Source organism: Silene latifolia, chromosome 9, assembly GCF_048544455.1.
Source record: "Silene latifolia isolate original U9 population chromosome 9, ASM4854445v1, whole genome shotgun sequence".
Lineage (NCBI taxonomy): Eukaryota > Viridiplantae > Streptophyta > Magnoliopsida > Caryophyllales > Caryophyllaceae > Silene > Silene latifolia.
The window spans coordinates 112,572,421-112,644,509 of record NC_133534.1 but is presented as its reverse complement, the minus strand read 5'-3'; the positions used below and the strand labels follow the sequence as shown (position 1 = coordinate 112,644,509).

General features: G+C 38.3%; 1 protein-coding gene, 1 long non-coding RNA gene and 1 other non-coding gene across 4 annotated transcripts; 2 read left to right on the top strand and 1 right to left on the bottom strand.

Annotated features, from left to right (window-relative positions):
- The first annotated feature begins 9,403 nt into the window (after positions 1-9,403).
- LOC141603523 (small nucleolar RNA R71) lies at positions 9,404-9,510 on the top strand. Its single transcript, XR_012525394.1, has one exon. It is a non-coding gene; the product is annotated as a small nucleolar RNA R71 (small nucleolar RNA).
- Positions 9,511-53,326: 43,816 nt separating this feature from the next.
- LOC141600010 (dihydropyrimidine dehydrogenase (NADP(+)), chloroplastic) lies at positions 53,327-58,798 on the top strand. 2 transcript variants are annotated; one of them, XM_074420158.1, is made up of 8 exons: positions 53,327-53,928; positions 55,207-55,470; positions 55,564-55,734; positions 55,996-56,108; positions 56,195-56,378; positions 57,101-57,210; positions 57,291-57,451; positions 58,436-58,798. In XM_074420158.1, exons 1-7 carry the CDS (start codon positions 53,665-53,667, stop codon positions 57,445-57,447), a joined length of 1,263 nt encoding a protein of 420 aa, XP_074276259.1. In that variant the 5' UTR covers positions 53,327-53,664; the 3' UTR covers positions 57,448-57,451; positions 58,436-58,798. The 2 variants fall into 2 exon arrangements, with proteins under 2 accessions (XP_074276259.1, XP_074276260.1); XM_074420159.1 differs by having other exon boundaries at positions 53,431-53,928; positions 57,291-57,492.
- Positions 58,799-61,775: 2,977 nt separating this feature from the next.
- Positions 61,776-62,432, bottom strand: LOC141598249 (uncharacterized). The gene is made up of 2 exons (XR_012523368.1): positions 62,354-62,432; positions 61,776-62,052 (listed from the first exon to the last, which is right to left on the bottom strand). It is a non-coding gene; the product is annotated as an uncharacterized LOC141598249 (long non-coding RNA).
- Between the last annotated feature and the right edge of the window lie 9,657 nt (positions 62,433-72,089).

Below are 72,089 nucleotides of genomic sequence, written 5' to 3'. Positions count from 1 at the left end.
GCAGTTGCTCCCCTCAGCTGGCGACCACCTCGTCCAACGTTGGCCCGTCTCGGGGCCTCCTCCTCCTCAGCAGCCTCCTCCTGGACCTCGTCCTCAGCAGCCGTCACCGCAGCGGTGAAAGCCTCCTCCAACGCCTCCTCAAGCGCCTGAGAAGGGTCAACAGCAATGTCCACGTCCATGGGAGTCCTCCCAGATGTAGAAGCCTCGTCGCCTGCAAAAATAAAGGCAAATTTAGGCCGCGTCAAGTGACGACAAGCCTTGATTAGGGGATTTTCGAGTTTTCGGAGCTCCGAAATCGCTCTTTTCTCGCCATCTTTGGCAATTTTCCCACAAACCCGTCCGCTCATGTGGCAATTTGGGTCAAGTCAAGCCTAAGTTTAAGCCTAGTCATGGGTTCGAGTCGGAATTTAGACAGCATTTCGTTATAACGGCGATTATGCCCCAAGAAAAGTGTCCGAAAAAGCCGTCACAAACCAAAATTCCGAGATGGTAGGAAGTTTACCCATCACGCAAGGATTCCAAATATCAAGTTTTGTCACAAATGGGCAATCCTAAGGCTATTTTCGAAGCAATTTACGGTTTAGCTGTGAAACCGTCTCAATTTCACTCAAATGCTCAAAACTCAACGAAAATTCAAAACAAATACATGGTTATGATCCTTATGTTACCAATTGGCCATTTACAAAGTCAATTTGGCAAGGCAAAATCATTTGGGGGAAAAGCCCCAAATTTTCGACTAATTAGGGTCGAAAACCCAAATTTTGTCGATCCCATTTGAGCAAATACGGAAGATAAATGCAAGATTGATACACATACCTCGATTAGTCATGGCAAATGCAAGGTTTTGGATCAAATTTTGACGGAAATGGTTGGAATTTGAGAGAGTAATTGAGGAATTATGTTTCGAACAAATGAAATGAAACCCCTGTTTCATCCGGCTTTTACGCAGAAAAGACACGCCCAGGAAAAGACGCAGCAGGTGCTGCGCCTCTTCCAAGGGATGCAGCCTTGCTGCACCTCTTCCTCAGCTTCCCTTCATAGGAATTTTCAAAAATTTGTTATGAGTTCGTTATTTTTGTTGGCCCATCTTTGGTGTGCCTCTTCCTTGATGCTATATCGCATATTTGGTCCGTTTGACGTATGTTCTTCGCCCGGATCCATATCTTCCAAGCCAACAGCAAATTATCGCCTTATTTCTTACCCAAGACCTAGCTTGTCACAACGAGCGAATATTCTTTGACAGGTGTTTCGACACGCCTTTATTATGTTCCCCCAGCGAGAGCACACGGATAGACTTTCCCTCTCGAGACATGGAGATCAGTTCCCGATTATGTTCCCCCAGCGAGAGTACACGGATAGACTTTCCCTCTCGAGACATGGAGATCAGTTCCCGATTATGTTCCCCCAGCGAGAGCTCACGACCGACAGTCATTATCTCTCGAGACATGGAGATCAACATCGACCCCAAGCTCTTCCGAAGTTTGTTTCAAGCCGACCACAAGCAGATTTCTCCCAGCGGTTCCAGACTGTGTCCTGCTGTCTTCTCCCAATATCGCGTTTTGTTTCCCTGGAGTTCCAAGGAATTTCAGGTATGATCTCTTCTTATGGCTGGCGAGCCTCCTTACGTAGTCTAATGGACTTTAAACGACTCTCCCCGATAGTCGACAGACTCTAAAATGTTCTCGACGACAGGTCCTTGGCTCAGACCCCTTGAGCCGCCTCGTGTCGCCATAGTCGTCAGGTTGTAATCTTTGATTGACCTGATGGCTATACTTTGACTTTCGCCTTGTCCAAGCCTCAGTCAAAGTGGGGGCTCTGTAGATACCTCATTTCTGCACCTCCCGCAAACCACCCGATGATGATTGGGCCGCATGTTTGGTACGCGGAACGATTTGTGACAGTTCGTAAGTTTATCGTCAAGTGATAACTCAAACATTTATGTCTACCTCTTAAATGTCATTTACGTGCCGATACAGTCGTTTTGGCAGTAATTAGAGTACATTTGGAGTCCGGGCCTAAAACCGTCTTCATTTTCTGACAACCATTTAAAATGCCGAGTCGGACTGTTCTGGAATGTTCCGGATATTTCTATTCCATATTTTATAAATCTTTTAGTCTTTGGTAAACAATTTCCCGTAATATTCACACAAAATATTAAGGAAAGCCAAATTATTTCGTTATTCCATAAACTAAACACGGAAATCTTTCTTCCGCAGGAGGAAACCACTTGGGAATAGACGCAAGCAGTGTCTTTGCGCCTCTTCCAAGAGACGCATGCTGTTCGCGCCTCTTCCCAAGTCCTTTTCTGCGTATTTTTCGTATCTTTTTCATATCTTTTCGAGATTCACTTCCAAAGTCTCTCCGAAAACCCTACTTCCTCCACGTGATTAGTATAAATAGAGACCTTCGGTCTCACATATTTCTCACGCGAGTGTCCGCCCTTCTCTTCTCCCTTTGCATTCTAGACCATGTTCTTACTTTTTGGCGTCTACGTGCTTGAACTTTCGACCACGTAAGCTCGGATCTTTCTGAGTACCAGCCTCGTTTGCATGACCGACCAATTTGACCAACTCCACCATAATCAACTTAATCAATCTTAATCGTTTTCCTCTTACGAGGGCACTTTCGTCTACATTCGAGTCGAGCATCACTAATCGTAAACTTAGTTCATCTCGTTTCGTCAAACATGTAAGTCTGAGGGTGTAAATCCCTATTTTATTTATTGTTCTTTATTTTTTGTAATCATATTGTAAGATTTATGTCGAAAGTATTTCTAAAACCAATTTATAAAACCATGCTTTAAATCCTTTTTACGAATTACCAGAAGATGACCGTCGAGAAAGGACACAGCAACTGCTGCGCCTCTTCGAAGGGACGCAGTACCTGCTGCGCCTCTTCGTGAGGCTGCCGCAGTTCCTGCTTCCTTTCTTCTTCCTTCGTCCTTTGATGATTCGATTGTTTTATTTCTTTCTTCAATTGTTCATTGTTCATATGACGATTTAAGCATAATAGTTCTAACATGTAATATATTATTCATAATCCATTGTTAATTATTTCGACTTAAATCCCTTATAATCCATATTTGCGGGTGTTCGTCATTTAAATCAAATACGGTTTTTAGAGGTTCGATTCATCAATATTGAGTCTCTGGAATTCGTCATTGGTATATTTTTCACCTGTTATTCATCGTCACCATCGTTAATTCGTCATTAATAACTTGTTTAACCTAATTAGTTTGTTTAATTCATTAATTAACTTCATTAATCTTGTAAATAATTCGTCCTAATTAGTTTCATCCATGTTTTATCGCTTTCATGACTGTTAATCATATGTAAATAATTTACTAACCACTTTCATCCGAGTATATAATATTAATCGATCATTTAAATCACCAATTAACATTAACGACTTGCAATTCCGGCTTCACAGCCAGAACTGAGCCAAGGAACGGACGCAGCAACTGTTGCGCCTCTTCCAGGGGACGCAGCTCTGCTGCGCCTGTTCCTGGTTGATTTCTGTCTCTGAACTCCCGTCTTTCTTTGACCTAGTTTATTAATTACGTATTTAATATGCTATTATTCGTATTATCGCCTTAATTCCTGTTCGTTAATTCATTTATTTATTCTTTTCCAAATTATCCGTTTTAAAGGTGTATTTTCGACATAAATCATTTAATCCAATGTAATTATTGTATTTCATTATTGTATTTCTTGTATCACTCGTATGCCTGCACATGTAATTGAACTTAAATTCCTACTTCGACCTATTGTATGCTAAATTACGTGTTTCACCGACTTAGCATTAATTCTCACATGCTAGGATTAAAACGTTGGATGTTGCATTGCATGCATATAATCGACAATATATCAAGTATAGACAATTTCCATAATCATTAGTAGAGGCCGCTATCGAGGCGGGCGGGATTAGGTGTTCGATCAAAAGAGCTTCCTAATACGTACCCTCACCCCTTACTCCAGATCTCTGTGAACATCCGTGTTCATTGGCATCCACGAGAGTCATTCTAGACATAGAATGCTAAGGGTAACGAGTTCTTGGTGTTCATGTCACTACTTTGTGTCTTGACATGACACGAGGTATTCGAACGGTTTCCAATTTTCCACAATAAATTAGTGGCGACTCCACAAATGCAAACGCTTATTTCCCAAGCGCCCCCGTGGCCCATTGTCCACAGTTGCCCATTAACTTTGAAGGTTCCTCCTTCCTCACTCCAAAGTTCAAAGGCACCGTAAGGAAATATGTTCATCACCTTTAAGGGTCCCGACCACCTCGATCTAAGCTTGCCCGGGAATACCTTCACCTTGGAATTGAAAAGGAGGACAAGGTCTCCTACACCGATATCTTTCTTCACAATTTTGGCATCATGCCATTTCTTCGTTTGATCCTCGTAAATTTTGGAGCTCTCATAAGCTTCCAACCTCAATTCTTCTAGTTCATTCATTTGAAGGAATCGAACTTCTCCGGCGGCATCAAAGTTAAAATTCATTTCTTTGAGAGCCCACCAAGCCTTGTGCTCTAGCTCAACGGGCAAATGACATGCTTTGCCATACACAAGCTTGTAGGGTGTCATGTCAAGAGGTGTTTTGTATGCCGTTCTCAATGCCCATAATACATCCGGGAGCTTTTGGGACTAATCCTTCCTGCTCTTGCTAGTCACCTTTTCCAAGATCGCTTTGATTTGGCGGTTAGAAACCTCCACTTGCCCACAAGTTTGAGGGTGGTAGGCAAGGGCGGTTTTATGCCGCACTCCATGTGACTCTAGTAACGCCTTGAAGGTGCTCTTACGGAAATGTGAGCCACCATCACTTGTCACAACTCGTGGAGTTCCGAACCGGGGGAAGATTGTGCTCTTGAACATCTTCATCACAACCTTAGAGTCATTGGTTGGTGATGCAACCGCCTCTATCCACTTCGAAACATAGTCCACGGCGACCAAAATGTATTCATTGCCGCATGAGTTGGGAAATGGTCCCATAAAGTCTATGCCCCAACAATCGAATAATTCAATTTCAAGGATGTTGTTAAGGGGCATCTCATTCCTCTTTTCGATGTTGCCGGTGCGTTGACACGCATTACATGATTTTACCAAATAGTGAATATCTTTGAACATAGAGGGCCAATAGAATCCGCCTTGGAGGATCTTGGCAATGGTTCTTGAAGTGGCCAAGTGGCCTCCATAGGCCGAATTGTGTACTCGATCAACGATTTACATGCCCTCCTCTCTAGACACGCACCTCCGAAACATCTTATCCCCACACTTACGGAATAAGTGGGGATCATTACAAAAATATCGCTTGGCATCCTGCCTCAATTTCCTCCTTTCTCTTGGTTCAAACTCATCCGGTATAAACCCATTTACCAAGTAGTTAGCAAGGTCCGCGAACCATGGAGTCGTGGTGCTAACTCCCATAAGACTATCTTCTCTTAGCCATTCATTAATCGGCCCAATCTCATCTTGAATTCCATGATCTTCAATGGTTAATCGGGATAGGTGATCGGCCACAACGTTCTCGGTTCCCGCCTTGTTCTTGAGCTCCAAGTCAAACTCTTGAAGCAATAAAACCCACCTCAAGAGCCTTGGCTTGGCATCGTTTTTCACCATGAGTTGCTTCAAAGCGGTGTGATCGGTGTACACCACCACCTTAGAGCCAACCAAATATTGCCAGAACTTTTCAATAGCATGAACTATGGCCAACATCTCCTTCTCCGTAGTTGAATAGTTACATTGGGCTTGGTCAAGAGTTTTGTGAGTGTAGTAGATGACATGGTGTCTTTTGTCAACTACTTGGCCTAAAACCGCGCCCACCGCAAAATCCGACGCATCACACATAATCTCAAATGGAAGATTCCAATCCGGAGCCCGAATTGGAGCCTAGACCAAAGCTTGCTTCAACCTATTGAATGACTCAAGACAAACTTCATCAAACACAAAAGGCACATCTTTGAGGAGAAGTGTGGTTAATGGCTTTGCAATCTTAGAAAAGTCTTTAATGAATCGCCTATAAAATCCGGCGTGGCCAAGAAAACTCCTCACCCCCTTCACATTTGAGGGAGGTGATAAATTTTCTATGACCGCCACTTTGGCTCCATCAACCTCAATGCCCCTCTTGGAGATAATGTGACCGAGCACAATCCCTTCTTCAACCATAAAATGGCATTTTTCCCAATTCAAAACTAGATTGTGCTCTTCACATCTATTCAAAACATTTGTCAAATTAACAAGTCCATGGTCAAAGGAGTATCCATGGACACTAAAGTCATCCATGAAGACTTTCATGCTCTTTTCAAGAAAATCCGAGAAAATGGCCATCATACACCTTTGAAAGGTGCCGGTGCATTACACAACCCAAATGGCTTTCTCCGGTAAGCATAAACTCCAATGGGGCATGTAAAAGTTGTTTTCTCTTGATCCTCCGGATGGATTGGGATTTGGAAAAATCTGGAGTATCCATCAAGAAAGCAATAGTAAGCATGCCCCCGCTAGCCTTTCCAACATTTGATCGATGAAGGGGATGGGGAAGTGGTCTTTGAGGGTGGAGGCATTTAGTTTTCTTTAATCACTGCACATCCGCCACCCGGTCACCAGACGAGTAGGTATGTGAGTCCCATCCTCTTGTTCCACCATAGTTACCCCACCTTTCTTGGGTACTACATGGACGGGACTCACCCACTTACTATCGGTGATTTGGTAAATAATCACCGCTTCAAGCAATTTTAAGACCTCGTTTTTCACAACCTCGGCCATCTTGGGGTTTATTCGCCTTAGACCATCAACCTTAGGTTGACTTCCCTCCTCTAACACAATCCTATGCATGCACAAATTTGGGCTTAATCCCTTGATGTCCTCAATGCTATACCCTAGTGAGCTCTTGTGGGCTCTTAAGACTTTCAAAAATTTTATCTCTTAAGCATCACTTAGGTTAGAATTGATAATCACGGGATAAGACTCTCCCCCACCAAGAAAGGCATACTTGAGTGAGGGAGGTAGAGATTTGAGTTGTACCTTTGGAGGGAGAAGTCCCTTCACCTTCTTCAAGAGTTCATCATCCACCTCATGGTCTTCTTTCATTTCCTCATCATGTAGGGAGATTTGGAAGGCTTCTTCCATCTCCGACTCTTCCCGAGCCACCGATTCAACTACTTCATCGATCACTTCAATGGTACATGCTCTTTCAACTTTGGGGCCTTTCATCAAATTTGGAAGATTAAATTCGACCTTGTCACCCTCAATCCGGAAGGGTAGTCGCTCATTTCTCACATCAATAAGTACTCCTCTGGTAGCCAAGAATGGCCTACCTAGGATAATAGGGGTATGGCTATCCTCCGGGATGTCAGGGACAACAAAATCGATCGGCCGGGATTAAATATTTTCTAAACTTGACGGGTACGTCTTCAAGCCCCCCCAAAGGGCACTTGACGGACCTATCCGCCAATTGAAGGGTCATAGTAGTAGGTGCAAGACTATGAATGTCAAATTTTACTTGCAACCTTTAGAGGTATGACACTCACACTTACTCCCAAGTCACAAAGATCTCTTGAAATGGGAACACCGCTAACCACACAAGAATGAAAAAACTTCCCGGATCACCAAGCTGAGGGGGCATTTTGTTAAGGATATGAGCACTATATGCCTCTTCCATTGCCACTATATCTTGGTCACCCAAGACTCTCTTCTTAGTCAAGATGTCCTTTAAAAATTTCGTGTAAGTTGGCATGTTCAAGATTACCTCGGTAAAGGGTAGGGTTACTTCGAGTTTCTCAAGCATGTCACAAAACTTGGCATACTTGAAGTTTTTCCTACTCTTTATTTCTCTTGAAGGGTAAGGAATATGACAAATAAGTTAAGAATCGGAAAGTACCTTTGGGGGATTTGCATTCTTTGTTACCTTAGTAGTGGGTTGTAGGAGCACCTCCTCGGTAGCATCTTCACCTCTTTCTTCCTCATAAGGTAAATCCTCAACCAAACCGTCAACTTCCCTTTCCACTTGTATTTTCTCACTTGCAGGTTCTTCACATGCTTTCTTCCCTTTCTTAGCTTCACTCATCCGAGCCGATGGTGTCATCGGTGGGCTTTCCCTTCCACCATTTATTTTCATCCTCTTTCTCTTGGGATCCACATCAACCTCTATCTCAAGATGCTTGTAGGGTTCTTCAAGCTTTATTCCACTTCTCAAGACCACCGCATGTGCTTGGTGACTAGTAGAGTCATCCTTGGAGCTTTGCCCTTGAGCTAACAAGCCACCGGGTGGCCTATGGGGGTTAGCAAGAGCATTAGCGGCTAATCGGGCCTCCATTTCCCTCATTTCCTTTTGGTGAGCAAGTCTTTGGTTAGCATTTTCTTGTTGAGTTGCCTTCATGAAATTAGCCAAGTCTTGGCTATGTTGCAGTGGCATGTTCTTCACCACCCTCATAAGGTCGTTTTGGGAGGTGTCACCTAGGGTTTCTTGATAAGGTTGGTTGGCTATGGGTAAAGGGAACCCATAGTCGTTACGGGTGTTGGGACCTTGATTGTTGTTGGAATTTTGACCCCCTTGATAATTCCCTCTTGGACCATTGTTGTTGAAGTTTGGTTATTGACCTTGGTCTTGAAAGCCTTGAGCAAACCCTTTCCCAAATCCTTGATTAGCTTGGTTCATTTGGTTCCCTTGATAGAACCCTTGGGTGTTGTGATTGCCTCCAAAATCTTGGTACCCTTGAGGTTGGTTCCCAAAGTTTTGGTTTTGGTTTCCAGTGTTTCTTTGATTAGGATATCCATCTCTAGGTTGGGAAAACCCAGGTGGATTGGTATTGGGTGCTTGCGGTTGAAGGTGTTGTGGGTTTTGAACATTGGTGCTCTTGTAGCTAAAGTTGGGGTGGTTCTTCAAACCCGAATGATAGTAATTTGTGTTTGGGTTATAGACATTGGGATTTTTGTAGGGTGGTTGTGGTGGTCTTACATTGTTGTTATAGCTTTGGAAAGCATTAACATCTTGCGTGTTGTCCCCATACCCCACATTATAGGAGTTGTTAGCACACAAATCAAAGGTGTGACCATGTCCCCCGCATAGCTCACAAGGAACACTTTGGATTATCTCCTCCATTGGTGGACTAGCTTGATGGACTTTGTTTTTTTTGCAATTGTTCAAGTTTCTTGGTGAGAAGATCAAGCTTTTCATTTGCCTCCGCATTTGAACTAGAAGAGTTCTCCTTAGGGTATTGGCCATTCATCCTAAGCATATTTCCCCTTGATCCATAGTTGGCCTCCGAGTCCACCATCTTCTTGATTACTTCCGTCCCTTCCTCATCAGCCAAATGGTCAAATCCCCCTCCCACGGAGGCATTCACCATTTCTTTAGTTCTAGGCAACAAGGTTTAGAAGAAGATTTGGGTGACATACCACTCCGGAATCCCGTGGTGAGGACAACTAGCGATAAGGTCTTGATATCTTTCTCATGCTTCACCCAAGGATTCTTCATCCTCTTGTTGGAAAGTGTGGATTTCATTTCGAAGCATGGCGGTCTTGGATGATGGATAGTACTTGGCCATGAATGCCTTGGCTAAGGCGTCCCATGTTATAAATTTGTCCGGAGGGTGAAAATTTAACCACCGGTCCGCCTTGCCCGTCAAGGAGAATGGTAACAACATCATCCTTAGTGTATCTTCGGATACCCCGTTCTTTTTCATCATAGCGACTTCGTTTTTGAACTTTCTTAGATGAGCATGGGCATCTTCTTCAATGTGTCCCCCGAACAAGTCTTTTTCAATCAACCCAACTTGGGCGGGGTGCATCTCAAAATTGTTGGGATCCAAGGTGCTAAAGTTGATAGGGTTACAAGCATCATTATGGTTTTGCTGGTTATGGTCACGTAAAGCCATTGGAGGTGGTGGATTGGGTATATGAGGTGGTGATTGAGGTGGAGTTGGGATTTGGAAGTTGTGAAAAGGATTTTCAAATGGAGTCTCAATTGTGTTGTTTGGTTGTGGTTTCAATGATTGGTAGAGTGGGTGAGTTTGGTTGGTCTATGGTTGCTTGAGGAGAATTCCTAACTCTTGCAAGAGTCCTTGTCCTTAAGGTTCGAAAGAGCCTCCCGGGGTCGGAGTTAAAGAGCAAGGCTTGATGGTTCCTCCTAGGGATGCACTCAATAAACCGTTAGTCTCCTAGTGTTTTTACACACTAGGGAGAGGCAAGAATCACTCACTCTACAATGAAGCACACAACTACTAAAGCAAACAAACAAGTGAGTTAAAACTAAAGCTAAGACCTTTAACAAACTAAATATAACCTAACGTCATCCCCGGCAACGGCGCCATTTGGTGAGTAGACATTTTAGTCGTCATTCCTACTATAAAAAACAATTTATAAAGAACCCAAGTATAATTAGGGTGTCGGTCTCAAGGATGGCAGGGGCGTACACTATAATTAGATTGGGTCTTAGTCTAGTCAAATAAAGAGGGGGATTGATTTAATACTAGCTACTAATTTTAAACTAAAGCAAGCAATTAATAAGATGTATAAACAATTGATTTAAGAACTAGGGTAGTCGGGTTCCCCTAAGCAAGGCAAGTTAACAATGGATGTCAAATGGTTTCCGGGTAATTGTTAGTGAAGAAAGTGAGCTAATTTCTTAAACTCGTCTTAAGACGGGCACAAATTCTTCATTAAGCATCCTATCTCATCATAAACATGCTATCAAGCAACCACATAAACTCTCATTCATAAGGAAGCTAAGCAAACTTTGTAGAAAAGCATGAACTCTCATACACACATTTCAACAAATACCTTATATGCATGATTATAAACACTAACATTATCACCCAAAATCATGTATTAACAACCCATTTTATTAACTTAAACCTCCACTTAGGTTCCCCCTAAACCCAAGTGGGTGACTACTCACACATGGTTACAAAGCAAATGTAAACAATTGAGCAAAAGCAAACAAACATGGTAACAAACATTTTGTAAAGATGAACAATTACTAAGTATCAAAAGGAAATGTAAACTATTGAATAAACAAAGCAAATAAAGAAGAGAATTATACCAACAATTAAGAAAGATTACAACTTTGATTGAATTAAGGAAGAGATTCTTCAATATCTTCAAAATACAACCCAATAACTAAATGTAAACAATTGATATTAACTATTACAAAGCTAATTTTGCTAAATAATTAATGTTGATTAAGGAAAGATTAAGGCTTTGATTAAGGTAAGATTGCATAAATTAAGGGAAAGTTTCAGATCTAGGGTTGTGTGTACAATTGATTAAGGGAGGGTGTATTTATAGGTTAAACCCAAATTAGGTTTGAAATTACAAGGAAGGGTAAAATGCGGAAAAGGGGTCCCAGCCGGTGGGCCGGCCGCTTGTGCCCTGATCGGCTGGGAGTTCTCTATAAGCAAATGTGGGATTATAGGTCATCATGTATGTCCAGCCGGTGGACCAGCTGCCGGTTGTCCACTGGCTGGGAGCTTGCTTTGACATTCTTTCTTCTCCCTTGACGTTTACTCTTCTTCTTGCATTCCCAGCCGGCCTACCGGTTGCTGGTGGTCTGACCGGCTCCGAGTTTCCTGGAAGTTCTTCATTTTCTTCCTTCTTCTTGTACTCCCAGCCGGCTGACCGGCTGCCGGTGATCTGATCGACTGGGAGTTCTCTGCAACTTCCTTCCACTTTCTTCCTTGTCCATGTGTTAGGGGAGTCCCAGCCGGTGGACCAGCTGCTGGCCTACCGGCTGGGGGTTCTTCTCAGCTTCTTTCCCTCCTTTCTTCATGCTAGACTTTATAGGACCGTCTTCCTTACTCCGATTCCCCTATTCCCGCCTCAAATCCTGCAAGAGGGACACAAAATCATAGACTAGGGGATCGGGCACAAATGCAAGGTAAGATATACAAAACCGACTCAAAAGGAGTCGAAATGCATGAAAATAGAAAGGAAATTTGGTGTAAATAAATCCTATATCAGTCCGTCACTTTAGCACCTTAGTTTAGTAGTGTGGTTTATAAGGCTAAAGTCGAATAATCCTAAATTACTACTAGCAGGTTACTAGTGGTAAGAAGGGTCAAATCCACAGGGAGGCGTTAATGTTCTAGTTTGTTATTATCTAAGTCTGTCTTAAGGTAACAGTTTTCTTAAAGGATTTGATTGGTTTCTTAAAACTAATTGCAAAATAAATAAATAACGAATTCGATAAGATTAAAAGGTCTAGGTATCGGGTTCACTAGGTTAATTATCCGGGGGTGTGATTTAATTAATTACCAGAGCAATTGGGTTGTTTAAGGTCATATGATCGATCGATTCTAATATGCCCTTTAGATTCCAAACATAACATGCGGTCGCTATATTAAGTCAGTCTATTCAGATATCGCAGCCTATATTAGTCTTAACCCGGTCGGTGATAATCCTAATTTGCAATACTAATTAATCAACTATGATCAGTAATTAATCAATTAGATCAAAATCATATCTGAACAACAACCAAAAGCAATTTAACAGTTAATGTATTAGTTACCCCCTTCTAACATGATCATAGATCCCCTTTACCCTAGATTAGGAGTTTAGCTACACATACTAGTAAAAACAGCAATAATAATATTGAAGGTAAACATAATTGAAAGTATAAATAAGATGAATAATGAATTAATTATGGAAACAAGAAATTGAATTAACAATAACTAAAAAAAGATTAATGAATATCATAATTAAAGTATGTAGATCCGGAAGCAATGCGTAAATAAACTAAGTCTAAAGTATTATAAGAGTTTTTAATGTAAAAGAGGCGTAAAATAATAATAAGGCACAAGTTTAGAATTTATACAAAACATAAACCGACTTTAGGAAATTGCGCGGAAAGTCTTCAGCACGTAGGATACTCGATCAAGTGCAAGTGCACTCGATCAAGTGCTGGAAGACTTGATCGAGGAATCTCGGAATTCAGCTTCTTTTCATGTTTTATCCTTTTCTTTCCTTTCATTCTTCTTGATTCTTATGTCATCCTTCTTATACGTCTTGTCGACTCCGCAGTGCTCATTATCATCCATTTGTTCCTTGAATGCATGAAATCTACATTAAAACACCAAAAGGCGGAAGTATCGACATTCTGGTAATAACGGCATATAAATGACATATATAAGCACAAAACTGTCTCAAAAGTAACTCAGGGGAGGAATAAATATGTATATTATTATGACTCAACAAACTCCCCCAAACCATCTCTTTGATTGTCCCTAAGAAAAACACTAACACAATATAGAAGGGCAATCATACAAATGATGAATAGATAACTCAGAGCTAATTTTAATGCACTACAAATCTCAAGCTATCAATATCTATAACAAAGCAATGACCAAAGTGCACCTATAAAACAAATTCAAAGGCACGGGTAATAGAAAAACGCAGCTCAAGTCTCAAGATGTAACATGATACCATAATATAGACAATACCTTTCGATCTTACAAGACAAATTAGTCGGATTCTCGCGGATTCACTCAGCATTCATATGTATGGAAGGGTGAGTTATATGTGAAGATAAAAAGAAATAGAAAACTCACTCAACTTATGGAACATGCATGCAATCTAATGTGATAGAAATTTCTCCAACTTAATACGTATCCACAACATAGACAAAAGTACATGTATCAAGGACAATAAGGGTGGCAAATGGGTCAAGGTATAGAATTGGTTTGTTCCAAGGCACGTATGGATATGTGAGGCTAAGACGGTAGTCGCAGCTACACTTGCTAACCAAAACCAAATCTAAACATTAAGCATAAATTAACACCCACTAGAGAAATCATCTTAACTATGACAACATATGAGAGACAAAAGAACTACTCTCCAACAATGCATTAGACTCTAGTACCATCTTTTTGTTCCCTTAATACAAACAAATGAAGCATTTTTTTTCCTCTTTTTTTTCCTTTTCTTTTTTTTTTCCTTTTCTTTTTCCTTTTCTTTTTTTTTTTCTTGCTTCATATTTTCCTTCTTTTTCCAACACAATTGCTAATAAAACCTGCTACACCCACAAGACGAAATATAGTCTCATCTAAACCATAGTAGCTAAGTAGTCATGATAAACAAGCAATTGCGTCTGTTCCGATAAGGTAGGAAAATTCTAGGATTGTAGCTATTAGATGGAATATAAAACGGCAACAAGAGTTCAAAAGGGCTAAACAAAAGGTAGTGTAAAGCTTATTTGAATGGTAAGAACCGCCTTTCCTCATGTACTCTATCATATGAACGCGTAAAGTATTAAGAAACTAATTTCACACTTATGCAGTTTGATATTACACATTCCACAAGGAGAAAACACACTTAGACCTAATTGACAATGAGACTAGTTTATTGACGTTCTTGGCCTAGGAAGCTCTATAGACCTCAAAATTTAAGTAGTTTACCAACATAATTTAGTAAAATCTAATCAGTGTAAGGTATGTCAAACACGGTCAAGACTTGAGTTATGAGCTTTGTTTTCATTAATAACAGGTCAAAACAATGTACATGGATAACTATTTTGGGATTCAAATGCAAAAACAATTCAAATTATCATCATTGCTATTCAATTCACCAAGACTCGACCTCAAACAAAGGAAAACATGTTTTTGGATTTTATAAATTTTAATTTTTATGGATTTTTATTTTTTTCAGTTAAAGCACACAACATAATTAAAACACACAACAGAAATAAATACTCCTCCCCCAAACCTAAATGTCACAGTGCCCTCATTGTGACGCCTACAGCATCACAATCACAACATAACAAATTACCAGCAACCTAAAGGACACAATTAACAGAAGGAAGGGGAAATAACCTAGAGATGATACAATAAAAGTAGATACAAGGATAGATATTACCAACCGCATAATAGAAGCTTCCCCCAAACCAGATGTAAGATAGGGGAAACGATAAACGACTGGCACCATTACGCACCACGCAAACCAAAAATCCAATGGGGACTCGATCGAGTCTGCCTTCAATCGATCGAGTACTCATAAGACGAAGCTTCCTTATTTGCATATTTGCCTCAACTCCGCCACACCAATTCTGCTTAATTTAACAATCTCCAACAGACACCATCAATGCAGCTAAGTGCCCTTAATAGTAAATCAAAAATTTGTGCATGTTCTACAAAAAGGCATAAGTAGCACCAATATACAGTAGAGGCATAGAAAATATTGCTCAGACTCATCAAACTCAAAATCAAGAATAAAAGGGAGACATGACTGTGTACTACCTTTCATCTTGGCATTTATGGGAAAAGAATGTACTACCTCACCTTCAACAAAAGGAGTCACATCTTCATGTACCTCATGGACGGGTTCGTCTTTAAATATTTCAGCCTCTAGGGCATCAAGCTCGACTTCTAAATCTTCACTTCCATCAAGGTTGTAAACCGTCTTAGGATGAGGCTCATCTCCATAGATCAACCGTTCAAGCTCATCCACTTCCTTGTTCCACGGTCCTGACGCAATAGCAGGAGTGTCAGACGGATTCCTATCCAAACGGAAAGCAAGGCAGTCATCAACAGTATAATCAACAATGTTAATCATATGGCATGAAGCTTCTAACTGGGGATGCTTTAATGCTTTATCAAGAGTAAAAGTAAAAGTGTCATCCCCAATCCTTAGTGTAAGACTACCATCCACAACATCTATGACCGCCCCCGCTGTGTGAAGGAATGGTCGTCTAAGAATAATAGGGACTCGGGAGTCCTCAACCATATCAATTACAACAAAGTCAACCGGAATGAAATATCTCCCCACTCTAACTGGAACATCCTCTAAGATACCCATATAGTTCTTAAGAGATATGTCAGCCATCTGCAAGGTCATGTTAGTAACACAGAGTTGACCCATATTTAACCTTTTACACACATAATACGGCATAACACTAACACTAGCCCCCAAATCACAAAGGGCTTTATCGATAGCCAAACTACCAATCTGACAAGGAATAGAAAAACTCCCTGGATCCTTAAGCTTAGGAGGTGAATTGGCTTGCAATGCGGTGTTGCATTCTTCAATGAACACGACTATCTCCACTTCATTAAAAGGCCTCTTCTTTGTTAAGATCTCCTTTAAAAACTTTGCAAAAGCTGGCACTTAGTGACCAATTCAGTAAATGGTACACTAACTTGAAGATTCTTCACTACCTCCATGAACCGACCAAATTGCTGATCCAGCATGTATTTATGCTGTCGGTGGGGAAAAGGAAGTGCAATTATTATTGGCTCGGCTTCTTTCTTCTTTTTCTTAGCTCGTGAATCACCACCGTCAGATAGGGGGTCACTCGATCGAGTTCAAGGTTCACTCGATCGAGTACCCTTTTTTTTCCAAATACCATAGTGTAACAACCTCATACTCCAAGTGCCTTACCAGGACCACTCAGGTATAAGGATGCTACCATCTCGGTTACCCGAGGCATGATAATCATAAGACAATAACGAAACAACATTAAATAATATAACTTTAGTGAAAGGTTACAACTGAAACCAAATATCAAAATACGATACATGTTCTCAAAACCAACTGTCTACTGAGTTAACTAAATAGTCTATAAAACTAGTAAAGCTACAAAAGAAGACTTCTATCGTCGACGGTGGCACATCCCGACTATCCCGGAACTCAACTCAAACTCGCTCAATTCTCGCTCACCATCCCCGAATGGATCAACGCAGTTTTACAAAACAACAACCGGGTCGACTAATCACACAACTTATATATATCAACAATACGACAAAATGACGGCTTACACCGTCACACACACTCAATCACACCAAATCCCATCAATCTCAATCACCGATCGTCCACTTTGGACCACCACGCCAGTGGGGGACCGCAGCCGTACCCACCAAATCCCCGCTCCTCATAATGAGCGATAACCCCGTCCATTAATGTGCACATCCCCTTCCGTGGCGGGTTCCACGAAGGGCGAAACTAGGGCGTGAAGCCACTCCCGCAAGTGACTCAACTCAGCCGAGAACGCATCTCGAGAACCAGAGACAAACAATCACAATCAACAACCGTCACAATACAATTACTATATTATTCAATCAACCACAACACATCAACATCACATTATGGGACTAATACGAGTAGGAAATCCGACCGGAAAGCACAACTATCGAGACGGTATCAACAAATTGTATCAAAAAGCCTCTTCTACAAAACCTCCTCTTATCATACAAACACATAAACACTACCAAATCACAATCTACACAAAACCCCCAAATCCCCATATTAGGGTTTAACCAACTTAAAGGAAATACTGTAAAAATGGTACATAGATCTTACCCTCGACGCAAGGATCTCAACGGTATAACGAAAGGTGAAATCCGACCTTCCAAACTCCGGGATTTGCTAACAATGTGATTAAAGCGAAGAACGTACTTTGTTTTCTCTCTTGACAGTGATTAGGTTTTGAAAAAGTGTTTAAGAACAATGACGGAAGTATTATATACCTTAATCGCATAATTAACAAAACCCGAGAAATAACTCCCCGTAAACCGGTTACTCGATCGAGTAGCTAAGGTACTCGATCGAGTGCCCCCTTACTCGATCGAGTATCTTAGTTACTGGATCGAGTACCCAACAGGTCAGAAACTATTTTAAAACGCAACTCACCCTTACTCGACAGAGTAAGGCCTACTCGATAGAGTACCCATAGACTCATAAATACGGAGTATTACAGTCTTCCCTCCTTAAAAATAACTCCGTCCCCGAAGTTCAACCCATACATAAAAACAAACCTACCAACTTGACTAGGACACAACAACGCAACTAAGACTCAAAACAAAACCTCACCCTATAACTCGTGAACTCTTAACACCAACTCCACCAACTATTCCTACCTCCACACATCGCTCACGATGTCGTATCAACTACATCATAAACTCTCCCGACACTAATTCCATACACTACCAACTACCATTCTCTAACGCTGCTAGTTCCATAATATCATCCACTACCAAATCCAATATCAAAACACTTATAGACATCAAACGGAATGTTACATTCTACCACCCTTAAAAGGAACTTCGTCCTCGAAGTTTACTCAGACTCATAACATCATCCTCCAACTGTCAACACTATATAAAATATTCTCCCACTCCTAAACATCACACTACTACAAGCTCGACCATGGCCTTTTACAACATCAACCACAAAATATTCAACTTCCTTCTTTATGCTACACCAACGCTCTACTTCTAATTATATTACAACATGCACAAACATGAAACTCTCTTTTACCGCATCCTACTCCTCTTAAAACAAATGTTACGTCCTCGTAACTCACTAATACTAAATTCTTAGTTATATCATCTCATTATCCTCATCACCACCACATGTCAAAGATAATCGCCTATAACCTCATTTCTATAACCATTCCTATTTCCAAGACTCTCTTACTTAAACAGTTCTCATACTTCAATTCACTTTGCACTTCATTTAACCAAAACCATAAAACCCTTAGCATAACCAATACTCCAACTCTTCCACATTACCGCAACATGGCATACCTCTCTATGTAAAGCACCTATCTCCCAAAAGCATAACTCACGATCCACACTCGTTACGTACACTCACACTAGATCCTCAAGTTCTTTCCTTTATTACCGCAAAACTCATACATAACTTATCATGACAATAATTTCCCCAACACCTTACACTCACTGTCTCAACAAAGGATTATGAACCACCTGCATCTTTCAGGTCATTACCACACATGTTTTACGAATCACCTGCCATGACTATGTGCACCGATGTCTCATCTACAACAAGATCAAAAGTACTGTAACAACTTCTGACAACTGTGTCCCATCAACAGAACATTTCTATACCATGACAACAACGAAAACATATACAACTCTCTTTATATCATACTCTACCCTCATTCTCAAACTGAAACTTGTAAGAAACATCAAGAAACAAAACAACGATCTATCTGTCCAAATCGAAACTCACAGTAACAACAACAAACAAAACAACAATCTATGTATAACTGGTATGTACTTTCGAAAACTCGTATCATAATCATCCCGTCTACTCCACCACAACCGGTGACAGCATCGCAAAACCGTCACCAACAGCCACACCGCAGTGTGAAAATACCCGCATCACAACACTAAGTACGGTGCCCGGATCACCACCCGAGGCGCCACAACCACACCGATAGACATCACAACTACGTACAATTCCATAAACACTGACTCGGAAATCACTTTTCGGACAAGAAAACTTACTCAAATCCACTTTACTCAATCCCAACACAACATATTATATGAATAAAACAGATAATAACCTCATGAATATCATCCCCTTACCATATCACAGATTAACATGTATCATGAATACATACAAGTATAACCAGTCATGCCAGATAACTCAAATTATTACCTTTTTAATCATCATTCAATTAGATTAGCGTACCCAATCATGCATTACAGAACATTCAAATAACAACTTTATGATAATCACACCATACCACGTCTTGTGAGGTCAAAGCCTCACACCAATATATATATATATATATATATATATATATATATATATATATATATATATATATATATATATATATATATATATATATATATATATATATATATATCACGGACCGTAATCACACCCAACCAGTCAATCCTGATCACGTAAGTTACCACCTGATAAAAGTTACCTCTCACCCGAGCTTAACTCGTATACCCCTCATAACATATTCTTCCATTATCATATCTATCACCCCCTGCCAATTGTAACCATGCCATTAATACTCAACTACTAACAACCGCCTCATATAACCACCTCTTATACTCTCTCACAACCATACCTATCAATCTGGTCTCTACAAAATCAACCTCTTTAGAATTGTTACCTTTCTCATATACCATCACCCTTAACCACTAGTCACAAACCATAACACTACCACTGTCCGGACATCAAACCTCTTACACTCAATGTTGTCAGGATCGGGATTCTACTTTGAATCGATGGGGAGGGTAGAATCAAATCGGTAGAATCGCAAGATTCTACAAACTCACTAAATATAACTTTTTATTTGGTAAAAACATATAATTGAAAATTAAAATACTTATTTATTAATATTTATTCATAAAATATTGGTAAGTAATGATTTTAGTGTCATTTTATGAACATGTTTCTACAACTTACACGAAATTTGAGTTTACTTGTCATTATATAAAAATATATATATTAATTTTTTTATTATGGAATCGGATCGCAGGATCGTAAAATCGTAGGATTGTATTATGATCCCATCTCTAAAAAATTTTAAATTAACAGGATCATAAGATTCTACAACTATGATGGAATCGTAGGATCCAGGATCGGTCAAGCATTTTTGGATCGTAAAATCGTAGAATCGTTGGATCGAATCGCGATTCTGACAACAATGCTTACACTCATCTCTAAACATCACGATTTCTTTCCGATCTTTGGTTATCATCCCAAACAACGAACATCAAATCCATCAACAAAATTACCTCAACATTCTTCCCAATACTATCCTCAATTGTATCATCATCTAGCTCTCCACCAAAATCTCTTATCATGCAGATATTCTACCAACTTCTTACTTTCCTTAATTCCTCAAAACTCAAGACTAATCATGTTGTCCCGAAACTCCTATATAACCATTAACTAACATCCTCATAATTGGTGTCGCACATCTCAGTGACTCCTTACCTCTATATCACATAACTTCGGTCAACATTTTCTTAGTTTTACTCCCCTCATTCTTTTCTTTTTACACTCGACAAAAGTAATTAACCATTCAACTCCTTATTACTTCTTCCCAACGCTTTAGTGCTGCAATTACCTTTTCGTTGCTCCAAAACTCAAATCTCACTATTTCATGTCGATATCATCTCACTCTTTCTTACCATGGATCTTCTTTTATTGTGCTATCACTCACACTTGCCACTAACCTATCCATAAAATCAACGTTCACTGTTCAAACAATTTCATTTCATGTCGTTAATTGCCCAAGAAAATCACATATTAGTTTCACCTCTTAATAAACCAAATCTCCCAAACTCACTCATTGTCTACAAGTCCACCTCGCGGCATGTCTCCATCTCAGTTCACTATAGACCACCATTCTCCATCCCTCTACAACGACTTTTCATTACAGATATTCCTAACCAACACAATCTAACCACTACTACAAATACAGGCAACCACAACGGCCCTTTAACAACGCTTATTCACGAAAATCATCAAAACACGTTGTAGAATTGATTTCGCGAATTTTACCAAACTTAATTACAACGGTTCTGTGTTGTTAACCGTTGTTATTGGTTTTAACAACGGGTCATACTTAAACAACCGTTGTTAATGAAAAAACTAATAACAACGGTTAAATTTTAACCGTTGTTAATGATTTTGCGCCAAATTAGTGAAAAGTAATCACAACGGTTATATTAGAACCCGTTTTTAATACTTTTTAACAACGGTTGTAGACTCAATAACCGTTGTTATTAATGTTATGAAAATCTTAAGAACAACATATTGCTTTATTCTGCTATACGCTACAAAACACAAACACAAGCTAGCTAATACTGCTACTATATCATCCTCCATTCCTCCCTATTCGTCTCTCTGTCTTCATCTCCGTCACTATTGTCACGTCTTCTCTCCCTCATCGTGTTTATCAATCAGGTATATATATGTTTCTTAGCAACGCTTATAGATATAGGATTTTTTGGGTTATTATCTAATTTGTTGATAATTTAGCTTAATTTCTTTCCTGAATTTCGTTTATTTGTTTGCCTATTATTGTATTTTCTGAATTAGTTGCCTATTATTACGAATGTAGAATAATGACTCGAACTTGGATGATTGATGCAAATATGAGTGACCGCACCTACAAGGATGGTTTAGCTGAATTTTATGAATTCGTTTCGAACAATTTGAAAGGTTCTTCTAGTATTGCATGTCCTTGTGAAAGATGTGGTAATATTAGCTATATGGGTTTTCCGGACGTTAAAATACACCTAGAAAAGTGGAGATTTAGTCGATCCTATACACGTTGGATTTTTCATGGGGAATCATTAGAGGAAGAGAATAACTCTGAAGAAGATGATGTTGAGGTACACGAAAGGCTAACTGATGATCCTGAGTTTGCCGAGTTTTTTGAGTTGGAAGAGTTGGAAGTAGAGAAGTTGAATGTTGGGTCTATAGATAATAAAGAGAATGATGATGAGTCGATTGCTTTTGAAGATGTAGGTGATGACACTAGTAATTGGGATGACCTTAACAACATGTATGAGAAGTTGTGTGAGTCTGAAGCACCTCTGTATCCTGGTTGTAAGTTCACAAAAATGTCGACTGTGGTGAAGTTGTATAATATCAAGGGGGCAAATGGGGTGAGTGACACGTGTTTCACTAGTTTTTAGCCTTGATAAAGGAGTTGCTTCCAGATGGTAATGTTCTACCCGTTAAGACATATGAGGCGAAAAAACTAATAAGAGGAGTGGGTATGAAATATGAGAAAATACATGCATGTCCAAATGATTGCATATTGTATCGAAAATTATATCAAAACTTAACCAATTGCCCTAAATGTTTGGAGTGGCGTTATAAGGATAAGGAAGGGATCCCGGCTAAGGTGTTGTGGTATTTTCCATTGATACCAAGAGTCATAAGGATTTATACGAATCCCGATGATGCAAAAATGTTAACTTGGCATGAAACAGGAAGAATAAATGATGAAAAGCTAAGACACCCTAAGAGATGGTAAGCAATGGAAATCGTTCGACGCTAAGTATCCCGAGTTCGGCAATGAACCTAGAAACTTACGTCTAGCGCTGTCCACTGATGGAATGAACCCACACGGAAACATGAGTAGCCAACATAGTACTTGGCCGTAGTGTTGGCTATTTATAACTTACCTCCATATGTGTGCATGAAAAGAAAGTATTTGATGTTGTCGTTGTTAATTTCCGGCCCTAAACAACCTGGAAATGATATAGATGTATATTTGGAACCTCTTCTAGATGATTTGCGATTGTTGTGGGATAGTGGGATAGAAGTATTTGATGCATATAAGAACGAAACTTTCAATTTGAGAGCGATGTTATTGTGTACAATATCCGACTATCCGGCTTATGGCGACCTTTCTGGGCACACAGTTCATGGGAAAGAGGCTTGTCCATTGTGTGGGGAGGATATCGAGTCCGAATACTTGAAGTCTTCTCGTAAGTATGTGTATATGGGAAATAGGAGGTTCTTGTCTCATGACCATTGTTATCGCAAGATGCAGAAAGCATTCAATGGAAGACAAGATCTTCGTCAACCTCCTAGAATTTTGAGTAGGCATGAAGTTTATCGAAAGTAAAGCATATTGAGATAGATTATGGGAAGAAGAGCGGCTCTAAATTGTCTACTCGTGGGTATAAGGAAAGATCCATATTTTTTGATAAACTTCCATATTGGCCTGACTGGAGGTCGAGCATTGCCTCGATTTCATGCACATTGAGAAAAATGTCCGTGATAATATTATCAATACCCTTCCAATGTTCCTGGTAAAACAAATGATAACGCCGCAGCTAGGGAAGATATGAAAATGATGGGTATTAGGCTAGAGTTGGCACCACAGAAGAGAGTTAATCGTACATTTTTACCGCCAGCAGCTTATACCCTTTCACGGAATGAGAAAAAAGAGTTATGTGCATGCTTGAATGGAATTAAAGTGCCACATGGTTATTCGTCGAACATCAAAAGCCTAGTGTCGATGCAAGACCTAAAACTCACCGGGTTAAAGTCACATGATTGTCACACTTTGATGCAACAATTACTACCTGTGGCTATTCGTTCCATTTTACCTGAAAAGGTAAGATATGCTATAACTAGATTTTGTCTCTTCTTCCAGTCCATATGCGAGAAAGTCATCGATCCCGATGACGCGGATTCATTGTAGGACCTCGTTGTAACCTCTCTTTGTCAGTTGGAAATGTATTTTCCACCCTCTTTCTTCACTATCATGATTCATCTGACCATTCACTTGGTTAGGGAGATTTTTTACCTTGGGCCCGTGTACTTGAGATACCAGTATCCTTTTGAAAGATTGATGAAAGTCTACAAGGACTATACATCTAATCGGTATCATCCGGAAGGTTGTATTGCTGAACGCGCTATTTTAGACGAAGCTCTTTCATATTGTTACGCTCATCTCTCCCCTGAGGAGTTGATTGGCGTTCCTAAGAATCGTCATAGTGACTGGATGACCGAAAAAGGTATTAGGGGCCGGGTTGAAAAAACTGTGACACGTGAAATGTTGCATTTAGCACACATGTATGTGCTAAACAATCAAGATGAGGTGCAACCTTATATTCAACAACACAAAGATGAGCTCAAATACGATCACCAAAACAAGACCGAGAAGTGGATTGCGAACGAGCATACGAAGACGTTTGCAGAGTGGTTTAGGAATATTGTCTTAGAGTGTACTGATCAAACTGGTGATGACATCTCTCCTAGGTTACTACGTCTTGGTTTAGGTCAAAATGCCAGGGTCACCTTTTACAACAGTTTTGCCATTAATGGATATACTTTTTACACCCGCGAGCAAGATGAGGTGAGCACAATGCAAAATAGTGGTGTGAGTTCTGAATTTGAGGCAATGCACTTTGCTACTTCAAAAGATAAAAAGCCTATTTGGGGAAAATGCCTTTATTATGGTGTTATTCGAGAAATATTGGTACTAGATTACATTGATTTCACAATGTCTTTGTTTCGATGTAACTGGGTTGATAACAACATCCATTGTGTCCGAAAGGATAAGATGGGATTTACGTTGGTCAATCTGGGTAAGGTTGGCAATAATAAGGATGATCCTTTCATAATGGCATCCCAAGCTAAACAAGTGTTCTATGTCACCGATCATATGGATAAGAAGTGGTCATTGTACTTGTCTATAAGGAGTAGAAGGAGTAGTCCATCCGATAATGGTGATGATGATCAGGATGTCGTTTTTGAGGGAATGGATCAGTCTACCACTGTATCTTATTTCGACGATGTTGACACTGATCATGAGGACACTGAAAGAATCTATATGCGTGATGACCATGGTGAAGGTATTTGGGTTAACGAATAAACTATGACATCCAAGAAACGTCCCCGATCCTGAGATAGTTCATCAGGACACAGTGATATGGACGACCAACATTTTGAGTCATTTTCAGACCAATAATTTAATGGTTTAATTTATTGGTAAATCAATAATGGTCATTATATTGTTAAATAAAAATTCCAAAATTTGCATGGCATGGTAAATCCTGTAGCTTAGATATGCAGTATGCATGCATGCTGGTGTTGTCTTATTTTCTTGATCTTATTATTAGATGTGGATGCTGGTGTTGAAATTGCTGAATAATGTTGCAGTATATGTTACAGGTTTGGACTGTATTGGAATTACAGTAATTTTTTTTAAAAAAAAAAAAAAGGTTCAACAATAACAACGGTTATATTTAAATTACCCGTTGTTAATACTTTCAACAACGGGTGTAGTACCTCTACCCGTTGTCAATGATTTTTTTGACATATTTCATTTTGGCGCAAATTTGGTGAAAATATATTACAACGGGTATATTTTAACCGTTGTAATAAACTTTTGACAACGGTTGGCTTTTATTGACCCGTTGTTATTAACATATAACAACGGTTCTTCTCTGAGCACCCGTTGTCAATAGTTTGTCTTAATAAAAAACTAATTTAGAAACCCATACAGCATGCCATACACAAACACACACAACATTAGTTCAACCGTTGGTATCCTGAGTTAATTTTTCTCTCTTCCTCGCTTTCTACATTCTCGTTGTCGTAGTCGCCCCAATTTTCGACGCCTTGATTCCGTTGCCTTCCCTTATCATCCTGCTCGTTCTCTTTATCATCATCATCAATAGGTATGTTCACTTTAATTTTGTGTTTCGTCATTAGGGTTTTAAGACGATCATCTTGTTCACTTTAATTCTGTTTGTTTTTCGTCTTCTTTGTTATCTTTATCATCCCGCATCATCTACTTCACTCCTCTTATTAGGGTTTAGGATTTTAGAAGCTCAATCTGTTGTTTTAAATTTTCATTCCTATTAGGGTTTAGGGTTTTAGATAATACTCTGCATGTACGTTGTTAAGTTGTTCATTTCCTGTTCATATTTGGGTTTTAGGATTATCATGGGTGAAAAACGTAAAAGAAGTCAAAAGAATAATAAGCCTGGTGATAATAAGCCTGGTGAGAGGGGTGCTACGAAGTGCCAGAGAGTCCTTGCAGCTATAGCCGCTAAACAGCCGTTCAAAATAACATGTTGTGAGATGGGTTTCCCTACTGGTCCAAATGCGGGTCTTTTCTCCAGTTGGATTAGTACTTGCACAAGACAGTTTGTGCCTATCCATTTAGATGATTTTAGAAATTTGAATCCAAAATTGGCGGAGTTATACTTGGCTCGTGTAAAGGAAGGCTTTATTATACCCGATGAAAGCCATGATGAGTATTTAATGCATAAGGCAGCAGATGTCCACAGGCAGTGGAGGTGTGACGTTGCTAGGGATTGGTTGTATGTGGACAAGGCAATGGGGGAGATGCGTAAGAGTTCACCGGAAAACAAGTGTCCCACCATCAAGCAGGAACAATGGGATCTTTTCAAAAAGATGAGAACTACTGAGAAGTTTCAGGTTAAATATCCTCGCCTTTTAACGATTTACCTATCATTTTTTTAATTAATGAGTCCTTTATATAATCTTTTTATTATCTCATCTACTTGCGCTTTTATATAATTATTTGAAGGCCGTTAGCAGAAGAAATCGTGCTAACATTTCATGCAAGAAGGGGAAATGGTATGGTTCTCGAGGCGGTTACAGAAAGATAGAAGAGAACCTCGTAAGTAGCATGCATTATTCTCCTGTTAGACTTTATTTTTTTAATCACACTTGGACTTGCATTGATACACATTTACGTGTATAAATGTTACCATGTTAATGTGTAGGTGGCAAAGGGAGTGAAAGAGGTGGATCGGCATGTAACTTATAAAGAAGGGCACACGCCTAAAGAATCCCGGTCGTCGCGTGACAAATATGATGAGAAACTTTTGGCCAACATAGTAAGCATTATTTTATTAAGACGAGTTCATTACTAACTTTATTATTTTAGTCACAAATATAATTTGAAGTTTATTTAATAAATTATAGGACAACGTATTGAAAGAGGTAGAAGAAGGGAAATTCACTCCCAGTGGTCGTAATGCCGTTCTTGCTAGAGCGATCGGCCGACCCGAACATCCAGGTCGTTCGAGGGGCGTCCCGTTACAGGTTGGAGTAACGAAATATTATGGGAAAACTGCCCAGATAAAGAAGAAAAGGAAGACTAAGTCTGAGAAGGCCGACATGGTAACATTTATTCTATTATTTTCATTTAAGTTCAATTCACATGTTATTGTTGGGATAAAAATTGCCGACACATTACATTCTTGGCAAGCGACTTGATTAATGGCATCCGTACTACTAAAGCCGAATGCTTTGGAGGTAAGCTTTCCGAAGAAGAAGTGAAGATGATGGAGGATGTCATTTCTAAAGGGGGTAATAATAAGGTTCAACAGATTGGTCAAGAGGCCGCTACTACCTTGGCAATACATGAGAAGGAAGTATCGGTCAACGAGATTCGAAAGATCGGTACCTAATAATGCTTCTGAAGTTGTAACAACTAAAGCCGATCTGGTACCTAATACTTCCTTATTTTTCTTTTCTTTTTTTTTGGGTAAGATCGGGGGTGTGTTCACCGCCACTCTAATGCTATAACTTCTGACATGGTGTCATTGGTTAATTTTATTAGGTAAATAATGGGTCCGAAAAGGAGATGCAACTTGAGAAGACGGTGATGGAAAACAAAAACATCCCCTTCAAGTCGGTTCCTGTTTTCGGTAAGGTATGCATGAAGTGTTTAATTAGTTAAATTTATATGAATGCTTTGAAGTTTGTGCAAAAATCGGCCCGAGACAAAAAAGCGTTTTTGCAAAATCTTTTGAATTTTGAAGCGTTTTTGCAAAGATATAATAATGTATGTGTATATTCTTCAGGCCGTAAACAAGAGGCCATTTATTCTTGCTTGACCCTAATAGAACCGAAAAGCCACATGTGCGTGTTGGCGGGGTCTCGTAGAAATGCACACCAAATCTGCAGCAATGAAATCGTAGTTCATGGCGAAAAACTTTTGCCGAATCATACCAAAGTAGAGATAACTACGGTCTTACCAGGCCATGAAAACTTGCAACTCGCTGTCCCGATTCGTGACGACATTACCATTCTGGGAGATGCGCTTGGAAGTTTCATCCAATGGCCTGAAACTCACATCTACTTGGCGAAGATATCTCCGCCTCGGCGAAAGCGATTGGGGTTAGAAGAAATACCTTTATATATATGTTAAATTTTTAATTGTTGAATGTTTTTATATGTTAAATTTATATGTTATTTTTTTTTTGTAGGGAACAAAAAAGTCGGCTTTGGCGGATAAGCCTAAGTCCACAGACATGCCAACGACCTCGTCGAGACAACAACTTGATGAGGTATTTAATTAACTTCTCCATTTTTTAAAAACCTCGCTCCCTTTATTTATATTTTTTCTGTATTTATAAAAAGCATGGTAATTTTGTGTAAGGGACAAAAAGACCGATAAGCCTAAGTCCCCGTCTTACCTTTGCTACTACCTCATCATTGAAAGTTAGGAGTTTAAACGACACACAATATAAAGGGAAGGAGTACATGGGATATGTAAGAACGGTGACGATGATGAAACTGCATGAGGAGGCTGCCCATCGCATAGAAACCGAGCAATTGATAGTTATTCCGCTCGAGGAGGATATTCTAGGGGTTGAGCGCCAAGCACTTCTATCATGGGATATGCTAGCCGTATGGGCCGGCCTAGACCGTTGATATCCAACACGTATTTGTTTGGATGAAGTAAGTTTCTTAATAAATAATTTCATATTCTAATATTCTGACTACTAGATAGTGTTTTAAATACCGGAATTAATACCGTAATAATGTAGGATATTGAAATTGAGAGTGATCCCCGAGAAGAATATTCCATCTGATCAATACGGATTCCTGTGCCCCTTTATTTTATCTTTATTTATTGCGGATTTCTCGTTCCAAGACCGGGTAGATTATATTGCTCAGCAATTGGCGACAACCAAGAAGCTGATTTTTGGCGCTTATAATGAAAAAGGGTAATAAAAAAATTAATATTACGTTTCCCCCTACAATTGCATTTTCATAACTAATATATGTACTTGTTAATAATGATGATGTCTCTTGATGTAGGACTCATTGTGTTGGGGTTGGTGTCCTTAACAGTTAGTGCAAGGACTTATAAACCTCTAAAAGGATCAAAGGGCATACTTTGGTATTATTATCAGTTGATCCACGTTTATCAATAACGGTTGGCTTGCTAGATAAGTTTGACGTTATTGTCATACAGATGGCGGTGATCAACTGGTCCCTAAAAGTCACACCTATAGGATACGTTCGAGAGATGTGACGGTATGAAAATACTGTCATGTAGATGCCAAAATTGACTAACCAGTTAGTCCGAGTTATTTGACTAAGTAATTAGTCAAATACGTGATGTTGAGATATTATATTTAATACGGATTAAATATCATGGGCTAAGGCGAATTAACCAGTTAATTCGTGAAATTAAATATACGTGATTTATATTTAATTAAATGTATATTAAAATAATTATACAATACTGTTTTGTCGGACACGTATTAATAATTCAGCTAACCCGTATTATTAGCTGATGCCTTAATTTCCGATAACCGATAACAGTTTATAATCAGACCGCGTCATATACACTTAGCGAGTTATGGACCGGACCGCAAGTTTAAGTGAAGAGAAAATGAAAAGCCCAGATGGGTTCCTCTCACTCGGTTTGGCCGAACCAGGAGAACAAAAGGAGACCTCCTCCTTCTGTTAAACCCAATCATCATTTGAGAGAAAATTAGGGTTTCGAAAGAGCATTCTTCTCTGTAGAAACTGAGATCTCACATCTCGACAAAACTCACAACAGTTCTCCCTATATTGCAAGGCAATCGGAGAACACTGTTCTAGCACAAGGGCATATCTCGGACAAAGTCTTGGGTGCAACGATTAGGAGGGAATCTGCTTAGATTTCTGATCTTTACGCCGCAATTAAAAGGACCCGAGGTTGATTTCTATACACTTATCGTTACTATTGTTTTATCGCTTTATGACTATAAATTGCATGTAAATTTTACGTTATAGTCCTGCAATTTAAGGGGTGGTATACGGATATTAACCCACAAGTGGTATCAGAGCGAGGCCACGTGAATTTTTCATGTGTTTTTCATAAAACGATTTTTGAAACGATGTTTTTGTGCTTGAAAACCCGTGCCCTGTATACACGGCAGTTTTTGGTTGAAACCGTGTCATGTATTACACGGTTTTATCATCTTTCTCGATTTGGTTTTTGCATATTGTTGTTTTATACGGAGATTATAACAATATGTCATGTTTTGTCAATAGTCAAATTTGTTTTGATGCAATTTTGATCGAATTTTAATTGATTTTATCTCGAAAATCAGTTTTCACGAGGGTTTGGGATTTTTCAGAAATTTTTGTACTTGATCGAATAAAGTTTCAATCGATCGAGTGTTTTTTCTGCTTGTTTTTGTTCGATCGAGTCCCTGATGTACTCGATCGACCCTGTGTCAAAAACCTTTTCTCGATCGAGTCCCCGTTGTACTCGATCGACCCCTTTCTAAACCTGCCGCCGATCGAGTTGTCCTCGTACTCGATCGAGTAGTGTTGTTGATATAGGTACTCGATCGACCACCGCTTAGTCGATCGAGCACCTCCCGATTAGCATTCCTCTCGATCAACTTGCGCTTCGATCGATCGAGCTCCCTGTCCCTCGATCGAGCACTTATGTCCCTGGATCGAGGGATTTCGTCTTTAATGACTTTGAAAATTTGTTTCTTTTGATTTAAATTTTCCTTTGGCTTTAATATGTACTTTATCCGGATATAGTACACTCGCTTAATAGTGAATCGGTTCACTCACGTACCATATAGTTGTTTTAAAGTGTCTTTAAAATGACGGATTATAATAGATTAAAATTAAATGATAGAAGCGGTTTTATCACACGAATTTTAATCATTAAAAGGTGGTTTGGATAAATTTAACATAATTACAGAATTATGTCACGAATGAATTTGTTTTAGTTGATGCATTTTTATTTATCGTTTTGTTGAATGCCGTGAATGCCTTTTTATTACGTATTTAATTTTACAAGCGATTGTAACTTAGTGTGGCCTTAGTAGAACGTGTTACCGTAATGATGGAACACGGTCTTGGTTGTATTTTGAGATCTTGTATCTCCGTTTTGGATTTTTCACTTGTAATTACAGTTTTAATTAGAATGTAAATAGGTTTATATTTGTAATTTTAATTGTAATTTTTGAGAAGACCAAAGATGGAGACCGGATGCTCACTCCCGCTACTTGGATCAAGGATGGAACATCAAGACAAGCTTTTCGGGTCCAACGGTGGATTCCAAAGTTGTATTATGTTCTTTTGCTAGGATAGGCCACACTAGGACATTTTTATTTACGTTTTTGCATTCATTTTTTTTTTATTTTTCGCAACGATAATATGCATCATATTCCGCCTAAAAACCAAACCACCTAATTTATTGCATGAAAACTGACACATATAGAGGTCACGAGTTAGTTTTCATTGACATTCTCATGTCACACGTTTTAAGCCATCATCCAAATAAATTCATTCACGACAGACGCTAGTTATTCGTTCACTTAAAATGAATTATAATTTTGTTGATGGGATCTTCCTCGTATAAACCAAAATTGAGAACGGTCTTTATAGGTCAAACTCCAATGAGTCCCTTCTTCGTCGGTAGGCATACTATGACCCCTTCTACGTCGGGTAAGTTGGAACCGATTGACCTATTTTATCTCAACACTATGGTCACTCGTACGATCCTGTGATCATAGTGGACTATAGATAGGATTTACGGAAATCTATCGACCAAGAGTTCTTCCGGAAGAATTAGCTAAACAGTTGGCTTATCAATTTACAGAAATTGAGTCTTGGGATCACTTGTATCATTCTTGAGGGAGATCAATTATGCAAGTGCGAGAGTCTACATGTTTAAAATGAATTTTAAAATAGACTTAAATCACCTCGATGAGTTGCTTATTTCGTTTTGTTTTTCCTTTCTTTTTCAAAGTGTAGATCACGTTTTAAATCGCTAAACATCAAATGGCTGGTTCAAGTGATAACCCAATGCCAAGTGCCACATTGGACCGTGAGTCCTGGCTTAGGATCTTCATGAATCGGATGAATCGGTCTACTCGATCAAGAATGATGGATCCAACTTCGCGGACGGGAGGCGGATTACGGAATGCTTTGCCGCTGGCCGACGGAAAGCTCAAATATCTACTTGAGCCCATGCCGCCACACCCGCTTCCCACGGCCGGAGCTAACGAGATCGCTACTTATAACGATTTCGTCATGGAAGCGGGTGCGATTAAAAACGTGCTCATTTTTGCAATGGAACCCAATTTGCCGAAACGCTTCATAGCCCAAGGTGCAAACAAGATTTTCACCACGCTCACTAAGGAATTCTCGAAAGCACCGAGAATCGTGACCTATGAGCATACCACTCGCTTCTTTGATGCGAGACTCCGAAGGGCCAACCGGTTAGCCCACACATTCTCAAAGGCATGATTGAGAATGTCGAGAAGTGGAGACCTTTAACGTAACATCGCGAGAATATTGTTATCGACCGTATTCTTCATTCACTCCACGATGGTTATTCGCAATTCAGAGCGAATTACTATATGAATGATTTGAAGAAAACTCCCCATGAACTGCACTCCCTCCTCGTACAGACCGAGAAGGACATGAAGTGCGGTGGGAGTTCGAAACAGGATGTTCTCGTTGTGTCAAACAAAGGGAAAGGTAAGGGCAAAGCTCCGGCAAACCTAACGATGAGGTAAGGCGAAGTTCAAGAAGTCGGGTTCAGGGAAGAGTGGTCCTGGTGAGGCAAGTAACTCATCAGGCATGACAAAGAGCAAGAGTGATAACATGGAATGCCATCATTGCCACAAGACTGGGCATTGGAGACGCACATGTCCTGTTTATCATGAGGACTTAAAGGCAGGTCGTGTTAAACCTGTTGGTATGTCTTCTCTCTCTTCTACTTTTATTCATATGATTGAGATTAACCACGCAAGTTACGGAACTTGGGTACTTGATACTGGTTGTGGTTCTCATCTGTGTAATCATGTGCGGGGGCTCAAAACATCGAACCCCTCGTAAAGGGTGAGGTGGACCTGCGTGTTGGGAATGGAGCAAGAGTAGCTGCCATCTCCAAGGGGACATATGTGATCCAGCTTCCTAGCGGATTTGAGTTATCATTATATGATTGCTATTATGTACCCAGTCTTTCTAAAAACATTATTTCTGTTTTCTGCGCTTGATAAACTTGGTTTTTCATTTGTAATAGAAAACAATGCTTGCATTTTCTCATTACACGATATGATTTACTGACAAGCGCAGTTTCCATGAATGGAATTTATGTTTTAGATCAGACCAATGAAATATTACACGTAATGAATAAAAAGTTAAAGGTTGGTGACAAAGATCAAACGTATCTATGGCACTCGCCGTATGGGACACATTAATGAGAAACGCGTAAAACACTCATCAAACATGGAGCTATCTCGGCCTTTGATTTTCAATCATTTGGCACGTGTGAATCATGTCTCATCGGTAAGATGACTCGGATTTCCTTCAAAGGTGTTGGAATGCGCGCTGCTGACCTATTAGGGCTCATACACACGGATGTATGTGGTCCTATGTCAATCACCGCACGAGAAGGCTATAGGTATTTCATCACTTTCACGGACGATTTGAGTAGATATGGCTATGTCTACTTAATGAAGCACAAAAGTGAATCCTTTGAGAAATTCAAAGAATACCAAAATAGGGTGCAGAACCTATTAGGTAGAAAGATTAAAACACTGCGTTCGGATCGTGGTGGCGAGTATCTTTCTCACGAGTTTGATCAACACCGAAGGACCGTGTGGGATTGCCCTACGATTAACTCCACCGAAACACCTCGGTTGAACGGTGTGTCGAACGGAGAAATCGAACACTACTTGATATGGTTCGATCCATGATGAGTCACACGGTTTTACCCGATTCATTGTGGGGTTATGCTCTTTTGTCACCGCTCTAATACTTAACAAAGTCCGTCTAAAGTCATTGACAAGACTCCATATGAACTATGGAAGGGAACGGTCCCTAACTTGTCCTTTATACGGGTTTGGGGCTGCGAGGCTTATGTCAAGTGGAGACACGAGGATAAGCTCGGCCCGCGATCGGTCAAGACATACTTTATAGGTTATCCTAAAGGAACACGTGGTCATTACTTCTATTCGCCAACCGAACAACGCGTTTTTGTTGCGGCGAGTGCGACATTCTTAGAGAAGGAATTTCTTGAGAATGCAAAGAGTGATAGAACCTTCGACCTGTCGGAGATTCAAGAACCAAACACCGAGCAAACATTGGAGGAACCAATTCCTTCAATCCCTTGCGGTGAATATTCTGAGGAACCTAGGAGGTCGGGAAGAGTCTCTATTCCTCCGGACAGATACATCGGTATGGTCGAGGAACATGACATAGATGACGTTCTACTCTTAACGAGTAGTGAACCCGCAACATATAAAGGTGCCATGACCAGTTCGACTCAAAGCTATGGCTTGAGGCCATGCAATCCGAGATGGACTCCATGTATGAGAACAACGTGTGGGATCTTGTTGACTTACCCGCTAAGGTTCGTCCCCTTCAATGCAAATGGCTTTACAAGATAAAGCATTCTGTGGAAGGTCAACAAGATATCTACAAAGCACGACTAGTTGCTAAAGGTTTCACCCAAGTGCCAGGTTTGCACTACGATGAGATTTTTGCACCCGTAGTTATCTTTGCGTTCCATTCGGATTATCTTAGCGATCGCCGCTTTTCATGACTATGAAATTTGGCAAATGGATGTGAAAACCGCCTTCTTAAACGGCTTTTTGGAGGAAGAGTTGTACATGGTACAACCCGAAGGTTTCATCGATCCAGGACATCCTAAGAAAGTGTGCAAGCTTAAGCGTTCCATTTATGGACTTAAGCAAGCATCAAGGAGTTGGAATCATCGCTTCGACCAAGTGATAAAAGACAATGGATTTACTCGATCGGTCGAGGAACCATGTCTATATATCAAGTCGAGTGGGAGCAAGATTGTCTTCCTAATATTGTATGTTGACGACATACTCTGATTGGGAATGACATACCTCTCTTAACTTCGGTGAAAGTATGGTTGAAGAACCATTTCCAGATGAAAGATCTGGGAGAGGCACAGAGAATTCTTGGCATCCGTATCTATCGAGATAGATCACGACGGATGTTATCTCTCGATCAGAGTCTTACATAGACAAAGTCCTAGAGAGATTCAAAGATGACTAACTCCAAGAAGGGGTTCCTTCCTATGGCTCCAGGGGTGCATTTGAGCAAGTCTCAGGCACCGGAGACACCGGAAGAGAAAGAGCGCATGACACGGATTCCTTATGCTTCGGCAATAGGATCAATCATGTATGCCATGATATGCACACGTCCGGACGTGGCATATGCATTAAGTATGACAAGTCGATTCCAACAAAGAACCAGGTGGACCACATTGGTTGGCCGTCAAGAACATTCTTAAGTACCTCCGGAGGACTAAAGATTGGGTATTGACTTATGGAGGCTCTCAAAAGCTATGCGCAACCGGTTATGCAGATGCTAGCTTCCAAACGGATCGTGATGACTCGAAATCTCGGTCGGATTCGTTTTTACTCTTAATGGCGCTGATCAGTGGAAGAGTTCGAAACAAATCAAGCATAAACAGATTCTACGACGAGTCCGAGTACTATGCCGCGTCTGAAGCAACAAAGGAAGCGATATGGATGCGTCAATTCTTACATGGACTATCTGTAGTGCCTAGTTCGAATGACCCGATCACCATCTATTGCGACAATAGTGGTGCCATCTTCCAAGCTAAGGAGCCAAAGTCTAGTAACAAGTCTAGACATGTACAACGGAAAGCTCATCTAATCCGGGATTACGTGGAGCAAAAGGAAGTAGTGATAGAAAAGATTGCTAGAGATGATAACATAGCAGATCCTCTCACTAAAGCATTACGACAAGATAAGCATGAAGGGCACGTAAATTCCATGGGAATCAAACGTGTTCCTGAGTTGTAGTACTCTTTTATGGATCAGATTCATTCTCTTTTGTACTCTATACGACATCATCGTTTTGATATTTATACATATATTTTGTTTTTCATGTGGAATTGTACGACAATTTTGAACACCACAAAGTGAACTGAACAAACATCATATCTTGTTAGTCCTTAATTGCCCACATGAGCTGATAACTCTGGCAATTATTCTGTGACGTTGGTTGATGGTGGGTTCAACGAACCATAAGTCAACAGTTGACCGACCAATCACGAGGCGATTTATACGGATATTTCGTAGGACACAATTGTGACATCGACGTGGAGTCCTAAATGTTTTATAACATTCGTTGCCCGGTCGTGGATAGGACTTCCATGGTGATCCTAAGAGTCGATTCTTTTGACTATCGACTGTCTCTTGAGACTAAGGCAGATTTTGGGTGACTTTGGTTTCTTTCTCACGGTCATCCGTAACAGGGGGCCAAGTAGATTTTTTCTGGGTCATTTCATGCTGTGCTTAGATCGGAAGGAGTTCGAGTTGAAGGAAATATTCAGCCTTTATCGGTACTCGATATTTCTCGGGGCCACTCGAGGAGTCAGAATCGAAATGCATGGCCATGCTCGGATGCGGATTCGTTTTATCAGTTAAGTTACTCTCTAGTCGGGGAAACCACTCTAGATACGGATCGATTGTAAAATACGACCTTTGTGGATCCGGATCTGCAAATTGTTTTACATTGAGTGGGAGAGATTTTAAATGAATATGAGAATCGGTTATCGCACCTACACTTGTTCGGACAAGTGGGAGTTTGTTGGAGCTTGTGTCCTCCGGTTAGTGCGGATAACGTCATTGCACATACACTTGTACGGACAAGTGGGAGCTTGTTGGGGTTGGTGTCCTTAACGATTAGTGCAAGGACTTATAAACCACTAAAAGGATCAAAGGGCATACTTTTGGTATTATTATCACTTGATCCACGTTTATCAATAACGGTTGGCTTGCTAGATAAGTTTGACGTTATTGTCATACAGATGGCGGTGATCAACTGGTCCCTAAAAGTCACACCTATAGGATACGTTCGAGAGATGTGACGGTATGAAAATACTGTCATGTAGATGCCAAAATTGACTAACCAGTTAGTCCGAGTTATTTGACTAAGTAATTAGTCAAATACGTGATGTTGAGATATTATATTTAATACGGATTAAATATCATGGGCTAAGGCGAATTAACCGATTAATTCGTGAAATTAAATATACGTGATTTATATTTAATTAAATGTATATTAAAATAATTATACAATACTTGTTTTGTCGGACACGTATTAATAATTCAAATAACCCGTATTATTAGCCGATGCCTTAATTTCCGATAACCGATAACAGTTTATAATCAGACCGCGTCATATACACTTAGCGAGTTATGGACCGGACCGCAAGTTTAAGTGAAGAGAAAATGAAAAGCCCAGATGGGTTCCTCTCACTCGGTTTGGCCGAACCAGGAGAACAAAAGGAGACCTCCTCCTTCTGTTAAACCCAATCATCATTTGAGAGAAAATTAGGGTTTCGAAAGAGCATTCTTCTCTGTAGAAACTGAGATCTCACATCTCGACAAAACTCACAACAGTTCTCCCTATATTGCAAGGCAATCGGAGAACACTGTTCTAGCACAAGGGCATATCTCGGACAAAGTCTTGGGTGCAACGATTAGGAGGGAATCTGCTTAGATTTCTGATCTTTACGCCGCAATTAAAAGGACCCGAGGTTGATTTCTATACACTTATCGTTACTATTGTTTTATCGCTTTATGACTATAAATTGCATGTAAATTTTACGTTATAGTCCTGCAATTTAAGGGGTGGTATACGGATATTAACCCACACATTGGGTGCTAGCAGCCATCATGCCGACAAGGAATAAAGTTTTCTGGTTGGACTCTTTACATCATCAACCAAGCGAGACTTTTAAGCGCTTGATTAATATGTAAGTTTATAATGCTGATTTATTTATAATAACATTTTCAATTTTTATTTATAGAAAAAAGCTCTTTCATATTTTTGCCCCTAAAAAAATTAGTTTCTACCTCCTTTTTTATTTTTTAAAAAAAGGGCCTTTGAGAAGAAAAGAGCAAACGAGCAGATCAACCCACGAAAGATTCGATGTTGGCCCGATTTTATTACGATAACAGGGGTACGTGCTCAAATACACTAACATTAAGTGCAAAATCTGTGTTTAATACTAATACAATACCTAAAGTTCAAGATTCCGATGTGAGCCTTCTCTCGTCTGTTTTTTTTATGTAATAATAGGCCCTCTCGCCACGGATAGCATACAATGTGGATACTACGCTTGTCGGTTCATGTTGGAGATTATTAGGCGAAGATATCTCATTATTCCAGAAAAGGTTAGTAATAATTTAAACATGTGTTTATTACTTTTTTTTAAATTAGAGCTAATGTTGTCTTGCTTGCTGCTATATATACCATGATGTTGCTAATGTTGTCTTGCTTGCTGCTATATATACCATAATGTCTTCTCTTTGTTTTTTCCGCAGTATGCAATCAACCCGTCACAACAGATTGAGCAGTACTCAAGTATAGATATAGACGAGGTAAGAGACATGTGGGGCAACTACGTCTTAGAATATAGAAATGCATGATACTCAGAGTTTAGATCAACTTATTAGTAAATTTTTTGTTGAAGTTAGGGAATGATTAGTTCATGTAAATTCAACTCCTTGTAAGTATATATATATGATGCAAATTTCTTTGTTGTGGTTGAATTGAATCTATTGAGTTACGATGAACCCACCGTGATTTATCTTTGGTCTTTGGTATATGGTGTTGCTGACATATGCAGGTTTTTGAATGGCATGAAACAAATTTAATTTTTCAAAACATTAGGAGTTCGTAATAAAAACGGTTACTAAAAAAAACCGTTGTGAATACCTTTCACAACGGTTAATAAAAATAACACCGTTGTGAATGACATTCACAAATACCCGCGCATAATATTCAACAACAGGTTTTAATCGAAGAACCGTTGTTAAAAGTCTTCACAATTTTGGAGGTAAAATTACAACAACGGGTATTAAACTAAGAACCGTTGTTACTAACAATTTCAACAACGGGTATGTACCATAAACCCGTTGTCAAAAGACTTCACAATTTTGGAGGGAAGGTTACAACAACGGTTATACATATGACAACCGTTTTTATATTATTCCCTCCAAATTTTTGAAACACTTTCCACAACGGAGAACACCCAACAACAACGGCTTTTAACCGTGGTGAATACTTTAGACAACGGTTTCATTAAATAACCAAACCGTTGTAAATACCTTCTACAACGGCCGCTTTAACAACGTCCGCTTTTTGTTTTTACAACGGTTTTTACCCGTTGTTATAGGCTGTATCTGTAGTAGTGAACCATCTCCCTCCATAATTCTTACACATCTCAAGTTGCTACTATCCACATCCTTCCTGTCACCCCTTTAGTCTCACATTCCTTACACTTACATTACTCCTTACTCACATCCACTTGCCTTTACATCACTCAAATTCGCGAATATATCACTCACCACATCTCACCAAAACTTGCACCATGCCTCAATCGGCTCATCAATGTTCTTTTTGTCTTTCCACTTCTCAGCACAACCACATATAGCTCATCTCCTCCCACCAAACTCATACTCACCATAAGGTGCCACTCACCACCATAAGATTGGGTAACTTACGCTTCAGGACCAACACATACGTAAAACAATACATAAAGAAATAATTTAACACCTTTGAATTAAACATAATATCCAACGAAGTCAAAAGATAAGCATATGACCCAAAATAGGGGTCACTAGATCGAGTACAGGCCACTCGATCGAGTAAGTGACTTACTCGATCGAGTAGGTGAAGATCAGAAGCACGTAAAGCAAATTAACAGGGCCACTCGATCGAGTGCCCCCCTACTCGATCGAGTACCAAGGCTACTCGATCGAGTACCTACGCATTTCTCAGCACTGTCCAGTTTTCGTAAAACAGCCATAACTCACTCGATTCTTGGTCGTTTTGGGCGTGTGACCTATCGTTAGAATCGTAAAAGGACAAGCTATCACCTACAATTGGAATCACATCAAAATCATTTATGCATCCCAAGTTATAATAGTTTAAAGACAACTTTGCTGTAATCAGACGACATAACTATTTGATTTTTACTTCCAAACAGCTTAAACAGCAACCAAGCAAACAAAACCAGTCCAAAACTCATAAAACCAGTACTCATAATCATATGTTACTATTTTCAAAAGCTAAGCAACAACATTCATCATGCACATAAGTTATTTAACTTTTCAATCACGATTTACCCACATGCTTTTATTTTATAACTTTACGTACACAATAACATAATATACGAGATAAAATCCCCTATTCACATGTTACTAACATCGCAATATTATAAAATCCATTACCCACATAAACATGTTCCACACATGAATTTCATATTTTTATGCAACTACTTACTTAATCTCTTCCAACCAATTCATCCATTACTGCTACACACTTCTTACCACATATACACATGAACAATAGTGGACAAGTACATAAACTTATCATACAACTTTATACAAACAAAATATACGTATACGACACAACATTCCTATGCACATGTTATTATTATGCCACATTATGAATCATCCATCCTGCAACATCATCATTCATCACATATTATCACATATGAACTACTTCCTTTTTCTACCACATCATTCATCATTCTCATATACTTTTCCTACAATTCCAACAATGGTTGAAAACCAACTACCATGCAACATGCTTTCAATCAACAACAATTCTATATACTTCACCAACCTTGCATTCACAATCTCAACCTTTTACTCCAACATCCAACAATTACAACATACATCATCACATCCACATACGAACTAACAAGCATCACATACGACCTTGACATACACCCCCCATGTGACCGGTTCAAAATTGTAGGGCGAGTTCGCGACTTTAGGATGTCTCCCAAGTCTTTGCATTAGCTCCTACAACCTTTACCCCGGGTTCATTTTAATCGACTCCTTAGATTCATTAGATTCATTGGTTACAGGTTTCAGGATCGTCGCTCTGATACCATTTGTAACAACCCCATACTCCAAGTGCCTTACCAGGACCACTCAGGTATAAGGATGCTACCATCTCGGTTACCCGAGGAATGATAATCATAAGACAATAACGAAACAACATTAAATAATATAACTTTAGTGAAAGGTTACAACTGAAACCAAATATCAAAATACGATACATGTTCTCAAAACCAACTGTCTACTGAGTTAACTAAATAGTCTATAAAACTAGTAAAGCTACAGCGGAAGACTTCTATCGTCAGACGGTGGCACATCCCAGCTATCCCAGTAACTTAACTCAAACCCGCTCAATTCTCGCTCACCATCCCCGAATGGATCACCGCAGTTTTACAAAACAACAACCGGGGTCGATTAATCACACAACTTATATATATCAACAATACGACAAACAGACACTTACACCGTCACACACACTCAATCACACCAGTCCCCATCAATCTCGGTCACCGATCGTCCACCGGACCCGACCACGCCAGTGGGGGACCGCAGCCGTACCCACCAAATCCCCGCTCCTCAAATTGAGCGATAACCCTGTCCATTAATGTGCACATCCCCTTCCGTGGCGGGTTCCACGAAGGGCGAAACTAGGGCGTGAAGCCACTCCCGCAAGTGACTCCACTCAGCCGAGAACGCATCTCGAGAACCAGAGACAAACAATCACAATCAACAACCGTCACAATACAATTACTATATTATTCAATCAACCACAACACATCAACATCACATTATGGGACTAATACTGAGTAGGAAATCCTACCTAGAAAGCACAACTATCAGACGGTATCAACAGCTGTATCAAAAAGCCTCTTCTACAAAACCTCCTCCTATCATACAAACACATAAACACTACCAAATCACAATCTACACAAAACCCCCAAATCCCCATATTAGGGTTTAACCAACTTAAAGGAAATACTGTAAAAACGGTACATAGATCTTACCCTCGACGCAAGGATCTCAACGGTATAACGAAAGGTGAAATCCGACCTTCCAAACTCCGGGATTTGCTAACAATGCGATTAAAGCGAAAAACGTACTTTGTTTTCTCTCTTGACAGTGATTAGGTTTTGAAAAAGTGTTTAAGAACAATGACGGAAGTATTATATACCTTAATCGCATAATTAACAAAACCCGAGAAATAACTCCCCGTAAACCGGCTACTCGATCGAGTAGCTAAGGTACTCGATCGAGTGCCCCCTTACTCGATCGAGTATCTTAGTTACTCGATCGAGTACCCAACAGGTCAGAAAATATTTTAAAACGCAACTCACCCTTACTCGACAGAGTAAGGCCTACTCGATAGAGTACCCCGAGACTCATAAATACAGAGTATTACACATAGCCTTAGGACGAGAAATAGCAACTTCAGGGGAGTGTACTCGATCGAGTCCTGGGCCACTCGATCTAGTATCTATCGTAATTCTACCTTTTTCGCTCGTTTCCTTGCATCATGTCTTAGCTTTGCTTAATTCATTCTCCTCATCACTTAGCTCCAGGTTACCCAATCCCTTAGGATGCATGTAAGGTGTAACACCCTCGTACACCAAGGTGCCTTACCAAGACCACCTTAGCATATCGAGGTGCTACCATCTCGGTTGCCTAAGGTAAAGTATATCAAATAAACCATCAAAGAACATATATTAAAAGATATCAAAATTGTTTAACCAAAATACAACTCCAAGCGAAACCAAAACTGTTACACAACCAAAAGAACTAAAGTTTAAGTGATAGCGGAAGCTAGCTAGACGAACGGTAATAACACGACTCCATCGATGACCCGCGAGCTATATCCACAGCCATTACCTGCTACACCAATTGCTCACAATCCCTGAATGGATCACCACAGTTTTGAAAACAATAAACGGGGTCAGTCAACTGCATAACCAAAATAAGAAGTCACAAACATAAACCAATACACAAGCCAATCCAAACTGTAGTAACCATCCTCCAAACTCCAATAGTAACCAGTAACCGACTACACACCGAAGTATGTAGCCCTGCCAGGTTACCCATCTCAATAGGTAACCCTCGCCGCCAGTGGAGGACCGCTACCTTGCCCACCTAAACCACGCTCATCGCAACGAGCGAACCCAGATCATTAATATGCACACCCCCTTGTGACGGGAGCCACAAGGGGCGAACTTAGGTATGAAAACTATCTCCCGAAAATGGCTTTACCAACAATAACCAATAACCAGAGATATCACAATCAACCACAATCACAATAACAATACCAATTAATCAATACAAATTCGCAAATTCTGCAAATCAATCAAAAACAACGAGGCTATAATTGCTCTTCTACGAAATCGTCACCTAGCAAAGAATAATCAAACAATACTATATCATTAATAATCACTAATCAACCTTTACCCCCATCCTAACCCAAATTAGGGCAACTTCAAAAGACAACCGCAAACTAATTAAGAAAGCGTTAGAGACTTACCAACGAAATCGGTACGGAAAAAGAGATGTAGACTCACGATCGATCAAAATAAACTTGTAAGTGATGAAGATGACTAGAGGAGTGGTAAACGTAGTTTAGCTTTTGTAAAAATGATTTATAAACTGATTAAGCGTAATATATAACCTCTAATCATCTTAAGCAAAACCGCGGAAATTAACTCGTCAGACCAGGTACTCGGCCAAGTACGACATGCTCAGCTGAGTTCCTCACAACTCGGCCTAGTGCTCCCAAAACAGTAGCATGTTTAAAAGCACTCGGTAACTTACTCGACCGAGTAAGCTAAGCTCAGAAAACCATAGTATTACATAAGAGACCTCATCTTCAACAGTGGGCATCTCCGGACCTTGATATGTAGTACCCCTCCTCAACGAAATAGCATTAACTTGTTCATGTGCTTGTTTACCTTGAGGAGGAAGGTTTCCGAGTTGCTTAGAAGGGTTTTGAATGGCCAATTAAGCAACTTGAGTGTCCAACATTTTATTATGAGCCATAAGCTCAGAAATTTGAGATGCTTGCTTTTGTTGAATCATCAAACTTTGCTGTAGCATTGTTTTCATCTGCGCTATATCATTATTGGGAGCTTGTTGAGGAGGTTGTATCTACTAGAAACTTGGACCTCCTTGATTTTGTCTGACAAAGTTGCCATGTGGCTGATTGCCACGATTCTGAGAATAATATATACATTGCTCTGTTGCGGGGCAGGATTGAATACATGCTGACTTCTTTCAGAAAGAAGTTAGAATAGGGAGTACTCTGGTTGAAAGACTAAAAAGCATGTACTTGTTCTATTGTACTCATACACCGCGCTGAAGTATGACCATCAATCCCACATCTTTCACATGACAATTCTTGCTGGACCTTGGCATGAACCATCTGCTTATTAGCCAGAGATTTTGTAGTCTTTAATTCTGCAATTTGAGCAGTCAAGACCTCCAATTGTGCTGCAACTGCATTATCTGAACTACCTCCCCTTGTGCTACCTCTGGGGTTACCATACTCAGCAGTGTGAGTAGCCATCTCATCTATTAGCTTCCATGAATTAGCATCATTTGTGTTGTTCTGAAATCTCCCATTGGCATAGGAATCAAGAAGGGCTCTATGATCGTCATACACCCCAATTATAGAACTGGTTGCAAAGAAACTAGATCTGAAAACCATGATGTGGAACGGAATGAACTAATCTCTTGAAGCGAACCCATGCCTCATTAAGGTCTTCAGTGGGACCTTGCTTGAAACTCGTGATTTGTCTTCTTAGAGCATTGGTTTTCTGCGGTGGGAAGTGCCTCTTATAGAATGCAAGAGTTAAAGAATTCCAATCGGTAATAGCATGGGCCTCCATATCCAAATCTCTTAGCCATTCGGCTGCACCATCTTGCAGAGAAAAAGGGAAGAGTACTTGCTTGACATGATCTTGAGTTACTCCAGCAGTCAGTGGAATCGAGCAACAATAGTTAGTAAACTTCTACATATGCTTGGCAGGATCCTCATTAGCTCCTCCCTCAAACAAGTTTCGCTCCACCAAGTTGATGTAGGATGGGCGGATCTCAAAGGTGCCTTTATCAGTAGTAGGAAGCTTGAATCGTTTGGGGATAGAAGCCAAAGTGGGCTCAGAGTGACTGACAAGAGTTGTCATCTTGATTGTTATAAGAATTGGATCTGGGATGTCAGAAATAGGCGTGTCCCATTCGTAGGACGGTTTACCTTACTCAATTATGTGCTCTGTATCATTGTCAAGTATACTCAAGTCTTCTACTTGACCAACTTCTCTCTGAAAATTCTGTCTATAGAGAAACGTCCTTTCAGGCTCAGGATCTGGTGGAAGAAGCTCGGACCTGTGAGACCTGGGCATACACAGAACTAACAAAAAAAGTGTAAAAACTGTCTCAAGAAACTAAGTTCTTTGAAACAAATAGACAAATTAAGCAAAAACAAACAAATAACAGTTGCCTCCCCGGCAACGGCGCCAAATTTGATAAGGCTAAAGTCGTATCACCTATATCAAAATAATCCTAAATTACTACTAACAAGTAGCTAGTGGTAAGAAGGGTCGAATCCACAGGGAGGCGTTAATGTTCTAGTTTGTTATTATCTATGTCTGTCTTAGGCTCTGTTTGGTAAAACTACCTGAAAAAGTAGCTGAAACCTGAAAAGGTAGCTGAAAACTGAAAAGCTAACTGAAATCTGAAAAGGTAACTGATAAGGTAGCTGAAAATTAGGAACTGATAAGGTAGCTGATTAAATAAAAAAAATGTTTGACAAACTAACTGAAAAGCTAACTGATTTTGATGAAATGACGCAAAAGGATATGATAATTATTTAATAGTATAAATTTAAGGGGTAAAAACGGAAAATCAAATCAAATCAGGTACCTGAAATCTCAAATGCTACCCTAGGTAGCATTTCATTTCGGGTAGCTTATTTGGTTAAATAAGCTACTTGCCAAACGCTTACAAAAATATAAGGTACCTGAAATTTTGGTCAAATAAGCTACTTTGACCAAATCAGGTACCTGAAATGCCTTGCCAAAAAATAAGGTACCTTAGGCTCTGTTTGGTAAAACTAACTGAAAAGGTAGCTGAAACCTGAAAAGGTACCTGGAAACTGAAAAGCTAACTGAAACCTGAAAATGTAGTTGATAAGGTAATTGAAAATTAGGATGAGCAGGGGAAAGTTGTTGTGATTAATGTGGAGTATGAATGGAAGCCAAGCATTGGCACTAAGTGTAAGAGCTTGGGACATGAAGAGAAAACTTGTAGGAAAGTGCTTTAGAGAGGCAAGCCTACGCAAAAGGTTTGGAAGCCAGTTCCAAAGCCTGCAATAAATGATAATAAACTTTCTGAAATTGAATTCCCTGTCTTGAATGCAGCAAATTGACCTCCTGGGAAAATACAGGCTACTACTAGTGTGTCTACTCAGAAGAAATTGGCATCTCAGGGTGGTAAGAGTGATCCAGTGCAGGAGCCTCCTCAGGTGGTAGTAGTTGATGTCGGTCTTGATGCAAATTACTCGAGAATGGGACTGAGGCAACTACAGTTCAGGTGAAAGATATTGGTGACCCTCCTAACAAGTTAAATAATGAATAATATCGGTTTTTGGAATGTTAGAGGGCTCAATAATGTAAATAAACAAAAGTTAGTAAAGCAATTCATTCAGAATAATGAGATTTGTTTGTTTGGTCTCTTAGAAACAAAAATAAATGGTGAAAATGTGCATAATATCTCTAATAAAATGCTGGAAGGGTGGTGTGTGACAACAAACTGCAATTTGCACAAAGGGGGTAGAGTCTGGCTACTTTGGCAACCTAGCATTTTTGATGTATGGGTGCTGCAGTATGACCCTCAGTTTATTCATGTGAAGGTGATTATTAAAAGTTCTCAGAAATCTTTCTTTTTGAGTATGATCTATGCTTATAATGAGGGTGTGGATAGAAAAGATCTCTGGGCTAAAATGGAAAGACTTGCAGCTGTGTCAATTGGTCCATGGGTTATGGCAGGAGATTTCAATACAGTTATCTCTCCTGATGAAAGAATGAGGGGTAATACTAAGCAGGAGGATATGGATGATTTTATTGACTGCATTACCACCTGTGGCATGAATGACATTCATGCTACTGGAGCTTATTTTACTTGGACAAATAAACAGGATGCTGCTCATAGGAAGTTCGATGAGATTGGATAGGTTTATGGTTAATCATGATTGGATGAATACTTTCCCTGAGATGGCAGCTCATTTCCATCCAGAGGGACTTCTTGATCATAACCCTTGTGTAGTCAGCAATTCAAAGATGGGAGGGAGAAAGAATGCCAGTTTCAAGTACTTCAATATATGGAGTTCAGCTCCTGATTTTTTGGCCAAAGTTCAGCAAGAATGGTCTGTGCATATAGAGGGGACTATGATGTTCAGAGTAGTCAAACGTTTGACGAATTTGAAAGGGGTACTCAAAGACCTGAACAAGGACTGTTACTCTGACATTGAGAATAAGACTAGTCAGGCTTGTCATGAGTTAGAAAGGATTCAGGTGCAGCTCAGGGAGGATATTACTAATGCTGATTTGATTGCTCAGGAGATAAATGTTGCTGCTAATGTTAGATTCTTGACAGCTGCCAGGGACAGTTTTCTGCAACAGAAGGCCAAGACCAAATGGTTAGAGGAAGGAGACTTCAATTCTGCATATTTTCACAATGCCATTAAGAAGAGATGCCTGCAGAATAAAATAATCCAAATTGAAAATATACAGGGTCAAGTCTGTACTGACAGAGTGACAATCCAACAAGCTTTCATAGATTATTATACTGACCTACTTGGCAGCAAGAAGTCTACTGAAGCTGTGAGGCAAGATGTTCTAATGCAGGGTCCTTTATGCAATGAAACTCATTCAACTCTTTTATTGAAACCAGTGACAGATGAGGAAATCAAACAAGCTGTCTTTGCCATTCCTAAGGACAAGACCCCTGGACCTGATGGTTACACCAGTGGTTTCTTTAAAGAAACCTGGGATACTATTGGACCTGATATGTGTTATGGTGTTAAGGAGTTCTTTAGGAATGGTCAGTTACTGTCTCAGATAAATGCTACAAATATAACTCTCATTCCAAAATGTGAAAGACCAACCACTGTTAAACACTTTAGACCCATAGCCTGTTGTAACCTGATTTACAAGGTCATCTCCAAACTTTTATGCAATAGGCTAGCTCTGGTTCTTCCTGATATTATACATGAAAACCAGGGAGCTTTTATCAAAGGTAGGTCCATTATTGAGAATGTTCTAATTTGTCAGGATATAGTTCACATGTATGCAAGGAAAAGTGTCTCCCCAAGATGTTTGTTCAAAATTGATCTTCAGAAGGCCTATGATACTGTTGAATGGGAGTTTGTGGAACAAATGCTGTATGGTTTACAATTTCCTGCACACTTTGTACAACTGGTGATGAGTTGTGTCAGTACACCTGCTTATACATTGTCCCTCAATGGAAATCTTTTTGGATATTTTAAGGGACAGAGGGGTCTAAGACAGGGTGATCCCATATCTCCTCTCTTGTTCACTATATGTATGGAATACCTCACCAGGGTCATCAAATTTGCCACTACAAGATGGCCATTCCATTATCATCCAAACTGCAAGCCACTCAAGCTTACTCATCTGATGTTTGCAGATGACCTGCTGATGTTGTGTAAAGGAGACCCTCCTTCTATCATGCTGCTGATGAAAGCTTATACTTCTTTTTCTAATGCATCTGGACTCACAATGAACAATACTAAATCTGAGATTTTCTTTAATGGGATGCAAGAGGAGGTCAAAGAAGGTATCAAATCAGTGACTGGTTTTAAGGAGGGGGTCATGCCTTTTAGGTACTTAGGGGTGCCTATACAACCTGGTAAGATATCCAAGAAGGATTGCACCTCTCTTACTGAAAAAATGGTCTCTAGGATAAGAGGATTGGGAGCAAAGAAGCTATCTTATGCTGGCAGGATCACCTTAATCAATTCTGTTCTCAATACATTGTATAACTACTGGGCTCAAATGTTTGTAATTCCTCAAAGTGTCATTAAACGTATTGAAGCTATATGTAGGAATTTCCTATGGGATGGAAGCCCTGATTTCCATAGGGTTCCTTTGGTAGCTTGGGACACAGTGACTACTTCAAAAAAGGAAGGTGGATTAGGGATCAAAAAAGCAGACATTTGGAACATTGCCACTGTTGGGAAACTTGTCAACTGGATACACACAAAGGCTGATAGACTGTGGATCAAATGGATCAATGCTATTTACATTAAAGATCAGAACTGGCAGGACTACTCCCCTCCTGCTGACAGTACTTGGGTTTGGAAGAGCATCTGCAAAGTGAAAGAGAAGCTAAAGGAAGGGTTTGTGAATGGCAGCTGGGATCACCACCCTAAGGGATATACTATTCGAAGTGGATACGATTGGTTGTGCTCTCGAACGAGAATGCGCGCAGATCGGTCACTGTGGTTTGGAACAATTGGAATGTCCCTAAGCATTCCATTGTTACTTGGTTGATGATGCATAATGGGATGAATGTCAAGGAAAAATTGTTCAAGTATGGTTTTGTCTTTGATGATTTATGTGTGATGTGTGAGTCTCAAACCGAGACCGTACATCATGTGTTCTCTGAGTGTGTTTACTGATTGCGAGAATTAAAGCTCAGCTAAGCCAATGGTTTGGAGGACCTGTCACGATACGTTACAAAATGACTAGCTATGGTGTATCGTAAATCGATCCTTTGGAAGGCAAGAGTCGCTTGTCTTATCGCTTATCATTACCATATTTGGTTCCAAAGAAACAATGCAAGATTAAACTCTTATTTGGTGCGTCTGAAGTGGTAGCCGGGAGAATTGGGGAAGAAGTTAGCGAAAGAGTAACTAAAGCTAGGAGGAGCCAATGTGAACATAGATTGGCTTGCTTTGATTCAGGGACAACAGGCTTAGTATGTTATATGTTTGTTTGTGTCTTTGACGGGGCTTGAACCGTGATCAGTTGTGTACCTTTTGTATATTCCTTGATTTTATATATTATATTCACATTTTCACCAAAAAAAAAAAAAAAAATTAGGAGCTGATAAGGTGACTGATTATATAAAAAATTGTTTGGCAAACTAACTGAAAATATAGCTTATTTTGGTAAAATGACGTAAAAGGATATAATAATTATTTAATATATTATAAATTGAAATGGTAAAAAGGTAATATTACCAAGAATCAGGTACCTGAAATGTGAAATGCTACTCTAAGTAGCATTTCATTTCAGGTAGCTTATTTCGGCAAATAAGCTACTTGCCAAACACTTCCAGAAAAATAAGCTACCTGAAATTTTTATCAAAAAAGCTACTTCGGTCAAAACAGGTACCTGAAATATCTTGCCAAACGGAGCCTTAAGGTGACAGTTTTCTTGAACGATTTGATTGGTTTGCTAAAACTAATTGCAAAATAAATAAATAACGAATTCGATAAATTAAAAGGTCTAGGGATCAGGTTCACTAGGTCAATTATCTGGGGGTGTGATTTAATTAATTAACAGAACAATTGGGTTGTTTAAGGTCATATGATAAATCGATTCTAATATGCCCTTTAGATTCCAAACTTAACATGCGGTCGTTATATTAAGTCAGTCTATTCAGTTATCGCAACCTATATTATTCTTAACTCGGTCGGTGATAATCCTAATTTGCAATACTAATTAATCAACTCTGATCATCAATTAGATTCAAAACCATATCTGACCAACAACCAAAATCAATTTAACAGTCAATGTACTAGTTACCCCTTTCTAACATGATCCTAGATCCCCTTTACCCTAGATTAGGAGTTTAGCTACACATACTAGTAAAAATAGCAATAATAATATTGAAGGTAAACATAATTGAAAGCATAAATAAGATGAACAATGAATTAATTGTGTAAACTAGAAATTGAATTAACAATAATTAAAAAAGATTAATGAATACCGTAATTAAAGTATGTAGATCAGGAAGCGATGCGTAAATAAACTAAGTCTAAAGTATTCTAAGAGTTTTTAATGTAAAAGAGGCGTAAAATAATAATAGGGCACGAGTTTGGTATTTATACAAAACATAAACCGACTTTAGGAAATTGCGCAGCAAGTCTTCAGCACGTAGGATACTCGATCAAGTGCTGGAAGACTTGATCAAGGAACCTCAGAATTCAGCTTCTTTTCATGTTTTCTCCTTTTCTTTCCTTTCATTTTTTCTGATTCTTGTGCCATCCTTCTTATACTCTGTCTTGCCGACTCCGCGGTGCTCATTATCAACCATTTGTTCCTCGAATGCGTCAAATCTGCATTAAAACACCAAAAGGCGGAAGTATCGACATTCTAGTAATAACGGCATATAAATGACATATATAAGCACAAAACTGTCTCAAAAGTAACTAAGGGGAGGAATAAATATGTATATAATTATGACTTATCAATGGTATTCTTATCACCAACTATAGCCGCTGGGGTTGGGGCTGCAAATGGGGTTGTAGCAGAATGGTGATGGTGATGACCGTGGTGGTGGTGATGCTTGTGGTGTTTGACCTTGTGGTGGTAGTGATGCTTGTGGTGTTTGACCTTGTGATGGTGGTGACTCTTGCGGTGGTGGTGTCCATGGTGACGGTAACTGATACCATGATGGCAGTTCACGGCAGGAGGTGGAGCCTCTAAAGCTACATCATTTTCTTGGACTTTTTCGCTGTCACCAAATTGCTTCTATATCTATGACATGAAAAAACTCGGTCAGTACTCAGTAATCAGTATCCATGTAAGATCAATTTTAAAAAATAAGCATGTATTTTCTTACCGATAATGAAATAATAATGTGTTATCGTTAAGTCGACGGGTCTACTCGATGTAAATAGTTGGTCAAAATAATTCTTCGCTACTTTCGCTACAGCCTCCGTTCCAACATGTTCCCTAGCCTCGTCGTGAATAAGTCTAGCAATGTGATTCGTCTTTTTCGCTGATCCGACTTTTGATGAAAATATTTGGTATTCTTATCACCTTCTTTAAGCCATAAAACCCGTGATCTTTGACGCCAAAATATCTCTTCTTGCTTCAGCAAATCAACGATTTCTTTCACAATCCTCTTCCGCTCTTTTAGAACCCGACTTGACCTACTCCTTTCGTTATGACACTAAAGTCATGAATTCTTGATAGTAGAGTGAATTGTTCATTAGTTAACTTCACATTCAGTATTTTCCATAGCGAAAACAATACTTCAATTGAAATATTAGCATACTACCAATGCGGTTTGAAACATTTCCCCTAAACTTTAAAACAAATACTTGTGTAAAAAACGATTGTTCTTTTACTTAATTACTTAAGAGTAGTTACCAATAAGGCAATAACCTCTATGTAGCTTTTAACTAAATGCTCCTAAAAACAACAAACATAAGACTCATACTAATATGCTTCGTATGGTAGTACCAGTTGTTGATGGTATGCAGTCCACAGTTTAGACACGTGGTTGTTGCAGAAGAGTTTGTGAGAGGTTGAATCGATTTTAGGTTGATACCAACGATATGATGAACTGAATGACTTGATTATTATATTGATAAGTCGATCACACTATATAGTAGACCGTCTTGGAGGATACTCCAAGAATATTCATATTATTCTATAGAATATTATTATGATACTCATAATAATAGCTTATTCTATCTAATATTCTCTAATAGTTAACATCATGTCCAAAATTAGCCATAGTTTTGGAGATATTTAGCTTTTAAATCAAGTGAGTAAATTTGAAATGCTAAGAGTGACGTGAACTTGCGTTTTGAACATATACTCAAGTCCCTTCTATATCAGTTTCAATTTATCGATTAAATTATTTGTCGATAGTATAATATGGACAATTTATTTATATTGTCTACAATTTAAAGTAATTCGTCGACAATGAATAACAATTGGCTTAAAAAAAGAGTTACCCACGGCCCGTAATGGAGGCTTTAATCTCCTAAATCTGAATTCACGTTCTGTCGAAATTAAAAAAATAAGTCATTTAATCCACCGATCGTTGGTTAGTTGAGTTCCAACTCATAACGTAACTCTATCCCCCTCATTCCTCCTCATCGTCTATTTATTATTGTTATTATGATTAAGATTATGATTATGATTTGATTACTCTCTCATAATTTCAATCTGAAAAATATTAATAACTGCTACTCTAACTCCTCCATAGTAGTTCATTCATTCCTACCAGAATTATAAACTAAATTGCTCAAATATGGCTTCATTAAAGCTATCACCGCAATTCAAGAATCCATTATTGGTGGCGAATAATAATTCAAGTCGGTCAACTCGGCCTAGTCGAGTTGGGTTCAAGGTCCGTGCGTCCGAGTCAGGTCAGGTGGAGCCGGATCTAACTGTAAAGGTGAATGGGTTAACTATGCCCAACCCGTTTGTGATCGGGTCGGGTCCTCCAGGTACCAACTACACTGTAATGAAGAGAGCCTTTGATGAAGGATGGGGTGCTGTTATTGCTAAAACTGTCAGTCTCTTCTTTTCTTTTTTATTAATAACTCAATTTAAAGTTGCTGTTGCATTTTATTTTCATATACTGGCTACAATAAGTCTGTTTGTTATTGCTAAATAAAAGTGTGTGAGAATTTACGTAGGGATTGCATTTTACTGTATTCAGTAATCGTAGTATACATGCTATACATACCCTTTAAATTTTTAACAAGTTTAAATAGACGAGCAGGTCAAGTCAAGTAGCCCAAATTCGAGATCAAGTCTCAAAACAAGATTTAATGCCATAAATTGAGTGCTATGTACAGAGTAAAACAGCATCAGTGCTGCCATATATAGGATAGACTTATAGAGACTATGGAATCAGATCAAGTAGCATTTACATGATTCTACCATATATACATATACATACATATATATATATATATATATATATATATATATATCAAATGATGATATCCAACTTCATCACTTTGCCATTGCCCGGAGATATTGAGCTAATCAGTATTCAGTAACTAATCATCGCTGATAGATGCGTCCAGCAATCAACCAATGAGCCCACGTCCCTCCTAGCCTCCTTTAATATACTTGCTTCGTATCACACAATGGCTCGTGCAATTACATTTACAAACTCATCCCTTTTTATCTCTTGACAAAAACTAGTTGAAATCTTTTTAAATGAGAATTTAACCGACCAATTTCTCGTGTTGATTATTTTTGCTATGGACACTCAACATAAATGGCAACTAACTAGATTTTATGCATCACTCTCAGTTTATTTATGTAGAATACTCGAGGATGAAACTCATGTCAGATAGTTTGGCTAATACACTTTAACTCAAAGGTTGTCCAATATTACTAGGGATATCCTTGGGAGGATTTTTTTGCCCAACACTCCTTTTATATAGGCTCACTTGCATATTACCAAGTCTTACTCCAAATTTTGTAAATCATCCCATCTATAATTTTTTTTGTCTAAACTACCCAAACCCACTTTCCAGCAAAAATAGTCAACTTTCTGGTGTTGACTGTTGATCACCGTAGGCATGTGCGTAATTTGTCGCCGTAGTTACCTTTTTGTAAAGGTGGTTGTTGGAATATCTCATTCTTGTGCAAAGTATATTTCGGCATATTATCTATTATGAAAGTGAACTTTTTTTCCAGGGACAATCCAAACTGAAATGTTCTTTCTAACAAAAATTACACAATTGTGATCTCAATTTCAGTAGTGAGGGTCTTTTAACATCTGACATGGTGTTTGGATGTGATTTTCTGACAAAGGGTCTACATTTTGTAGGTTTCTCTGGATGCTGCAAAAGTTATAAATGTCACTCCTAGATATGCTCGTTTAAGAGCAGGAGCAAATGGCTCCTCAAGAGGACAAATTATAGGATGGGAGAACATTGAGCTCATTAGTGACCGTCCTTTTGAAACTATGCTAGCAGAATTTAAAAAGTTGAAGGAAGAGTATCCTGATAGAATACTGATTGCTTCAATCATGGAGGAATATAATAAGTCAGCCTGGGAGGAGCTCATTGATCGTGTTGAGCAAACCGGGATTGTAAACATTCTTTTCACATTGTTACATTAATTTCAGTACTATATTGCACCATCTAATTAATATTCACTTATTATACCTTTTTATTCTCGAAAGGATGCAATTGAAGTAAACTTCTCATGTCCTCATGGTATGCCGGAGCGAAAAATGGGGGCTGCTGTTGGACAGGATTGTGACTTATTAGAGGAGGTTTGTGATTGGGTTAATGCGAAGGCTACTGTTCCAGTGTGGGCAAAAATGACCCCCAATATCACTGACATCTCAAAGGTTAGCTTAATGGTATTTAATTTTTTTTCTTTCCATGTGTCATGCCGTATGAATATGGAAAGTGTGTTCAATACGACAACAATATTACCCATGTGCTTAAAAGGCTCTCGTCAGTAAGTGACCTGCTGGGCAGGGGGACCAGATGTACACACCTTACCCTGTGTGTTAACTTAAAAAGGTCTGTTCTCAGATGACCTTTAATAAAGATTGTGTTGATATGGATTGACTGATACTTCACAATAACATTTGATGTATGTTCAGGCAGCAAGGGTGGCACTTAAATCAGGATGTGAAGGGATTGCCGCTATTAACACAATCCAAAGTGTCATGGGGATCAACCTCACAACGCTACGCCCTGAGCCTTGCGTAGAAGGGTTAGCATTCTGTGTTATGCAACTGACACTTTAATTCATGGATGATTTCATATGTCGTAATCTTAATGAAAAATTTTTCATATCAGATACTCAACCCCTGGTGGATATTCTTCTAAGGCCGTCCATCCTATTGCACTTGCCAAAGTGATGAGCATTGCAAAGATGATGAAGTCAGAGTTTAGCAGTGAACATTCATTGTCTGGTATTGGAGGTGTTGAGACTGGTGGAGATGCTGCTGAATTCATTCTTCTTGGCTCAAATACTGTTCAGGTTTTCCTTAATAATTTAGTCCCACTTAGATAGTGGTTTCATTACTTAGATATGGTGCCTGTTTCTCACTAGTCACTACCATGTCCTGCTATTCAAAATCAACATTTTCCCACCTTCAGAAACCAGATTCTTTCCAATATGGTGGTAACAGTGTAAGCCCTTTTAGTGCGAACATCATACCCAAATAAAACACTAGGCCTCCCCCAAAATGGCAGGGTAGGACACTTTTCTTCTTTCCATTGTAATTGAGAATCAAATAATAGCAAGTTTTTTGCTCTATCAAATATAGCAACTACTCTAGAAGTCTAGGCATAGTACTTGTTGAATCTGGCTATTTGATTAAGCAAACATTGATAGTTTGATACTTTCATTATGGAATCAGTGGCTTTGTATGCAAACCTAATACATTCAAATTTTTGGACAATTGCTCTTGTTGTATCCCGACATTCAACCAATAAAATCTATGGAGATATTTACTCCAGTCTCCTCGAGTGTTATTTGCTGTTTCATCATCATTTTACTTTCTTTTCTTATAACCTTATCCTGAAAAATAACTGCAGAATGGTTTGGTATTTTTCTTTTCTTTTCCTTTTTCCTGATGGCACAAAATATTTGGATGAGAATAAAGTTTGAGTGAAGAACTTGTAACTAAATTTAAGGCAGAGTACGATACCAAAATTGTGACAAGTTTTACAGCTAGTATTTTTTATGCCTCCTTGCAGGTCTGCACTGGAGTCATGATGCATGGGTATGGTATGGTTAAAAAGTTGTGTTCTGAACTGAAGGATTTCATGAGAGAGCACAATTTCTCTTCTATAGAAGACTTTCGGGGGTAAAATCTATAACTTAATAATTTTGACTTTGCTGTGTTTTTAAATGAATTTTTTCTCTAACTTCATATTTGTTCCACAGGGCATCGCTTCCATACTTCACAACTCACATGGAATTGGTGAGAATGCAGCAGGAAGCTATTCAACAAAGAAAAGCTGTCAAAAAGGGTTTATCGTCTGACAAAGACTGGACCGGAGATGGTTTTGTGGAGGAGACCGAAACGATGGTTTCTAACTAACACAGTAAGCTTTTTCAAACTGAGATGATGTTGTAGAAGTTGGAGGTATATTATGGTGTTTTTTATATTCAAAGAACTAGTTTAGTTATTAAATCACTTTCACCAAAGTATCCATGACAAAGAGGCTGTTTCAATTGGATTCTTCTCAAAGTGATACTCCCTTTGTCCCACGCTCAGGCTCATAGGCTCCATCATTATGTGTGGAGAGATGGTGGAACCTTTGAACCTTATCGCGAGACAAAAGAAGTATCTTGTAAAAATCAGGGAATTGATGATTTGATTCATGACATGGCTTCAATAGGCCTTTGTGATGTAGCTTGCATCAATATCAAAGTTTTGAGTAAGAGGGTCACATGATAGGAATTGGGTTGAACTATCTATTGTTTTAAAGAGAGTTTCAAATTGGGATATCAAAAACTCATGCGAATACCTTAAATTATCTTTATTGTAAGATTGGCTTCCCCAAACTTTTACCTTACACGAAACTATTATTGATGTTGCTAAGGGCTTGCTTGGGATAAGGGTAATCATTAGCAGGAATGCAGGATAATGAAGCTTAAAACAAAAGGAAAATGGATGAAAGTAGTAGTGGTTTGGGATGAGAAAGGAAGAGTAATGGTTGCAACTCATGAGAAAGTTGATGCTCATTTACCTCGAATGGGATTAATAGTTCCCCATCACCCCTCTTTCCTCCCTATGCTACCATTACTTTCCTCCACTTTTGTTGTGAGCTCCATAAGCCTGGTAATAATTACCCCACAACCATGAGTTACATCAAAGTAGTAGTTGAGACTCTCAACTTCTCAAGCCTCAACACTAATGTGATAATATTACTTTCGTATACCCTGTCTTAAGGACTCCAATTTTTCCATGAATAATATTACTTTTGTAATCTTTATCTCTATCTTATTACCATATTCATAATTTCTTATCATATGATTCCAAATGATATATTTAATTTCTAATAAAAAGTCTCTGTCTATGGCAGTTGGGGTGCTGGAATCGGTACATGACTTGGAGCTAAAGAGATGCTGCTGGTGAAAGGTGCTGTGAATGATTGCTTGGCAGACTGCAGCTGAGGGGGTTCATGGGAAAATAAGTAGACTCGACTCACACACTGTTTTCTAAATGGCTCGATGTAACTGAATAAGGATGCTGTTTCTATATTCTACTGGTAAACATTGACAAATTTGTATATTTCTCATTATCATTTCCGTGCTGACTGATAATTTACTTATGGACTCGTTTATGCTACATTGTTTATTACTCCGTACTTATTACTTCAGCAGTCTGCTTCTGCGCATTGCACTCTTAATTATAATTGAAACACATCAAAATTTTCAGTTTTCAATTTCCTTATACAGTCGGTATATAATTCTTTTTAAATTAGCTTTCTAAAAGCAAATATAGATGCATCATTGAGATTTGAGAGACTTGAGACGAGTCAACGGAATCAAGCAGCAAAACTTGAGAGACTATGTTTCAACGGAAAATTACATGTGCCATTATATTTTTGTCTCGGGATGAGAACATAACAAAGAGAAAGAAAAGGAATTTTTTTTTAGGGGAAAAAGAGAAGTGTTATGAATATTATTATAATTATAATATGAATGTCCATATCTTATAGGATTATAGAATATATTATCTTATGGAAACTCTACTAATCGTATGTGTATATATACCCTCATAACGGAATAAGAATACACTCTTGTTTTTCCCTATATTCTCTCTAACTTTCTCTACAATTCTCTTGTCTTTATTTCACAACACGTTACGATTACTTATTATTTAGATCTGATAAATCCTAACCGACTGGGCAATTAAAATTAACGACGATTACTTATTATTCAGATCTGATAATATGGAGGTTCATATCAGATCTTATTCTATTACTTTGTTGAGTCAGGTACGTTTTTCGCTACTATTATCTACTACCGAGTAACAAGCAACGTAAATTAAGAATGATCCTTCAATTGAATTAGGTTATATTGTTTTCATTATGCCGTTCGCCCTAACTTAGCTCTTATAATTTTATTTATGGGTCTATTATTGCGACTGTGATTGTAAGTCCATAACCGTGTATATCCATAACAAATACGTACAAAAGACCAAAATTCGGGAAGCATAGCATTAAATCAACTTAGTTAACCTATGAATAAATATCATGATTAAATTAGGGTGGAATTCAATAATAAAGTATTTTGTCACTACTGATTACCATAACTACGAGTACTAATTGCCATGTTGTCTTAATGATTGACATTAACTTTTGAAGAAAAATTTTAGGGTATCATGATTGTAATTTTTACGTATGTGCTAAGGTGTATCATGAGAATTTAATATATACTAGATTTTGTGCCCGTACGTTGTACGGGTTATAATATTGACTCGTCTCTAATCGTATCTTCGCAATTGAGAAGTTATGTTTACTTTCATAACATTAGTTTTCTCGTGAGAATGTGAGTATATACTAATACATTGAAATATTTTTTTTAAGAATATGAGTATATACAAATAAATTAACATTTTTTTTATGATTTGCGTATATAAGAGTTATAATCGCCATGCACGAGTAACTAAATATTGTTCTGTTTGTAAGTGAGCTTGTACAAATGAAGTTTTTTTTGCATCTGGAAAATTAAGTTTTCCTTCGTAGAATAAATAATTAATGAGTTAAATAAAAGCCTTGACTAATTCAATATTAATACTTATATATTATACGGAGTATGTTATATGTTATATTTGAAGAATAATTAGAAATTATTATTATTTTAAATATTTTAAATTACAAAAATAATTGAAAAATCAAGTTTATATATTTTATTAAATTAATATAATTTTTATAAATTCTTCACTATAAGTATGGTAAGTAATATTAATTATAATAGTATTGTTATTGAATATGATTGCTTTTGACAAATAAAATATACCATACCAATCTATATTTTGACATGTATTCTGATTCTACCTCGACCCGTGACCCGTATAAGCCCACCCATATTTAGTCTGACCCGTATTTGAGTTTAACATGTATGAACCGCCTCACCAGCCGACCCATCCAGCCCGTTTGAGTGGTCTAGGAAACCTTCCATCAAAGTCGTGTGGTAATTATCTAAATTTTGTAGTCTGACCCGTATTCGAGTTTAACATGTATGAACCGCCTTAGCAGCCGACACATCCAACTCGTTTGAGTGGTCTACAATCGTTTTAAAATTCTTATCATTATATATATACTAATATAACTCTATCATCTTGATCGGATAAAATTTCCATAAGTTTGGTGATAGTTCTACAAATAACTTTATCACCTTGATCAGATAGAATTTGCATAATTTTAATTTATAATTTAAAATTTTATTAAGTAGTTAAAAAACTAAAGTTATGCAATTTACAAAGTATTAATTTCTGGTGCTCTGTTAAAGTCTTTGAGGTGTATAATGTGGCCTCACAATATTGTCAGAAAAATAACTTCTTTGAATTAACCAAAGAGCCTGAAATATTCATTCGATTCAATCCATCAGTGATAAATTACAATAAAATTGTCAACACACACACTTAATCGGGAAACTATAGGCTGAATAGGAGGGTGTAGGTTTTACACTTAAACTATTGACTTCTCATATTTTATATAACTTGGAAACTATGCCATAGTCTACCTACTAATAATCACTTCACCTAGATTGATGGGTACTCCCTGCATTAGTGTCATGAGAAAAATGGCTTTGTTCGGCCGTGCATTCGATCTCTTTGATAGTGTGCTTAATTAAGTTATTTGCATCTTTAAATAATAAATTATTAGTTACTATAGTAGTGTAGAAGCTAAGTTATTGGAATTCTGCTTACATGCTGATTATCCTCGGAAAGTCACAATAAAATTTACACCATTATATCTATTAATAAAAAATATAAAATCGTGAGAATTTTATTAAAAAAGTCAACTCAACCCGAACTTTGCTGTTGCTAAGGGTGTGGGAGCCCAGCTTGTTTCTCGGCTTCCCACCAATTTCACGTAAACTTTTATTTTTCTTTTAATGAAAGTTGCGCGCATCCCTTATTTTTCTCGTACTATCGACGCTCCACATGCACGTATCACAACATCTATGTATTATCTATAATTACGTATTTAACAAATAGACAAAAATGTCAACCTTAAAGTTCAAGCTTATAAAAAATTGTATTCGTAGTATTATTCTAGAATAGGACGGTCTTTTTTTTTTGCGTAAGAAACCCATTAATTTAGTTTTATTAATAAATGAGTGTTCTGATAAAAACAATACGATAAGCAAATATTAAATCATAAACTTAATCTAATTAGTAAAAAAGCAGAATGAGGAGACGTAGCTAATAGTTCATGTCTTTGGCCTTGAATCTTAATGGAGATAGAGAGGTTGAATTATCATGTCTATGATTGACGTACAAATGAAATCAATATTGACCAAACATAAAAACAAATTTCATAATGATTAGTTGTTTTGATTTCCTTATCGATTAAACCCATAAAAACAAATATTGGACTGTTATGATCATCCCATAATATCGGAACACGAACTTGATTTTTTTTTACTTCTTCATCTTTCGTCATTAAACTCGTTAAGCCATGAACTCCTGAAAAAATAAATAAAAAATAGTTAGAACTGAACAAATACGTAATGATGAGTAATAGTAATATGCATATTGTAACATTAATACTTTGAAGTAGATGAAAGAATGTTAAGAGACATATGTTAGTCGTTGGTGTAGGAATTGAAGAGGCAACAACTTCATCACATTAACTAACCTTTATCTTATGTTTTTGAATTAATCAAACACATGCATAAGAATTTCTAAAATAACAATATAAAGATTTTCTATTGATTATATCGTATCAAAGATTCAAAAGTACTGTAATTTTCAAGAGTACTCTTACATCCCAAGTAGCCAAGCTTCGTGAGTTGCACTTATTGTCGACGGTTCCCCTGTAAAAGAATTTCATAACAAAACATATACTCCGTAGTAGTTAGTATACGTTTACGTAGTGGGTAACCAAACAACCCCTTAGGTAAACACCATTATATTTACGGAGTATGATATTATTTCATATTGTGACGATAAAAGTACCTAATTATTGTGTCTAATCTTCATTTGATGGTTGTTGATGTCGTTGAATGATCTTGCTAGTGTCATTACTTCCTGCAGAAAATCAGTATAATTAAACATCATAAGCAAAAATAATAAAACAAACGACCAAAACAACAAAACTAAACAACAGAACTAAGGCATATAGACGTAACATAAAAGCATAGTGTCCAGTGCAATTATAAGAGACATATACACTTAATTATTGATCTAAATCGTCTCCAAATCTTATATAAATAGATAGATTAAGGAGAGGTGTATTTGTGTTAGTCTACAACTCTTATTTGATTAAATAGAACGTATGTTTTATATACTAATAAAATCTGTTTATATATTAAGATTTTCTTTAATTATTTATCTTATCTCTTATTATTTGATTAGCTCAAAATAATTATCTTCAGCTGAGTTTATTATTAAAAATAAAAATCTTCAGCTGAGTTTATTATTAAAAATAAAAATCGTAATTATCTTTTATTACTAAAATAAAAACCGTGTTTTAAAAAAGTTGGAGTCTCTAGAATTGCCTGAAAAAAGCCTCTTTTATATATATATATTGATGCTTACATGTTAGAGTAAGTTGTTTATATGTATATCATATAGACAGAGATTATTTATATTCATATTACCTAATTTTTGAATTATATTTAATTGGTACGGAGTAGAGTTTAATTTGTGTATGTTCATCCTAATGTTTATTGGGAATGGGTGAGACATGATTTCTTTAAACTAATCATCTTAGTTTTATTAATTATATACAAATTCAACGTACTTATCATTGATTTGCATATGTTCATCCTACCACGTACTTTATCATTTAATTATCGGGTTTTCTATCCTATGCCCACTGTGCATAGGTTAAGAAAGCAAAAATAGAAAGATTTAAATAATTTCCTTGGAAAAAAAAAATAAAAGTAATTGTATATTACAATTTTCCATAAAGATATCATTAAATTCTTTCTTTTTTTGGCTTTCTTAACCTATGTCCAGTGAGCATAGGTTAGAAAAACCCTTTAATTATTTATGTTCCTAATTCTAATTGTTGGTGTTGACGAAAATTTGCGGGTAAGATTTCGACATACGAATTTAGGTCCGTACTCCATATAATTCGACTCCATTAACATTCTGATGTAAGTTATTACCACTTGGTTTGCTAAACGTTGAACAATTTTCCTAGCACATGAGTTGGTCACCAATATATTTTGGTTTTTGTCGTTTTTTTGCTAAGAAAGGTGGTATACTTAAACCAGTTTTTTTTTTTTGACAGTAGGTGAATAACTTACATTATAACCAATACAAAGTAAGCTACTCGACTATGTAGCACCAGACACTCATCCACAAGATCTAGTCCTACAAAGCCATACATAGAGATAACATAACCTTTATTTAAAGGTACAACAACAACATTAGGATAAGCAAGGTAAACGGTGGTAGAATGGTTAAAGACAACAACTTGGCCACGAACGTTGATATCATCTTCATTACCACAGGGGACCTCCAAGTACCGTCGAAGCATACAAACAACGGAGTGACGATGAAAAGGTGTACTTACGCTCTTGCGAAAAGAGCGTAGAAAGAAAAGGTGAAAAGCCAGACGAAGTCTGCCATCGATGGAGATAAATCTCCTACACCTTAAAGATCGCACCCAGTGATCATAAGACAAACAGACCGAGAGCTCGAACCTGCAATAAAAACCACGAACCCCCAGAGACACAAGCACCACAATACCAATACCGCTAGCGAGACTTGGCTTACCACAATAGCGACGACTAAGGCTCCTATCAAAGGAGGTTATTAGAAGAAAAAAGACAGACATAAAACAGAAAAGCTGAACCATTCAATGACGAAAAAACCACCGCCTCCGACCCTAACCAACACCACCACCGAACCCCAAAACCACCCTACTCAAACACGCCACAAACCGACAGACACGGACCCCAGCAACCATGACCTCACTCCAAAAATGCACCTACCAAAAAAGAGACGGACACTTGTGACATCCACGAAAGACACGAAAAAACCCAACAAAAACCAAACCTCTGAGACTCCAAATTCCAAAACGACCCCTCCAGGACCATCGGCAGACATGCATCCCTACCAACCAAATGACGCAACAGACCGACAACAAAAACCGGAAAAGGACCGATCTGGTAGGGGAGGGGGCAAGGGGGAGGGGGAACACCAGATCGTCCAAGACCACCACCACAAACAGAAAAATGCCACCAAGATGAGCTATGCTCATCGACCAGACCAACAACCTTTCAAAGACACGGGATCTTACCAGGGGTGGGGAAAGGGGCGAGGGAGAGGGGAGACACCCCTGGGGAGCATGCCAACGCTTTCGATGACATGACAGGGGAACGGCGGAACGGACCGACCTCAGAGCGACCACACGAAACAACAGCAACCCGTCACAAGCATCGATTTCCAAATCGTTCTGAGGGATTGAAATCAGCCCAAGGCCGCCGGACGATCGAACGATCGGGATAGAAAGCAAGATCCGCCAACATGGAGGGAGTGAAGTCAGGCCATCGGGAACCGCAAAAGATTGGGAACGTGTTCGATCACCGGAGATGGGTCAAGAAAGGACCCCATCTCCGGCGATGGTAGGGGGAAAAGGAGGGGAAGTGGTTGGTAAGGAAAGGCGGCGGATCAGTTGAGGAATAAGGGTTTTTGTTTTTTTAGAGAGAGGTGGGAGGATATTTTCCAGTTAAGGATGCCAATAGGTATGTAATCCAACATGATAGCTAACAATCAATTGTTTATAGTGTCGTTTTAACGTTAACTTATATATTGTTTGCTAACAGATGTATTTATTTCGTCTAATGTCACAAGTTTTTGAAAGAGGACATATTACACAATTTTTGGACATGAAATTCCAAAATATCTATTTTATAAAGATGAGCGTATATATGTTTATATTATAACTTTGGCCTGAAGTTCAAAGTTTTAAAGGTGTGTACTAATTTAACACCGTCTCATCAGTACAATATATTCATATTGTATAAGTGTAAGTGGCCAGAAGTCCACGTGTAAATGCTAGTGTCCAGAAGTCCACGTTTATGAGTATAGGAACCGTTGTTGAGTTTAAAGCGGTCTTTTTTAAAGGCAAATTTATTTGCGAATTAATTCTTGTTCACCTGAAGTTGAACAGTATAATGAGATATGTGAAATTTGATCCATTCCTTGAAGTGAATGTGACACCTCATAAAGACTTTGTCTGTATCAGAGATCAAAAATATGGCGTTATGATAAGTCTAATATTGCGGCCTTAATTGACCTAATAATGTGGCATTTAATGAGCCAAGTAAAAGAGCCTTAATTGAGCTTAATGATGTGACCTTATTGAGCCAAACTTATTTGTTCATTGAAAGAAATGAAAATATCTCATGAAAAGTCACGTGGGAATATGAGACTCGTATATGCAAGACTTTGATATGAGAAAAGAAAAAATGATATACGAGCTAAAATTTTGATATTTATACTATGACGAAAGTTCATAGTGTTTACATATATTGAATTATGATCTAGAGTTCATAATGTTTCCAGATATCGAAACTGTGACTTGAAGTTTACAGTGTTTGTAAATTCTCACATTTCTTATAGTGAGTATTATTTTAAGTATCAATATTAAGAATAAACTCGGTGTTTATACATGGATGTCTGCAAATTATGCGGCACTTTTGAAAATTCATAATCATATCAAACCGATTCAAAACATTTCCTGAAGCGAATGAGATATCATGTTTTGAGGATGAAATTATTTTATCTTTCATACAAGTAACGTAGTCCTGTAGACACACTAGTACAAAAATATTTATTTGCGGCTCCAAAAAAGGGCTTTTTGCGGCGTTTTTGATGTAGCAGCAAATGAGGGGGCCGCAAATAGCAAATTTATTTGCGGCGTTTAAAAAACGCCGCAAATAAATGCCTATTTGCGGCGTTTTTTCAAAAAAAAATGCACCAAATAAGACTCTTATTTGCTGTGTTTTTTTGAAAAAACGCCGCAAATAGGAATTAATTTTTTTTTTTTTGTATACAAATATTCAGGAAAAATGATTTTAATTTAAATATCAAATATATTCTTCCATAATACAATCTTACATGATTTTAGTAAATATTCTAAATTTATACATACTCCAAAACTAATTATAAGGGCACTAAAATACAAAATTAAAAAGTAACTCAAGTTTGATTTTAATACAATTAATTCCATAGTATACTACGAGTCTACGACTACATGACTGCTTCTTAAGTATGCCAATTTTGTTCTTTTCAAGCGCCAACTTTGTTCTCTTCAAGCTACACACAAGGAAAGAAACGCACAGTGATAACAAAATATAAATTTACCTAATACCAAATTGAATTTGAACAAGCAATATAAACACCTCAATACATAGCACCTGATTTTGAGAGCATATCAGGCACCATATTCATAATTACCTCAAATACAAGTTATTTAAGATAAGGAGTATGCTAGATTAGTGTGTCAAATGCAGGTATGCTAGATCAGAAGATTCGGAGTAACACGGGTCATAATGAAGAAAATTAGAGAATAACTCATAGTGTGGCAAGAGGTCTGACTTGAGATAATATACACCAGTAGAGGGGCAATAGAATATATGTGATCACGACATCAAATAATTACAAGTTAATCATGAGAGAAAACATATGATGAAAACCAATTACCTGATGACCCTCCCTAACAAGGACTCTTACAAGAATATACCAATGAAATAAGTTCTACTAACTACTAAACCACCTGTCTACATAAATCATACAATTCCATCAATATTACATATATTATATGACAACTAGCTCAGATTTGATGGATATATAGCATAGACAATTTTAGCTTAAGGAGCATGAGAAACGAAAGAAAGTATGAAGGTGCCTAACTAAAGAAAGTATCATTTGAAAATAGCAAAAGAATATTAGTGTGGGTTGAAAAGAGTAAATACCAAAAAAAGATATGGTCGCAAGGTGTAGCAGTAGGGTGTTAGAAGATCACTTAGGCGAGTGCCCTTGCTCTTTTGACCTGAAAACAGACAACGTAGATACAGAGAGGTAAAACAGAATTAACTAATTAAAAGCAACTAAATCAAATAAGAACTTGGGCTATAAATTGAGACCCAAAGATTAATAGAATCCAATGCGGCTGTTAAGCTGCTTCGTTTTCCAGAATGAACTAATTACAAGTTAATAGAGTCCAATCCGGCTGTTAAGCTGCTTCGTTTTCCAGCCAGCTAAAGCTATGCATTTGATATGTAAAAAAGCGAAGACATAATTTAGCAGCTTGCTGGTATATGGCAATAAAAACAATTAAAAAAATAGAAGGCTAAATTAATCTAATCCACTAAGATACGACCAAATTAATCTAATCCAAAAATGACTAAATTTTGATCCTGAAATGGCAGTATGATAGCACATAGCACAGCTGTAATGTCCCATATTGTAATGATATGAGTTGAACCCATGCCAAATAACAAAACTGTCAAATAAGGCTAAATGTGTAACACCCCCATTTATTTAGGAGCCTTTAGCAAGACATTCCCTATAAATAGGACTGTTACCATCTCGGTTGCCCGAGGTAAATGATACAAATTAAAACAAACCAAAGTACTTTAACTGAAATAATGGTTTTATTACATTGCCAACCGATTAAATTTAAACCTTACATTACAATTTACTATGCAGCGGAAATTACTAAAATAAAATTGTATAAGTCACTAAGTGATCTAGACAGCAACTATGGTCCAAGTCGAGCTCACGTCCCAATGCTCCCAAGTCAGCTAATCTTTAGTACCTGTCAAATCTGCTCCCCATTATGGTTCATCACAGGTGATCACGAATACACAGTCAACCGCGAGGTTGAGTAGGAACTAAACAAACAACATAATTGACGGCATAAATAAAGACAATAGTGTTAACACAATAATAATAAAACCAACTCAGCCAAGATAATCGCATGTTATGCTAACACCCATAACCTTCAACCATCCATGTTATACTCCAATCACCTCTACTCCTCCCAAACTCCGTCTTAACGCTTCCTCAGCTCCGAATGTGCACATCTCCCTAGTAGTGAGCCTACTAGAGAAGAGATTCTGAGGGGCGGCCAGTGATCAACTGACGCCACAAGGACTAGCGGTTGCTCAGACCGGTCCCTTCAAATAATAACCAAGGACTAGCGGTATATCGGTCCCTTCAACAAATAACTCACAAGGACTAGCAGTTCGGTCCCTTCAAATTATATACAATAATCACCAATACTCATAAACAACCCAACTCCATCTTCTCAATTCCACATTCGTAATCACAATCTCAATATATAAATCAACCACTTATATATAATAAATAAGTTACAATCACATAAATATAAGTTGAGTAGGATAATCCCTACCTGAGACGGTCACGAATCCAATTAGCAAAGTACAACAGCGACCCTCAACCAAATCCAACCTACATAATATATATACACTACATAATCAAAATCGGTCCTATTCGTAACTTATATTATGAATAATAATATCATAGTTAAATTTCCCTGACCAACAATTCCCTTTTAACAATTTAATTGAGAACGGATTACACGGAGTTACCGAATACTCTAAGAGATACTAGCGACAAAGTTAATAATGACCTCTGATGCTAACCAACCACGCTAATTATGATGAAATACATGTTACACTACTAATAAGCTACGGAGTACAATTTTATAATCACCACTGAACGTAATAACTAAACTAGAACCAAGTAGCCAAGCACCAGCTCCACAAACTCGTCTTACAGCCTTACATGCGACTTCCACGACTAAGGTTAACAACGACACTCGACAACATACTCACAGCCAAACATGGTGTACATGAAAGGTGTCACCGCAACGATAACGGGTTAATTGGAAGTTATAATAGCTACTAACCTCGACGACAATTGGACCCGTTACACCAACTTGAGCGCTTAACTCATCCACCCAAGGCGCATGGTTTCGGCAACTTTCGCCGAAGCCGTACTCAAAACAGAGAAGGCTCTTGTCTAGCCTACGAACACCATCCACACACCCCTAGACCACTAAAGTACGTTCCTTAAACACCATTGACATCCTAACAAACTTGCTAACAAAACCCGACCAAGTTTTATCGAGACCGACCAGAAACAGAGCGCTACTTTGCTCTCTGACCAACACCACCCGACTTCAACAAACTAAACGACCATGCTCATAACAAAAGAAAACGTAAGTTACCTTAGTTAGTTGGTGAAGATGGGATAGAAAAGGATGATGACGATTGACGATGGTACGACGACGGTATTGGTTGAAACAATCGATTTTACGAAATCTCCTCCTCCTTTTCTTTCTTTAGTTCTCGTATCCTGCCGCCTCTTCTTCTATTCGTTTTCTTGTTTTTGTTCTTTGGGGAAAAAAGTATACAGGGTATAGGGAGGGATTAATAACTAGGTTTTCCTAATCTAACTATTATAATAATACATATACATAATATATAATATAAAATGCTAAGCTAACTATTATAATAATATAATAATATAATAATATAATAATATAGTATCTTACAATTATTACTATTATTACTATAATAATATCCTAATCAATATACATACCTTTATCCCGTGTCACCGCTACTCAAACTGAATAGTATCATATCCTATTATTACTTAATACAATACGATTCCGAGTAATAATTTTATTAAAAACATTTTCTAAAATAGTTATTCATTCCTAAATTACGGGGTATTACAAAATGGTCTACTTGAAGAGCTATCGTCTGAAATGTCATGTAGAGGAAAACCCAATTGAGGTGAAGTTATATCGAGTTCGTAAAAAATACCTATCATACCTATGATGACTGTGTTCTTTCTCTACCACAATTGAGTTCCTGAAAAATGCCCATCATAAGTTCAGAAGGCAGTCTACTTGAAGAGCTATCGTCTGAAATGTCATGTAGAGGAAAACCCAATTGAGGTGAAGTTATATCGAGTTCGTAAAAAATACTTGTCATACCTATGATGACTGTGTTCTTTCTCTACCACAATTGAGTTCCTGAAAAATGCCCATCATAAGTTCAGAAGGCAGAGAAAAGGAAAACAGACTATGAAATTACAATTACTCCAAACAATTAATCAGTAAGTTCAAAATCTAACTCTAAATTAGTTAACAAATACAATAGGTAAGCTAACATTGAAGCACTTTCTGTGGAATTTCTTAGAGGCATTACTTATCATTTAATCTGGCCCGATGTTGAAAAGTTCAACTTAATTTAACCATGTAGATAAATTGAGTAGACAACGAGCAAAAATTCATGTAGGGATATAATGATGTAGGGTGAGAAACCTTTATCCCTTTGCCTTTCCAAAATATTCAACACATCAGTTATAAATAAGCGCATAAGTATTTTTTTTATATTGAAACCTCACTTGGCATTTACAATGTCAGAAATAAATACGAAGATTAAAGAGTTATAGCTACGTTTTACTGCACAGCAAAGACAAACCAGGGTCCAGGACTGATGGCCAGAAGAGTTTGTGGTCGATTAACATGAGTTGATTTAAGGAATAATGAAAAGAATAAATAGTTCGGAGTAACAAAATAAGAAACGCAAACAAAAGAAATAAGAAATGGTGACTAGGGGGAGGATTTCAGTTCATGTCCATAAGTAGTGAGTGAGATAAACCACAAACAAATGACTGCAGATTAAAAGGGAACTAGAACCTTCTATGCGTCATCAGTGACATCCATTTCATCATCCTCAAGAGTCTCCCAACTAGCAGCGTTGCCGATATCACTCCCACCGACAATCGACTCATCATCATCTCGGCCAACAACATAAACTGCTTGTGGACCAACCTGAGACCAAGCCAATAGACAACGTGAGTCATGAACCAGAAGCATTTGATTAGTCACACAGTAGCATGATTTATCTATCCAGAAATTCTAACAAAACAAGAAAGAGTGAAAAGTAACAGGGCCGAGTCAAATACCGTTGAAACCATCCCATCTGCCCATGTTACTTCAATATTGCCATTTTTAAGGCCAGTGATATTTCCAACCCAGGACAGATATGATGATTCACTATCAACTTCCACGCCAGAGAACAATGCCTTTGACTGTCAATTTAGATGTATAAAAGTGTCTTGTTGCAAATCCTATTACACACTTATTGGGAATTGGCCTATACAAAAGATTCCTTGTACCGTCTGATGTTCGTGTTTTTAAGAATTAAAATTAAATGATAGTAGAGCATCAATTGGATTTAATACAGGATGCAACATAAAGACGGTACATTTATATTATCAATATTAGAGAGTAATTAAAAAAATCAGCAGATTTGATATTCATAATAGCTGGGAACTATACAATACATCGGATTCATCATTACAGGACGCTTCACAGGTATGCAATACCCAGGTGGGAAACAGCATTAACATATCATGCCTGAGGACATATTGTAACATGGTAAAAATGTGGTATGCTCATTTGATACATGTATTGCATCTCGAGATGTGATCGTTTGTTG

Coding starts and splice junctions, on each gene's coding strand:
- LOC141600010 (XM_074420158.1), top strand. CDS start 53,665: ATGGCTTCATTAAAGCTATCACCGCAATTCAAGAATCCATTATTGGTG. Junction 56,379..57,100: donor TTGGCTCAAATACTGTTCAG/GTTTTCCTTAAT, acceptor GCCTCCTTGCAG/GTCTGCACTGGAGTCATGAT. Junction 57,211..57,290: donor TCTATAGAAGACTTTCGGGG/GTAAAATCTATA, acceptor TTTGTTCCACAG/GGCATCGCTTCCATACTTCA.